The sequence below is a fragment of the Cryptomeria japonica genome, chromosome 7 (genome assembly GCF_030272615.1).
Source record: "Cryptomeria japonica chromosome 7, Sugi_1.0, whole genome shotgun sequence".
NCBI classification, from domain to species: Eukaryota; Viridiplantae; Streptophyta; class Pinopsida; order Cupressales; family Cupressaceae; genus Cryptomeria; species Cryptomeria japonica.
In genome coordinates this window covers 686,407,724-686,479,812 of record NC_081411.1, presented here as the reverse complement: position 1 = coordinate 686,479,812, position 72,089 = coordinate 686,407,724, and the positions used below count along the sequence as shown (strand labels likewise).

Here is a 72,089-nt window from a genome sequence, read left to right as displayed (position 1 = left end):
GTATTTGGTCTTCTATGGTTTGGATCGTAGTCATCCTTCACAAGTGCTACAAACTAAGTTATGGAGTCTATCTCACCAAATATGTTAGATGCATGCAAGTTCAAATTTTTTCAACTGGATTTGATGGGTTTTATGCTTTACAACCTCCCTTTGTGTACCCAATTTGACAAAAACCCAAGTTTTAGGCCTAAAACGGGCTACAAGGAATTAGCCCTCTTTTTGGGGTTTTGTGCTCACCCTGCTCCAACGATGGACTTCCAGACAAAAAGAACCTGATATTTAGATACCCTTTTGGAATTTCTTGAGGATTTTCTAATTCTTAGGGTCCATTAGAACTTCTCCATGACTGTCCCAAAAATGGGTGCAAAAAGAAGGGTTTGCAAGGGTTTTGGAGGCAAGAAACAACTTACAAGCTAGAAATATTCAAAGGGAACCATGAAACCTTAGTTCTACCATGTCACATAATATTTAGACTAAAATGAAGTAGTTTTACACCTTCAAAGGGTTAGAGAACAAGATTTTACAAAAGATGTTCATAGGGAGTGTGCAACATTGACAACTTTTCCATTCTTGCTTTCTACAAACACATCATTTGCATGAGAATCAATTACATTCTAAAGCATGTAAACATGTCTATAATTAGTGACAAGAAAGAACCACATTAGCCTTGTACAAAAAGGCATTAGGAAATTACAAAACAATGAGTCATTCATTGTCAAACTAATTGTCACTGCACTTTGCCCTTTCACTGTTTGTTTCACTTTAGACCTGCACTTTCCACTGTTAAAACTCTTTTTCAAAGGTCTGATTTGTGCTCTTTATCAATTCTCTATCTTTGGATGCTTCTTGTCCTTCAAACCTTCTATTTGGAAGAGGAAGATTGCAAAAACAAATCAACCAAAAATGCAAAAATCAGTCATAATTGACTGTGACAGCCAGCTGGGCGTTACAACTTTGCCTAAAGGATCATTAATTGGTCTTGGCAATCTCAAACCCAAAGGAAGGGTCAAAAATCACTTCTTGTTCTTTTTTGCAAACAAATGGAAGAAGGAACAAGGTTTTACAAACACCAAGATATGGTGGAGAGTGAGCAAATGAGTGCAAACCAACACCAAAATAGTGACTCACTGTTTTTTACACAATTTTCCCGAATTGAAGAATGCCACCTTCTTTATCAAGGCTTAGAAAGCCTCCTTGCTTTCACATTTAACTTGAAACCAAAACAAGTCTTTCCACCTGATGAATGCATTTTCTATGGAAGAGCAAAGCATCAAACCTCTTCAAAAACCCTAGCCAAATGACACACTTGCCTAGGGCTCCATGGCCACAAAGCTTCTTGCACCTGCATTTTTGAAATAAAAACATGTATATACATATCTTACAAGTTGACCAACTGGTTCTTGGGAAGCCATGAACATTTAGGGCTTCAAGAAGCCAAGTTGGTCAAGCATCCTTGCCAATTTCGTAGACAAGGCGGCAAAACTGTCAAAACTAAATAATTTTGCACAAAACTCAAAACTTAATGAAATTTGATGCTACCAAAGGGAAAAGCTTCAGGAAGCATAAGAGAAAATGGAAATGCAAAAATAGTAGGGCCACGTACAATAGGTGTACGGACTGCTGCTCACATGGAGCTAAAACATAGAGAAAAACAAGATAAAATTGGTGCAAACTTTCAAAATGCTTGATATCTTTGAATGTTCAACCCTTACAATGGTTCAAACAAGATAATAAATACCTCTACAAGTCAGTTATCCTCCTATATGGATAGGTACATGTCCAAGAGCACTCAAATTTGACATTTTCATGTCTAAAATGACAACTTTTAATGCCTAGATGATGCAAGGTTGATCTCAAAGACTCCCAATCACCTAAGAACACTACTCACACCTAAAAACCAAACACAAAGCATGCCTAAAAGCTTTCAACACAAAAACACATTGAAAACTCACTTTTTCCATCATTTTGCCAGGCAACTCCAAACTGGCAACTTTGAGCAAAATGATGAAAACAGGAAACAAGACCACACAATGAGTTCAAAACTCATCCAAACAACTTAGAACAACTCAAAACCATCTTAGACAAACTTTCCAACTCAAGACTAATAAAAAATCAAACTTTCTATCAAACCTGTGATGAAAATGTGGCCTAGGTGCCCCTGCACCAATAAATATGATAAGGAAATCTGTTTTGTGATTAAGAAAGATGAAATATGGATGGAAGCAGTTCTTCCTAGAACTGTATGGGTAACTGAAATGGGGTGTGAGGTTGATGTGAATATTATTGAGACTTATGCTAAAGCCTTGTTAGAAGCACCTAGAGAACCAACATAAAAAGTTTTTGGTAGTGCAGAAACAACTAAGAGTGATGTACAAACAATAAAACAAAGAAAGAAAAGAGAAAAGTACATAAGGAGTGCATCAAAATAGGTAAAGGAAATAAAAGAAAATGTTATGAACCTTACTAGAATAAAGGAAAGTGAACTGGAAGGATTACAACCAGAGGCACATATTTCACTGGTTGGTACATCATCTGACAGTGAGATACCTATTGAATTTAAGAGAGTTGATAGGAAGAGAAAACCTTCACTAGTACCCTGTCCTCCACCCAGGAAAACAAGAACTCTAAGAAAGAAGCAACAAGTGGTAAGACAACCGGCAAAGAAGTTAACACCCAAGAAGAAACATAAAAAGGTTATACCACCTTTGGATAATTTACTGAATGAAATCACCGATGACGGTAACTTGGCAAATGTGAGCAAGTTGTATAACACATTCACTGATTCAGAAAAGGAAAGTGTTGAAGACAATATTATTCTACATCTGGACATATACAAGAAAGTGTTAATTGAAGTAGTAGATGACTTACCAAATGATCTATATAGAAGGTTAGATGCAAAGAGGATTGCAGTAATGGAGTTGGACAAGAAACTTAAGGTTGAAAAAATTCTAGCTATACATCCAGTTAACTCGAAAGAGGAGATTGATGAATTAATTTGTGAAGCTAATAGATCAGTTTTTTCTAGTGGTCACCAACAAGTAAGCTTAATGGTTGGTAGAGTTAATGAAATTGTAGAGGAAATGACTGATAAATGGGATATGTTTTTTGTAGAAAAGGAAAAACAAGAAGAATTAAACCGACCTAAGAAAATATTCAAAGTATATAAGAAGGATAAGGACAAAGGGAAAGGTAAAATTGGTGGAATACCAAACATCAAAATAACTGACAACTTACCACCACCCTTGGATACTACACTGGTACATATTGATGATACACCGGTTACTGTAAATGTGGACATAACACATGATGACACTAACCCTGAATCAAAAATTCTATTCACCATGAATGTTGATACTCAGGAAGTGAACATTGTTGTGGACAAGGACAACAAAGAGGTACATAATGATATTGCTAGTAGTGGAAACATTGCTGAGCAAACAACAGAAAATGTTGAGGTTGAAATACAAACAGAGAAAACAGAGCATACAAAGCAACCTTTGGACAGTGGAATGAATACTGGTAGTATAGATGTTGGCACTGAGAAACCTATAGAGACAGAGACAGGGATACCGACAGCTGATAACATAGAGAAACCAACAGAGAAACCGACAAAGGCACATGTACATACTGAGACAGTGAAACTGGTAATCACTGAGAAACCCAAACCATTACTAGCTGAAATGGAAACTTCGACCGATCCACCTGAGGTTGATACAAGCAAATTGGTTACTAATACTGGAAGCACTGAAATAATAAAGGCAGTTGGTCAGACATCTGAATTCAAACCTACTAATATGTCATAGGTACTTCTGGACTCTATTAAGAAGATAACTGACTGTAATGCATTGGCCTAGAAGGCAATTGATGATACAATACCTATTCTTAAGATGATTGCACCAAAATGTAATGTAGATCATGTAAAGGATTCTTTAGGTCAGTTAGACACATTGTCTAAATTTATTGCTAGAAATGTAATAACAGTTGATAAAGTAACTGAGGATACATTCAAAGAGAAAATGGAAAAAGAAAAAGAAAAATACTTTGATGAGACAATAAAGAAGTGTACTGAACATATTAACACACTTTTACCGACACTGAATACAACAATATTGGAGTATAAGGAACTGTACAGAGAAACATGCAAGCCACATTTGTTGAACCAGGACATTGAAAAGGAAATAAGCAGAGTACAAAAGGAAATTGATGATATAGCTGATAACATTATTGGTTCATCCGAACCTATATCAGTTATTGAGAAAGAAATAGCGGGATTTAAGGAAAAGTTGGAGAAATTTGAGAAGGAAAAAGCAAGGATCAAGGCAAATGCCAGAGAGCTTAAGTATAAGCTTAGTCCTAAATTGGATAACCTTATCTCTTTGAGAAATGAGATCTCTAAGGCATTAATTCAAGGGGAAAGATCATCGGAAGAGCATATGCATCATCTCACCAGCACAATCCAACAAACTGGGGCAACCATGAATGATAGCAACAGATTCATGCAAAGTTTAAATTTGGTTTTGGCTGATATATTTCAGATTGTAACCAACCGGCTACAAACCTTAAGGTGAAAGTTTGCACTCGTTTAACAATTTTTGACAACCTTTGTCATTGATGTCAAAGGGGGAGTAGTGGACAGAGAAAAATGATCATTTAGAGGAGATCATCTGCTCAGGGGGAGCACATATTATTGGTAAATTTTTGGACTCCACTTTTTGGAACAGTTTTTGGATTTATCTCATGAGTGTTGCCATCAATGCCAAAGGGGGAGATTGTTGGCATTCTACACTCTAAAGAGAATGATTGTGTTGTCATTGATGGAAATCTACTGGAAACCTTCAGACAACCTTGTGGCATTCATCTGGTAAACCACCGGCAGGCATCAACACCGACAGATGCTTCACCAACAGCGGCAACAATGCATACCAACACCCCAACCGACAGGAATAAACTTTTGTTTATTGTATTTAATTGTAATTATCTTTTGTAAACCTAACATGGCATATTGTAATAGACTCATATATGTATGAGATCATGTAAATCATTTTGAGATAAGAGATGGGATAGGAATGAGCAAATAATAAGGAAGATATATGCGAATGCATAAGGTAGATTTTGTATAAGGTTTATGGTTATAGTATGAGCTTAAACCAGTACCGAACTTGGCATAGTTGATGTTGATTTGAAGCAGTACATTGTATTGGATTCTCATTATCCATTTTTTAAGTCAGTGAGACTTCTATTTTGTAGATTGAGCAGTGAGCTCTAGGCAATTGGCCTTCCTACATGTGCAGGTCCCTTATTGTAAGTAATATTTATTCATTGGCTAGTGAGTGAATATTGTGGGTCACAAATCCCACCGAGGTTTTTCTGACATCGGGTTTCCTCATTAAACATCTTATGTTATGGTGTGTTTTCTATGTTGTCTTTATTGTTCCTATTTACTGCATTAATTCTTATTTACCGGTACACTATTTTGGAATGCAAAATGCTTAATAAGGTTAAATATTCTGTTAACCGGTTAGATACTAATTCACCCCCCCCCACCCCCTCTCAGTATCTTTGGGACTATCATTAATCCTAACAATTTTCCCCTATGGCAATTACCTTTTTGCTCCTCCAATTAGCTTCATTTTGATGCGCCTGCCTCTTGACACGTTGTTTGCCATGCCTTTTCGCGAATTGCTATCGACTTGCCTTATTGTCCTAACCCAACTGCCCTTCGCACAAATTTTTGCTCCATATTCGTTCCCCATTCCAAAAATTCCCCTTGTGGGTCCCTCTCTCCTCTCCAATGGGCTCCTCCTACCCCTGAGTTCCTTATCGCTACTCTACTCTTCTCACAATGCCCCCTTCCTTCTTATATCGCAAAAACTGCAACCTTTCAACTATCTATGCTAATTTGTTTCCAACTATTGTCATAAGGCTTTTGACTTTGGAAAATCTATCATGGTATAATATTATGTATTATATATTTATTTTTCTCTCCCCCCATTTCTTTCGCTTTCTATCCCTCCATCCCTCCCTTTATCTATTTATATATGCTCTCTCTCTCTCTCTCTACTATTTGCCTATGTCACCTTTTTCTCTCACTCATGCTCCTCTTATCTCCCTATCTCTTTGTCTCCCCCTCTCTCTTATTTACTCCATCTCTCCTTTCTCTTTCATTCACTCCATCTCTCCTATTATATTTCTCTACCTCTTTCTTTATTTCCCTCTCACTCATTGCCTATCCTTCTTATCTCTCCATATTTCCCTTTGTCTATATCTCTCCATCTCTCCATCTCTCCCTCTCTATATATTGAGCTCTCTCTATCTCTCTTCCTCTTGTTATCTCTCCCCTCTCTATCTCTTATCTCTTCCTCCCTTTCTCACTCACTATCCCTTATATCTAGCTATTTATCTACTCCTCTCTCACTCCCCCTTCATATATATATATATCATCCTCACTACCTCTATGAACCTATTGAGAATGGAGCCTGATTTGTTAGGGATTCCACAGATACTGAGAGGGGGGGGTGAATCAGTATCTAACTGGTTAATGGAATTTCTTAACTTAAAACATGCAGAACATAATATAATAGTGTACCGATATGCAAAAAATAATGCAATAAACAGAATCAAGAACATCCACATGAAAAGCACACCATAACACAAGATTTTAATGAGGAAACCCGGTGTGGGAAAAACCTCGATGGGATTTGTGACCCATAATATTCACTCACTGGCCAATAAGAGAATATTACTTACAATAGGGGCCTGCACATGCAGGAAGACCAACTGCCTGGAGCTCACTGCTCAATGGGAAGTCTCACTGACTTACAATAAGGATTATACAAATCCAATATCTTGTACTGCTTTATAATAGCATCTTCAATGCCAGATTCAGTACCGGTTCCTACTCTATTCTTTACATATACCCCTTGACCTATATTTCGCACAATAGGTCTGCCTAATATTTTCCTTTTTTTGCTTCTACACTTCATCACAAATGTCTACAATGATCTCTTTTATATATAAGAGTCATTTTACAATTTTCCAAGTCGGCTTACACATTTTTACAATAATAAACAAAATATAGTATAACAAAATCATGTTGGCCTCTGTGTCGGTATACTTCCTTTCTTCTGTGTTGGTGTCAGTGTCCTAAGTGCCGGTGTAGACTGTGATCTGTTGATGCTAGTAAAATGCTTTTGCCGGTGCCATAGGATTGCAAGGTTGCCATCAATGACAAAACCTTCAATCACATACAATGTCTCATTGGAGTGTGCATATGCCAACAATCTCCCCCTTTGGCATTGATGGCAACACTCATGAGAAATTTCAAAAATGATCCAAAAATGTGAATTCAAAAAAACGTTACCAAAAATGTGTGTGCTCCCCCTGAGCATATGGTTCCTGTCCTGTGATTTGAATTTTCTCATCCCACTACTCCCCCTTTGGCATCAATGACAAAGGTTGTCAAGATGTCAGTAGAGTTTGTAGTTTCAACCTTGTAACTGGGTGGTTACAATTTGAAAAAGATCTCCCAAAATCAAGTTTATACTATCCATAAACTTTTTGCTATCCTTTATTGTTGTCTCTGTTCTCTTCATTGTACCGGTGAGATGTTGCAAATGCTCTGCCAGTGTTTTACTTCCCTGTATTAGTGCCTTAGATACTTCCTTCCGCAGAGATGCTAGATAGTCCAATCTTGGACTTAGTTTTGATCTCAAATGTTTTGCCTTATTTATTACCCTTTCTTTCTCTCTTTCCAATTTAAGTAGTTCTTCCTCAAAATCTGTTATCTTCTCCTCAAAAACTGATAGTGTATCAGGTGAGTTGACAAAACTATCTGCAAGTTTATTGATCTCATCCTGTACCTTGCTCATTTTCTTGTCTATATCTACAGTCAAAAAGTTTGTTTTACAGGTATCTTTGTGCAATTTTTTGTACTCTTTCAACAAATTACATAATTTTGATAGAAGTGTGTCAAAATCTCTATTACACTTCTTTATTTTCTCATCAAAGAATTTCTGTTTTTCAACTTCTACTTTATCCTTCACCAACTCTTCTTTTATTTTCTCAATGTTTTCTGAGATATATTTACACAGTGTATCCAGTTGTCCTAAAGAATCTTTATTGTCTATATTACAGTTAGGAGCAATTACCTTCAAAATTGGTATGGAATCATCAATTGCTTTGTAAGCTTGTGAGCTGCAGTCAGTTATTTTCTTGATTGAATCTAATAGTACCTCAGTCACATTGGTTGATTTGTATCCTGATGATGAATCAACATTCTGAGTACCGGTGGAAGTAACCAAGCTTGTATTGACCTCTGGTAGGTCTGTTTGTGTCTGCATTTCTTTAAGCAATGGTTTTTCACTAGTTGCCAGTGGTACTGTTTCCTTATGTACCTGTTCCTGTTTCGGAGCCTTTTGCTCTGTTTGTTCCTCTGTTTGTTGTGTTGTCTCAATCTGTGTCTGAGTCTCTACCTTTTTCTCTTTATCTTCTATCAGTTTCTCTTGTGAGTTATCAGTTTCCTCAGTCACCGGAGGCTCACTAGCCATATCAGTCTTATCTGTTGTATCTTTGCCTACCACTATGTTGATCTTTTGAGTATCAATATCCACAGTATATAGGACTTAAGGATTAGGATTATTATCCTCTACATCCATACTCTCAGTTGTCGGTTGATCATCTGCAGTTGTTGTTTTTACCGGTGGAGTATTTAAAGGAGGTGGAGGTAAGTTGTCTCTAACCTTGATACTAGGTGGTCCACCAACTTTTCCTTTCCCCTTGTCTCTATCTTTCTGATAAAATTTTATGGGTTTGGGGTTCCTGTATTCTTCTTGCTTTTCTTTCTTAACTAGGAATATATCCCATCCATCTTCAGTTTCTTCAGTTACCTCATTTACTCTTCCAACCATTAAAGCAATGTGCCTGTGTGCAGTAGAAAATACTGTCCTGTTGGCTTGAGCAATTAGGTCATCAATTTCTTGGGGAGAGTTTACCAGATATACATCAAGTAGCTTATAAATCTTTATTTTCTTATCCAGTTCTATCATTGCTTGTCTTCTTGCTTCTAGTCTTTTGAATAGTTCATCTAGAACTTCATTGACTACTTCCATTAAAAACTTCTTATACATATCCATGTGTAATATAACACTATTTTTAACTTGCTCTTTTTCATCAGCTGTTAGAGTGTCATATATTTTCTCTATGTTCTTCAATTTACCTTCCTCTGTGATTTCATTCAGTAGTATATCAAGAGGGGCCAAGTCTTTGTTTGTCCTCTTCTTCTTCTTAGGTGTCAGTTTCTTCTTTGGTGTGGCCTTTCTTACCGGAGATCTCACTGCTTGTTGCTTTTGCCTTGTCCTCCTGGGTGAGGGTGTCTTTGCCGGTGAGGGATCTCTTTTTCTTACAACTCTTTTGAAAGTTGCAGGCATGTCACTTCCTGAAGAAGTACCTACTGGTGATAGGTGCGTTTCAGGTTGTGGAGCTGCTAACTCATCCTCTGTTATACCGGTTTTATTCAATACATCTTCTTTGATGGCTTTTGCTTGTCTGGAACCTTTCCTTACAACTGCCTCAACCTTTTTCACTCTCTTCTTAGATTTTATTTGACTTTCTATGGTTTCAGCACTACCAAATACTTCTTCTTTAGGTTCTCTGGGGGCTTCCAGAAGTGTTGTAGCATATGTTTCAACTATGTGATCATTTGTTTCATAGCCCATCTCGGTTACCCCAACTATCCTTGGGATGACCGCTTCCATCCAGATTTCATCTTTCTTGATTACAAAGCATATTTCATCTTTGTATTTGTCTACAATCTTATGTGATAACCTTATTCTTTTCTTCATTTTGGTCTTTAATGCTTGAAAAAAGTCATGAATATTGTTTTCCTTGTTCTCACCCATATTATTGAATAGTTCTATTAATTGTTTGCCTACCAGTATATCATATCCAAGTTCTTTGTAACCTATATCGGGAACCTGTTTTGTTATGTGTAGCATCAGACATACTAACAGATTTCCAAACCTGAAAGTTCCTTTCTTGTCCTTCTTGATCTTTCCAAGGTTGTCAATTAATTCATCTTTTAACCATTCACATATATCAATTTTTGCGTTGTTTGTGACCATGTCATAAGCACTCTTGATGCATAAGCTTGAAACTGAATTAAGTCTATATGCATGAGTAGTTTTATATCCTAATATCATGCTGATGAATCTCACATTGATATCTGTTACATCATTAACTCTTAGGGACCTCTTGTCGAATGTTGCACCAGTTAGGTTTATAACTAGGTTATTGGAAACCTTCTTGGTTTTATCTTGTCTTTTACCAATGGTCGGTAACCCTGTGACAACTTTCACAGCTTCCTTGGTGATCTTATGGACTGCATCTAACCAGAAAATTCACCATGTACCCTGCTTAAGACTATCCTAATCACATCCTTGGGAAATTCAAGAATGCTAAGGATCGCTGTAAATCCTTGGGTCTCAATGATTTTGTGTTCATCTTTTACATTGTCGGTTTTATCACATATCATAGTTTTAAACATGGTTTTAATTTCTTCATCTCCTAACTCTTCAATGTTGTAGTGGATGTACATTCTGGGGTCTTCAGCATAAACAACTCCCTTAGGAATTTGAGAAAAAGCACCTAAGGTATCATCTTTCTTTGCTATCTCAGGAACTAACTGAAATACGAGCCTAGGTTTTTTTATTACTTCAACAACAGTAGGGTTTGCTATATATTCAATTGTAGAGGTGGATGCCATGATTAAATACCTTTTACTGCATTTAGGATGGATGATTGCTTGGAGTGTTCTTGCTTCTTGCTCGAAATGCCTTAGCTCAGAATCTTCGCACTCTTCGTAAATTTGAAATCTCGGTGAAATGAAATGGAGCCAAAACCTTAATTTTATAGTGTCTATTCGCCATCTACCACATTAATTACATGCCGGTTAAGTATTCACTTAACATTGTTTGTCGATAATAAGTAATTTTCAACTTCTTATCTCTAATCGAGGGAATAATAATACATGTGTCATTAGATTGCCAAACCCTCAAAGAAACTTTCTTCAAATGGATGAAGAACTTCCTATCGGTGGAGCACTGCTCTGTCCTTCTAGTGAAGTATCACTCTGTCTTGCCGGTGAAGTATTGGTTGGTTCTACCGGTGGAGGAGTATTCCCAATATTTAGATCAGCTTTTCTAATCCATTGTTTTGAGAATTCTTTCTTAACCTCTTCAACTTTTTCTTTACCTTTCAAGCTAGAACTTTTGTTGTCTATCGGTGTTCCTTTACTTCTACAAAATTTAGCAATATGCCCAATTTTGTTACATGTATAACAAGTTACATTATTCTTCTGAATAGCTTTTCCATAACCTATGCCAGTTTGTGTGCTGCACTGATTAGATAAATGTCCAAATCTTCCACAAACATAACATCTCATATTCATTCTACAGTTTTCAGAGTTGTGACCTACTTTGTTGCATTTAGAACATTGACTAGTGGGTGTGTTGATATTCTAATAATTTCTAGATCTACATTCATTTGCTCTATGACCATACTTATTATAGTTAAAGCATTTTCCATCGAATTTATAGGCATTAGGTTGTCTTACCTGTCTTACCGGTTTGCTATGATCCTGAGTATTTGCAGTACCGGAGCTTTCACCAATTTCAAAGCCAATTCCAGAAGTGTCACCTTTAGGTTTTTGATTCTTCAGCAAGGTGCCAAGTTCTTCTGAGCTTTTCTTGAGTTTTTCTTTATGTTGATTTGCAGTTTCTAGTTCTCTTTCTAAGACTTCCTTTTGTCTCATCAGTTCATTTGAGTCATTTTGAGTATGCATCAGATCTGTCTTCAACATGTCATTTTCATAGCTAAGTCTTGTGTTTTCATTTGCTGCATCACTTAGTCTTCTGGTCAATTCTTCTTCATTCTTCTTCCTATCCTCAATCTCTTTGCAAAATCTCATAGTCATAAACTGCATTTCATTTTTTGTTGTCATGATCTCTTGTTTCAACTTGCTTATCATATCATTAAGTGATTCATTTTCATCATTCTCATTTTGCAATTTTTCACAAAGTTCTCTTCTCTTATTTCTTGCAACAGTAAAATTTTCTTGAAGTGCCTGAATGATGTCCTGAGCTACCCTTAAATCATCTTCTAGTTTGATATTTTTCAATTTTTCTACATCATAGTCTGTAAGAGCTCCTTCAAGTTGCTTCATTAGATTTTCCATCTTTACCAGTGTCAAGATCTTCCTCAAGCTGTTAGGCTTCTGAAAATAGAGGACCAAGCTCTGATACCAATTGTTAGGGATCCCACAGATACTGAGAGCGGGGGGGGTGAATCAGTATCTAACCGGTTAATGGAATTTCTTAACTTAAAACATGCAGAACATAATATAATAGTGTACCGGTATGCAAGAAATAATGCAATAAACATAATCAAGAACATCCACATGAAAAGCACACCATAACACAAGATTTTAACGAGGAAACCCGGTGTGGGAAAAACCTCGGTGGGTTTTGTGACCCACAATATTCACTCACTGGCCAATAAGAGAATATTACTTACAATAGGGGCCTGCACATGCAGGAAGGCCAACTGCCTAGAGCTCACTGCTCAATAGGAAGTCTCACTGACTTACAATAAGGATTATACAAATCCAATATCTTGTACTGCTTTATAATAGCATCTTCAATGCCAAATTCAGTACCGGTTCTTGCTCTGTTCTTTACATATACCCCTTGACCTATATTTCGCACAATAGGTCTGCCTAATATTTTCCTTTTTTGGCTTCTACACTTCATCACAAATGTCTACAATGATCTCTTTTATATATAAGAGTCATTTTACAATTTGCCAAGTCGGCTTACACATTTTTACAATAATAAACAAAATATAGTATAACAAAATCCTGTCAGCCTCTGTGCCAGTATACTTCCTTTCTTTTGTGCCAGTGCTAGTGTCCCGAGTGCCGATGTAGACTGTGATCTATTGATGCCGGTAAAATGCTTTTGTCGGTGCCATAAAATTGCAAGGTTGCCATCAATAACAAAACCTTCAATCACATCCAATGTCTCATTGGAGTGTGCATATGCCAACATGATTATCTTTTCGGTTCATAGATTTTGTTTCAATTGTGTTTGGATCCCTTTAAGTGGATGCATAGTTGATTCAAAGCAAGTGGATGCATAATTGATTTGAGGCAATTACTTATTCATTGATACCTATGTTGCACAAACAATGTCATTTGCTAAATGGCCTACTAATTGATCTCATGTATTGCACAAATGTATGTGAAAAAAAGACCATGTTTTTTTCCCAATTGACATTCCACACCTCTTCCATATACCTAGTGCACACCAAGATGCAATTGCTAGTTATATATCATTTATTTTTAATTTACACATTTACATTGTATTATTTAATCATCTTAAATTTTTTATATAAATAACTTATTTTAAAATACAACAACTCAATTTAATCTACTAATTGATCTCATGTATTGCACAAATGTATGTGAAAAAAAGACCATGTTTTTTTCCCAATTGACATTCCACACCTCTTCCATATACCTAGTGCACACCAAGATGCAATTGCTAGTTATATATCATTTATTTTTAATTTACACATTTACATTGTATTATTTAATCATCTTAAATTTTTTATATAAATAACTTATTTTAAAATACAACAATTCAATTTAATCTAGACCCCTCTCTCTCTGTCTCTCTGTCTCTCTATTACAAACACAATATGAATCTATTGAGAATGGAGCCTGATTATCTTTCCGCTTCATAGATTTTATTTCAATTGTGTTTAGATCCCTTTAAGTGGACACATAGTTGATTCAAAATAAGTAGATGCGTAATTGATTTAAAACAATTACTTCTTCATTGAAACCTATTTTGCACAAAAATAAAGTACTTTGCCTTCTTAAACGAAACTGCAAGCACGAATGGTGAACGGTACTAACTGCAGGCACGAATAGTGAACAGTACAAATGCAGGCGGTGAACAGTAGAAAGGCCAAGCGTGACAGATGAAACTTACACCCACGTAGAAAGTTCGGGCTTAGCGTGTGCTGTTTCGGACTTTATAGGAATCATCGGAACTTTAGGCCAGTTGATATGATACAGATAGAACCAAAGCTTAGTAGTAATAAAAAACTAGATAACAAATGTCTTTCCGAATAGGGAAATTCCATTGGCACATATAATTTACGAGACTATAGTTCATTTAATTTGATATGTACAAACGCAGTCAGATATAACCGAAGAAAAGTAGTAATAAAGAAACAATTAGATAACGAATCTCGATTCCATTGGCTTATATAAATCGAGCTATTACGACTGTAATACAATCACATAAGAGCAATATACATTAGTCCAGACAAATATATAAAGAAACAGATAATGGCTGGTGATGGTGCTCTATGCTTAAACAATCTCCCAAGACACCGTTGGGGCGCTTCAACAACAAGAACAAAATGCTGTAGAGTATTATGGCCAGTGTATGCTCTCTCAGGTTTCTTTTTTTCGAACCCAAATTTTGCAGTTGGAGAGAGTCGTGTCAGATCAAAAACAAGGAGTTCATAAGTTTTTGAATTATTATGTAGCGATTCATGGAATGATCATCACTGCAATATATTCAGTGCAAATTGTCCAGATGGAAATGCATTGTGCGACGTGGTGGGTTTTACCTGTTCTAACAGCTATAGCCTCTGTTGGACTGATTTCAGCCATTGGTGTGAATCTTTTTCGCCATTCTATTGTATTGGAAGAGAGACAACTTGTAACGTGGCAACTTAATATGTTTCTTGCCAGATATTTGAATAGCATTGAAGCTGCTTTGCTACGGAGGAGTAACCCTGTGCTTTTCTTCAACATATGCAACATGGGTATGCGGGCAAGTATTAGAGGGGAATTGTTAGTAAAATTGCAGTTTGCTCAAAGCATTGCGGTTTTGATAATATTAACTGTTTTTTCCACTGTTATTTTAGTCTCCTGTAAACGTCTTAGTTGTTGAAAAGTTTTCCTTTCTTACTACACAAGTCAGAAGAATAGTTATAAGCAGTTAAGTGGTATACAAAAACACACACAAAAAAAAAATGTTGAAATCATATAAACCCTTTAAAATCTGTGGATACAAAGTTTTTTATTAAGGGAAAAATAGGTTTTGAGGGGGACCCGAAACCCCTTACAATAGGTTTTGAAGGGACCCAAAACCCTCAGATTTTATGAGGATCTGGAACCTACAATGAAATTTCTGCCAAAAAAATAGGCAAATTAAAATCAGCAGACCATTACAGCAAATTTGGCTAGTGCCAGCCAATAGCCAACACAACCACAAGCAAAAATAAGCCAACCAAACTAAGAGAAAGTCATTACAAAACCTGTTGGCAACACAGCCTAAGCCTTTAGATGAAGTCGATAGACTCCCTCATCCAAACATCAGGGAAATTCTGAGTTCCCCTACCCATATACAGAAAAATCAGGTAGCAAAAGGCTAGCCCGACCCTTAACCAAAAACTATGACGATCTAAGCTAGGCCCTTCAAAACTGTTAGCATTTAGCCAGACATAAACAAGCGGGTTTTGAAAGGCTCCCCTAACCTTTGATTTGGGTCTTATAGTGGCTCCCAAAACCACCAGGAAGAAGATAGCAACCTCAAAGCATCTGGAAGTCATACCTCTAACAACAAAGCACATGTCCACCTCAATAGGAAAAGGACCCACCTCAATAGGGGCTGAAAAGAAGGAATCCACAAAGCTTCTAACCACGAACCAAGGTTCAACAGCCAAAAGATGGAACCACAAAGCTTAGTAGGACAGTTGGGTTTTAAAAAGGCTCCCAAAACCTTGCACAAAAGAAGAGGCCTAATCCAAATAGATTTCCAACTGACAAGCTCCTCCAAAGTTTCCACCTCTATAGGAGAAAAACTCAGTAGCAAGGAAAGAGCAACAAAAGCACCACCAACCTCAAAAAGAAGGGCATCCAAAACCCCAACTAGAAGCCATCCCAACATACTCAGCCCACAACTCTTCCCCTTGAGAGAAGAATGGTCCACCTCAATAGGACCGTTTGAGAAAGGTTGAAAGACAACATCTTGAAGAACACCTGGGAATCCCTTGGAAAAAATAGGAAGAGAGGCATAGCCACACACATCAAGAAGAAACACAAAAAGGAGATGAAACAAAGATAGACAAACCTCCTAAACAGAGGTCCCCTGGAACATTTGAACCCACCCAATGACAAAGATGTCAGCAAGCCAAAAAACAAAAGCACCTCTCGGGTCCCAAACAATCCATCCGACCTAGAACAACAACAGTGAATAGATGAACCCAAGAAAGCCCACGAAGGAGGAGCACATACCCCTTAAGATCCAAACCCTAAAAGAAACAACATACATTGAAGCCCACACACCTGCCTCATCTCTTCCCCCACCAGAAACGACACCAACCCCAACCAAGAAGAAGCAGCGACACATCAGAGAACATGAGGAAAAAGGGCATGAGAGAAAAAGAGAATCATGGTTTTGCAAGCAAATGACCCCTCTAAAGAGGATCCACAACAACATATAGCAACCAGGACAAATCAAAGCCCAACTGCCACGCCCATTACACAGAAGGAGAAAGCTTACGAGACCCCTAAAACCGACTGCCAAAGCACCTGCGATATCCCCAATGAGCTGGTCTCCACCTCTGCAACGACTCCCACATCCGCTCTCACAACCACCCAATAGTTTGCAATAGGCAAAGGAGGGGGCAAAATGAAAACAAGGCACAAATTCTCAATCATCGTTGCCATCTTCCGTGTCCTTAGTAGCTTCGTCAAAAACCCTAGTTCCACCCCTGCATCTATTCCCGCTCCTACTCTCCATTCATTATAATTATACCATCCATGGATACAAAGTTAGCTATAATGATTATGATACACTGTCCCTATTTTCATTTGTCTACTTAAAGACTTACTTGAGTTTTTCTTCTTTCCTACATCTACCTTTCTCTTATTTTATTGTATCTTGTTTTTGTCTATTTCATGTCATTGTAAAAGTTTAACATTAAAAAAAATCACTTTTTTTCTCAAAAGAAAATAATTATGAATGAGTTTTGGTTAAATGGGTATTCATTTAACATTGTTGTCAATATAAATTTTTAAGAAGATGAATTTTAGATAGCTTATCCGTTTATTTAATCCTTTATAAAGAGAGAATACATTTGTATATCAATTAAATATAATTTACTATGCCTTGGAATTTTACTCATTGGTATATTGTAATCCTCTATAAAGAGAGAATAAATTTGTGTATCAATCAAATATAATTTATTGTGCCTTGCAATTTTGCTCATAGGTATATTGTTTTGAGTTTGAAAAGAAATTCAAGATGGGTTTGATTATATAAAAACCTATGATAATAGATATTTTAAAAAGGGCAAATTTTGGTCAATTGACCAGAATAAATTTCAAGTTGTGTATCATTTATATCAGTTGTTAGGATCGTTACATTTTCCTTTTATGAGGCAAATTTTGCCTTGAGTCTTTAACAACTAGTAAATTGTTGAGATTGCAAGCTTCCCTAGTTATTTATGGGGTTGATGTCCCTTGGATCTATGCATAAATTTTTTAATGGTTATATATATAGTGAATTGTTTGGGCATATTATTCAGAGGCCCTTACCATGCATGCTTATAGGGCCAGAATATTTGAGTATTCATAAATTTCTATTTGAATTTCCAAAGAATTTTATTGGTCGATGTATGTACAAAAATATATCAGTTTTATGTGAGGTTTGTGTTATTTCTATTACTTTCAATTAAATATATGGTTTTCTACACTATTTTATCCATCCCAAGCACACCTTGGGAACTTTAATAATTGGTAGGCATATTGCAAACAACTATCAAATTACCAATTGCAAATGAAAGATCTAGGATGGGAATCTATAAAATTTGAGATACTAACATAACATTGATAAAAATTTAAGTGATAGAATAGTACATGAAAGAGAATACTTCATTACATGATTATGCATATGACATCTAGATTTATTTGGCAATATCTTAAATCTTTTCATTCCAATTCAATGTCTAACAAATATTTGCACATGGTTGCTCACCAATCAAACTTACCCTAGATTATATATGAAATATGTATTAATCCATATTTGCAAGCAGATAACACTTAAAATAGCCTAACCATAACAAGAAACTTGCTTGTCGGTATTATAACTATGCTTATTATAATTTCTACATGAAAGATCTTCATTGACATAACACTCGATATAAAAATTTATTGAAAGAGTAAAAATATAGCTCACTTGTAACTATTATGATCCATAGAGGTGTGAGACTCCCATCTCCAAATGTATGAAACCATGCAAACTAAATATTTTAAAGGTTTCTATACCTCAAATTAGACCTATAATTAAATACAAAAGAGTTTCCAAAAGATTAAATTGGACAAAAATGAAAAATTACATACGTGTAAAAGCTTGGTTGAACATCTACGAAGAAAGAGGATATGTTTCTATGCAAAAATCTTGCAATTCATATTGAGTTATATGCTTAAATGCACAAAGGATTGAATTGTACAAAAAGGAAAGTGACATGCATGTAAAAGCTTAGTCCATTCTCTTTAACCCCACATGCCACGATCCAAAATTCCCCTAGACAACCTTTCCCCTTCCCCCTTCATCTTAATTTCTCCAACTTGCGTGCATATGTCTTGCAATAAGGGAATGTTGTGGGGTTTTTATCGATCCTTGGCGCCTTTTTTTCCACATATTATGGTAATGCTTTCCTTGGTGTGATGAATGGGGCATCGTACTCATTAATAACATAGTACATCCTTGGTCAAACCTACACCCTTTCTCATCCATGTTGGTTGTATCTTGTCATGGTAGGATAATCTTAGCTATTAATGCATAGCTCAGTTGATGCAACACCACATGTGTCTTCCCTTTATTTCTTTCCTTTTTTGTAATTTTTTAATTTGTCTTTTACCTTTATGTTTATTCTATATGTTTTTTCTTGTAGTATTTAATGTTTTTTTTTTTCTTTTTGATTTCTTTATATCTTTTCTATTTTATTTTATTGTTATCTATTCATTCACTCATTTATTTTTATTATTTTTAAAATGGATTTAAGGGTGAGTAGTTATTGGGAGGGACAAAAAATTGAGGAAATTATTCAATTCGAGTGAGGTGACCCACAACTAGTTAGAGATATACTTAATGATGATAGGAAAAATTCTTAATCCATAATGTAAGTAGGGAGACTTGATGTCCCGATGGATCAATTAGGTTACAAGGTTTGAGGCCTATTCTTGATATAGGTTTCTAGATCCACCATTTTTTGCACCTCGAGCATTTGCAAAACCAACCAATACTCATACATTCATCACCACAATGTTAGTATGAAATTAGTCCAATAATTATTTAATATATTGTTGTAAATTCAATCATGTCATAATTTTAAAATGAAATCATTAAACTCACCATTTTCTTGATAATAATGTAAGTTAACAATTAAATTATTAGGTTCACTACATTAGTCAATAAATTTGTATAAGCATAAAAAATAAAGGTTTGATCATAGTCTACATAATAGTGTTTCACCTTCGTCCAAATTATATAGGGATGACAAGTTTCTAGTACAAAACATGATATAGAGACTATGAGGATGTCACATCTACCCAAATATGCATATTATAAGCACAAAAACAACCATATGCACTTTTTAAAAAGTAATTTTATTTTTATAACAACATACATTCATATACCTAAAAATGGTAATGAAGACTTACCTCTTCAAAAAAAATGTTGATGAACTTGAGCTTATGCCTTGATTCTTTCAACTCCAAGCTTCCCAACCCTCTCCTTTTTTTTCAGCCCCTCTCCAAAATAAGATGCCCAAAAATCATACATGAGGATCCAACTCCTAAATTAAGTTTTCAAAATATTTTTAGTATAGGTTTTTTGTTTAGATAGGAATAGGTGAAGGCTTTTACCTCCCAAATTTGATTTTATTTTCTTTAATCTCGTCATTGATCTTCTAGATCACTTTTCAAGTTTTTAAGTCCAACTACAAAATACTTAAAATACTTTACAACATAACCCCAACCATAGATAATCACATTAGGAGTTTAATTTTGCACAAAAAGAAAGAAGAAGAAGAAGAAATGAACTTTAAAAGGCCTATATTGTTTCCTTTTAAAATCACATTAGAAATTTGACATAAAAATATCTATTATTTAGTATACACAAATAAAATAAGGACAAATACTCAACGTCAAAAATCAAAATAAACTAATATACAAAAAGACTTTGACACTCACTCACACGCTAATATTAACATTGTTTCCTTTCTAAAATCACATTATAAATTTAACATAAAAGAAATCTATTAACACTTAGTATACACAAATAACATAAGGATATATACTCAACGCCAAAATCAAAATAAACAGATATATGTAAAAAGACTTTGACCCTCACTCACACCAAATATTAATATATAACCGAAACAATATTTATCATAAAATCATATGCACAAATTAACATTCTACATTCAGTCTCAATAATAAAATAGATAAAAGAAAATTATGAAGGAAATTAAAACATCTAAATTATATTAACACATAATCACTTGATTGAATGGACATTTAATCAAAATCAAATTACCTCATTATTAAATGATAATTTCATAATAAAATTTACTTATAATTATATTTCCTACAATTAGTAAAACTCAAATCTAGTAATTACAAATTATCTATAACACTATCACTTGTACATAAAAGAGGTTCAAGGGTTACGCCGATAGTAAAGTATACTTTGGATAATTTATTGGAGGATACAATCTACTCTAAATAATTACAATAAGTTATACAAAATTTATTTGTAATATACCATGTTTCTAAAATCTATGTAAATGATTTACAAAATCGATTACAATGAATACATTTGTTGGTTGTCGAGTTATTTTCGTAACAGTTGTCACAATTCAAATGAAAACTATACAAGATTTCTAGTATGAACCTCAATAATCTGTACTCGCGTCCTCCAACATTTTTTTTTGGTTTTACATTTCAACATGTTGAACAAATGCTTCACTATAATCCAAAATAAATTTGTTGGTAGGCAACCCTTATGTGACACGTTTGAGAATATGATCATCCACTATCAATCTCGTTGAACTTTAAAGTATGTGTGCAACTTAACACGATCTTCGTATAACAATGGGGCTAAAACAGTACGATCAACTTGATTAATTATTTTGTATTGTCACTAACGCTCATGTTACACCAATATATCCACACATCAATTTTAATACTCATGTTTAAGAAGTTATATATGTCAAACATAACTGACCAACCATAATGATACGAGTCATTGGCAAAAGCAAGAACTATTAACTTTTGGCATACCAATAGTTAAATTAGGGCACTATCGATTTCATCTCTCATCAAAACCTATAGAACATAAGCAACAAAATAATTAGATACACATTTCATATTGATCATTGATATTTCCTTCTTGTAATTAATGTAGATTTCTAGTAAAAATAATAATATTTCTAAAAAATAGTATAAATATTTAGAAATCTACCAAATATTATCAAAAAAGTGTGCCACATATAATATGCACTTGGGTGAAAAAGTTCAATAATAAATAAATAGAAAAATAAATAAATTTTGATGCAATAAACTATATTATAATATTTTAATATATTAGAATAAATTTTAGATAAATGTGATTCTACGATTTTAATTACTGCAATAAAATCTACGAAAACGATGGATTGGAAATTGAAAAAGAGGATTGAATTGTTATACCCCATCTTGGATGGTAGTAAAGAGTTCGATCACGGAATAGATAGAGAGCCTCTCATGGAATGTTGTTACTGCAGTGAACGAAACATGTATGCCAAACGTGGAAGTACGTGAACTGTTTGATCAAATGCCTCAAAAAATTGTGGTCGCATGGAAAGCCATGATTCTAGAATCTATGCAAATGGGATTTTTTGAAAAGGATTCAGGAACTTTTAAGGAAATGAAATTGGCAGATGTAAGACCACACTCTGCAACCTTTTCCAGTAGCCTCCATGCCTGTGAAAAAAATGGGAGCTTTGGAACAAAGTATGGAATCTGTCAAATGATAAAGGATAGAGGAAATCTTTTAGATATTGTAGTTACTATTTTGGTAAATCTAGAAATCAAAGTTTAGTGTGTGATTTAAGTCATTCGTCTTGATAGATGTATGAAAATTGTGGAAGCTTAGACAGGGGGCAGTAATTGTTTGACAAAATGCCTCCAAAAAATGTGGTCTCATGGAGTGCCATGATTACAGGATATGCACAAAGTGGATTTGTGACGAGGCTCTAATTTTTTTCAAATTTCCCACATGTGCCAACATAATAGCTTAAAGACATTCATCACAACTCATTGAAAGAGTTGCTTTTGGTTTTCCAAACATGCCTCTTAGAACAACTATTAGAGATGTTAAGAACCTTGACCGCATGCAATGAAATTTATCTTCAAGAATGTTGCAATTCCTCTAGTTGATTTAATGAAGAGGAAATGAACTCATTTGTACACATATTTTTTTATGGAATTGCTCTAAGATCTTATTAATTCATGAGGGTTAATTTCTTGTATGAAATAATTTTGAAAATCTTTAATAATGATAAACTTTAATAAATGGGTTCTTAAGCTGGTTTGATTATCCTAGAATGTTTGGGAACATTCTCTAATAAAGTTTCTACTTCTTTATGCCTTGCAAAACCATCTCTAATTTTAGCTAAAGCTAGAAAACCCCTTGATGTAAATGGACTCCTGAGAATTAGGAGATTGATTGTTATCAAGTCCACTGAAGGAGTTGATTTTTCTGATTGGACTACTATTAATTTTTAGTCTTTGCGGGAGTTAAATTAGGATCTAATTTTCAGTTTATCTATTGTTTGCATTGTAGTCCACGTAGGAGGGAAATCAAGAGCTAATTTTCTAGTTTAATCAGTTTTAACTAAAGGTTCTTTGCAATCTATGTAGTGGGAGTTTAGGTTGTTGGTTACTGAATAAAATGGGATGGTTGGTAATGTAGGTGTGGTCTTTCGATGGATGTACTCTTTCATATTCAGAATAAAGATTTCATAAACATGTTTTCAAGGTGTATGCATCCTATTATTATTGTTTGTTTTGTTCTTTAGTGCTAATTTCCTCTTTTATACAAGGAATGTGATTATTAAAACTGAAGATTTAGAGGAATGTTTGCATCATTTTGGTATCAGAGCATCATAAGATTTTGGGAGTAGAGAATTTTTCAGAAGAGTATTAAATTGTTCAAGGCATAGTAAATTTGTTGTAGTTGATGGGATTTAGTCTTACAGTTTGAGTTGCTCAAGGGTACTGGGTCTTACAAAATATTGTGGAGAGTTCTAGCTATATGAGAAATCCTTCAAAAGACTATTAGATGTTTTTATAGTAGTTTGTTGGTATCAATGTGTTGTCTAAGTTAAAGAGTGTTGAGTGTTGAAGTTATTTTTTTCTTTACTAGCTTGTGAAACATTAAGTTGCAGATGTGTGCTACAATTTTTTGTTAATTATTTTGAGAGGATGAAGAGCATAAAGAATGTTGGTACTTGGTCATTGAATCATCCACCCAAAACAGAAGAGGAGGAAAGAGCTGCAACTCTATTTTAGGGCTATAGATTTGGTTATGAATCTAGATATGGAGTTATACCTGTAGACACCCAAAAATGGTCAACGCTTGCGAGGTCATATTTTAACATTTGCGCATTACCTCATTTTTGGTTTTTGCGTCGCATTAACATTTCTCCTATGTCATGCACTTGGTCTTTATCATTTGCGAACATCGAGTCATTCTTCTATATTCTTCAATCATCTCGTCCTCGAATTTGGTCTTGTCGACAACATTATCCAGTCATGATTTTGATCGATTTTATCTTGTTGCATCAATGTGCGTGCTAATTTTATCATCAATCGTATTATCAATCTTATCAATCGTATCATCAATCTTATCATTTTGGACATCGTCAATCCTAATTAGGGTTTTGTCCTCTTTTCAATCTTGTCATCATGCGATCGATTTGTCATCGATCGTTGTCTTGTTCAAATCTTGTCATTTTGCGATCGATTTGTCATCGATCGTGGTCATTTTCAACCTTGTCGTCTTGCAATCTATTTTATCATCGATCCTCGTCCTCTTGTCAATTTTGTCATTTTGCGACCGATTTGTCATCGATCGTTGTCTGTCTCAATTATGTCAATTTGGATCAATTTGTCATTGTTCCTCGTCAATTGGCGCATTTCTCAATCAAATTGTTTATCGCATTGGTCATTTATCAATTTAAAATCATGATCGACATTAATTATCTTCAATCAGGACCTAATTGTCATCCTCGCATTGCTAATTCACCTTCTAGGGTTTCATGATTTAATCATTTAACCTTGTGCGTCATTTCTTCCTTTAGGATTAATAAATTACTTATTTATCCTAAGTTTTCTTATTACAATTAAATATTCATTTAATTGGCTAATTATTCCTCTTTGTGAGTGAATTAATTAATAAATGAAAAATTATTGATTAATTCACTAATTTCTAATTTCCTAATTTCTTAATTCTTAATTTCAATTTCCTCCTATTTCTCTCCTAAATTTATGGCAATGACATAGAAATTTGTCATAGAATTGTCATAAATTCTTGACATAGAAATTTGTCATAGAATTTGTCATAAAATGTCATAAAATGTCATAAATTCTTGACATAGAAATTTGTCATGAATTGTCATAAGCCTTGCATAGCAATTTGTCATAGATATGTCATAATTTTGCTATTATTGATTTGAATTTCTATTTGAATCACTTTCATGCTAATTTGCTCATTTATCCAATTCTTCTATAAATTGGATGATTTTCAATCAAACCTAATCCGAATTCTTAATCAAACTACCGAACTTATGCTTCTAGTACTCTTGAGCTTTTCATCAATCTTGCTTTCAATTGTATGTGCACTTGTAGGTGAGATCCACAAATCCATTGAAGAGGAAAGGACAACAATGGAGCCGCATGGAAGGAGCATTCAATTCTGCATTTGGTTTGCATAATCCTTCATTTTGAATGCTTTGTTTTCATATCTCTATTGAGTGTGCTTAGGATTAGGTTCATTTGCAATGAGTGCTCTTATGATTTAGTTTTCATGTCTAGTGTTTTGATCTACTTGTTTTGATGATTCCTAATTCCGATGCTACAATACCATAATGCAAGAAAGAGGATAACCAAAGTGGAAGAAAAGATTAAATATAGGTAGAGGCAGAATCTAACAAAGGACCAACAAAAAGAGTTGCAACAATTAGATCTTGAATTGGAGGAGTTATGGTGCATGTAGGACGATGATGAGACATGCAACAATAAGAATCCAAAGAGAAAGAAATTTACATCAAGGACATTGAAGAGTCGTGAGAAGGTACAAAAGAATGGTAAAAATAAATATTCACTTTGTGGGCATGAGCCATATTCAGAGAGCAAAGTCATTAAGTCAAGAATTAGACAAGGACTAGAACTGTTAGAATGGGGAAAGATATAATCCCTTGAAGATTTGGTATAAATATTAATGTATATAAGTCCTTTGAATGAGGTATTCCAAGAATCACAAAGAGTAGAGATAGATGAATGGGATGGGTACAAAGAGAATGAGTGGGATGGAGTTGTTGAGTTGTGTTATCCCGAAGAAGGGGAAGACATTGAAGATTACAATGTAGAGAGAGAAGAGTTGATCTAGACTTCAATGAGAATGAATGCAGCCTATCACAAGAGGAGGACAAAATTGTTGTAGAAGTGGAAGTAGCCCAGGTTGAAGAGGAAGCTACAACAAAGATGAATATCTTTGGGAGCCTCATATGTGATGAAGATTTATTACTTTTAGAGAACACAACTTGCCAAAAGCAACTAGTAGAATGTCTAGAGGATTTCATTAGTGATGAAAATGGAGTAAAAGATCATCAGTTCCTTGAGGAAGGAACAAGGGTGATTGAGGCATAAATTAAAGATATGTATAGTTATGGTATAAAGGAAAATTTCCAAAAGGATTTGTCTTGTGAACAACACCACACTGAGCTAAAAGAAGAAGACCACCTCACAAAATATGAAATGGAAGGCATGAATTTTAAATGACAAAATGCAGAAGAGGACAAAGCACCTGTGAGAGTATTTCTATTCCAATCTCTTTTTTGGATGTCAATGCCAAAAAATGTAATAGTTAGGTTGTTTAGATTTTTAGTGTTTTAATTTTTGAGGTTCCTGTAAACGAACTTTGAACTAGGAGGTTCAAAATTTTAAAAGAAGGGGAGAGTGATGCAAATGGACTCTTGAGAATTAGGAGATTGGGCGCTATCTAGCTCCATGGAAGTAGGAGTTGATTTTTTTTATTGGAGTACTATTAATTTTCAATCTTCATGGGAGTTAAATTAGGATCAAATTTTTAGTTTATCTATTGTTTGCATTGTAATCCATGTAGGAGGGAAATTAGGAGTTAATTTTCCACTTTAATCAGTTTTGACTGAGGTTGCTTTGCAATTTACGTAGGTGGGAGTTTAGGTTTTTGGTTATTGAATAAAATGGGTTGGCTGGTAATGTTTGACTGGTCTTTTGATGGATGTATTATTTAGATTCAATAATAATGAATATAGAAATGTGTATTAAAGGGTCTTGCAACCCATTATCTTTGTTAATTTATGTCCTATTATGCTTATTTCCTTTGAGCAGGGATTGTTTATTTGCAAGTCTGATAAAAATCTACATCACCCCTCCATTGATGTTTTCCTTTTGAGACTTTATCTTGCATATCATTCTTAATATATGGACTCTTATGTGCTTCTATTTCTTTTTTAGTTTAATTTTGTTATTTATAAACTCCTTCATTGATATTTGATGAAAGGTTTATGTTTGTGTCCCTCTAGTTCCTATATGATATCTTTGACTTGCTCCATTTGGTGATGTTGGGGCCTATATCAATATTTGCAAATTTATTTAAGTCTAGTGCTTTCTTTCTTAATAGTCATGTTTTTTGCCACCATCTACCAATCTAAGAACTTCAATGGGTCCCATTATTAAAAAATGTTCTTGTTGTAATACTATAGCATTTATTATACTTGTCATGTGCTTAAATATCTCAAAATATAAAAAATTATAAGTGTTATGAGTTATTGTGTCTATTTCTAGTCTTTGTTGGTTGTATATGTTTCCTCTTGCCAATATTCTTTCATCCTATTCCTTGAAACCCAACATTTCCTTTTGTAACATTGTAAATTGTCACATAGCCAATTTACACCTCATGTTTGTGCCCCTACTTTAGCGTGTCTCCCCATCATCTCTTATGTGGATCCGTTCAGTGCCTTAATTCCAACTTTTATGCCTCATACACCTACCAAATGATCCCTTGGAGCTATGTCCTCCTCCTTGGACCCTAATTTTGGTCCCTAATTGAGGAGGACCAAAGCATCACCAATGCCCTAGTCCCCCTCAATGGGGCCCATTTTTCAAGGGAGAGGTGTGACCTATCTCTCCGGCTGGAAATAAATTTAGTGGCTCTATATGACCATTGGAGGTCATCCTAATCGATAAATTGACCTAGGATATCATATATAAATGCATTAATCAATTCATTTCAATTTAAGTCTTCACATTCAAGCATTGAAGTGATCATCATCAAGCATTTTTAGAGGTCTTCAAGGTTGCATTTTCTTTATTCCACTATTGTGGAGCAAATTGCAACTTTCATATGCAAGCATGTGTGTGTGACTAGGGTTTTTTCATGTTCATACCATTTCATGCAACATATGTGATCATTTTCAAGAAGCAAAGCATCATTATTATTCATTGTAAATTTGAGGTACATATTTCCATTATTTGCAATATTTCATTCAATGTTAATTCCTAAACCATGTTTTGACTTGGGAAAACACCTATTTTCAACCTATTCCCCCTTTCTTTTTGTGTGTAGGAACCAGGTACAGAGACATGATCTTAAGGATAATCTCTATTTTCAATGATAAATCAATCCCACATTAGAGTGTGAAAAGTGTGGACTAGAGCGACCATCACACTAGTCTCGACAAATCAGGATCTCTCTCTGGAAAGAGGTTTGAATCCTCTTACAATACTTAGATCCAAGTTTGTGGCTTGATCCAACGACTGTAGCTCACTATTCACACATTTTTACTTTAATTCCAACACATTTACCCTAATTTCAGCATCTTTAATAAATCAATTCAACTCAAGGGAAAGAAGAGGCACATTCAACACCCCTGGAATTAGATCAGCATTTGGACCTCTTAGTTTTAGATCTATCTAATTCACATCTTTCCCTAATGTAATGGTCCTTAAGCATAATAAGTGGTTTTACTACATCTAATGGTGGAAACTCTAATTTTTATCATTACATTTTGGTGAAACCAACTCCTTACACCTTTATTTATGATTTGTATTCTTAGATCTGAGTGTTTATGCATTTCAAATTCAAATTTACATTTACAAGTTTAATTCCCAATTGAATTTAGAAAATTTAGAGGTTAAATTCACAAAAACCCTAATTTTTAATTCTAAAATTGACCATCCGAGTTATCTGATTTGGATTAATCATTTTAGATCTAATTTGTAAACATTTTAAATTTTAATTTTGCATTCATAGATCTTATTTTAATCAAATTACATAAATTTAGAGGTTTGAATCACAAAAACCTTAATTTATTTTGATTAATTGGGTTTGTGGGTTGCATAATTTTTCAAATACATTTTCGGATTGGATCCCTATGATATGTTATGCTATGCTTTAGAGGCATTTGTCTTTCAAATTTACAAATCAAATTTCTTAATTAATTGATTAATCAATCACTTTTACAAAAAAATGCAATGTTTAATCATAATTTTCAAATTTGAAATTCAAAATTTCCCTCCTTTATTCATTTTTTCATGCATATATTGAGTGAAAATTACTATGGTTACATGGCAAATGAGTTTCTTTTTTAATCATAAGAGTATATGGAGTTCTTGTCTTATTTTTCTAGTTCAATTTCAAGTTACATTAAAGATGTTCATGATGTTCCCTTTCATGCATATGATGATAACTTAGTTCCGCCTTTCATTCATATCTATGATTTACCCTCTCCCAAAATTTATCTCATTAACGAGTGCACATTGGTGCAAAAATGAAATATGGACAATTCTTTCAAATATCTCCCTCCTAAAGATGAATCTTTGGAGAATTGTGTTCCTTCTTCTCCAAAAAAGTACCTCCCCCATAAGGATTATTTGGTGCAAGAGGATGATATTTTGGCTACTTCTCCTAGTGATACCATACCTTCTTTTCATGATTCCCCCCTAGAGATGAAGCATTAATGACATATGTTGATCCCTTTCCAAAAGATTGTCTCACTCATGATGATACTTTAGAGCAAGATGATGATATCACTTCTCATCACTGTAATGTTCCCAATGCTCTTTGTCCCAAACATGATGAACCTAACAAAGATCAAAACAATACTATTCATATTATTGAGGAACCTAAGGTTGTTGTCCACCTTCTTCAAGATGTCTCCCAACCTCAGAAAAGACCAATTTTTTTCTTGATTATCATGTAGTGCCTTACACATATAATAATGAAGTGTTTGCTTTGGAAACTAATTGAAACATACAAATTGAAGTACAATATGCTTTTTTAGTTCCTACAATCCTCTCTCCAATTCAAACAAATACACCATCTCCTAGTAAATAAGTTCCTTAATAAGAACACCATCTTGTATAGTCATATTCATTCTTTCCACTACTCCATATCAATGATGGTTTCTCTTTCCCTACTTTTGGTTACATCACCCTTCCCATTGAGGTTGGTAGGGAGTGTTTAGATGTCACTTTTCCTATTATTCCTACATTGGATCAATTTCGTGTGAAGTTGGGACATCCTTGGTGTGAGATTATGCTTGAAGCAACCAAGATCAAAGAGACCAATAGATAGCACAATGACAAGAGAGATATGACAAGAATAAACTATATTCCTATCAAGATGCAAAAGAGATCAATTGGATCATCATTACATACAATGTATGAGAAGCCTGCTTATAAAGGCAAGGCTAAGAGACAAGAGAGTACACAATGATGACATGTGGCTCAATGAGATACAAGGGCAGGTAGGGGTAGGTAGGAGAAATAGTAAAATATTCCACATGAGGTGGATCACCTACCGAAGGTGGAATTATCACTCCACAATAAGTGGATATGATAAAGCAATAACAAGATCACACCATAAAAGGTGGAAAATATCCTACATACACACTCCCAATGTATGCACATCTCCCTAAGCGTCTCATATGCAAACTACTATGTTATGCATGTACCTAAGTAAACTTAGTAAAGTATAATTATATCCAACATGAATAAATAATTACACCAACAACCCCCCTTAAGTGAAACTTAGGGGAATGCACTTAAGTCTACAATGCAACTAAGTAATGCAAGATGGGTCACGGCTACAAGGCCATGCTAGGTACCAATGTACAAATGCAAATACAATCTCCCATAAAGTGGGGAAAGAGAGAAAAAACCAATGGGAAAAAACCCTCCCCCAAAAGAGAGATCAAAACTATACAAAGGAACTCTCAAAGAAGTATGTGAAGGAAAAATCCCCCCCCCCCCATATGAGAGAAGAAGAAGACAAGGAAGAGAGACTAAGTAGCCCCCCCTCAGTGTAGAATCTGCACCAATGGTAGAAGCTCAAAATTGAATGAAGAAACTGCTCCACGATCATCGAACAACTTTCCTCCCCTTGGGAAGAAACAAAGCCAAAGGTGTATCCATGAAGTCTCCCCAATCATGGAGGGAAGAGGTAGGAAAAAAAATCATGATGAATGAAGTCTCTGAAAATTGTTCAAGTGTCGCCATGTCAATGATGAAAGTTACCCCCTCCAAAGGTGGTAAACTGACCCGCACTGCTGAAAAAGACACTCCAAGATCTAGTGGAGATGAATGTAGAACAAGTCCCAAAGACTCGCATGTCTCCTCCAAGGATAAAGAAACCTCCTCCAACTTTTTTACATAAGAATCCACAATCATGTCAACCTCGAAAGAATGATCATGTAGAGAATGAACAAGAGGGTCATAGTGTTCCCTCGCAACAATCACAGAAGGGTCATCTTCATCAAAGAGAAGATGAATATTATCAATGATGTCTCCCAAATTTGCAATGTAGAACTCCACAAACAAACTTGCAATGTCTGTCAAGTACTTGTCCCAATGAACTGAAGCTGGAAGACAAGGTATAACCTGTTGCACTAAATCAAAAGAAGGCAAAATTGTCGCACTATCTGCATCATCGGGTGCAATAGGTGATGTAATATCAAGAGGAGGAGATGAAATGTAAGTCTCAAGAATGGGGTCACATGTGAGAATCCCCAAGTTCAAGTACCTAGAGTTCTCCTCAAAATTTGAATCATCACAATAAGTGTGATCATCATATGTAGAATCATCATGTGAAGAATCACCATGTGTAAAATTATCCTCATCAATAGGAACAAAATCTGAAAAGGAATATAACGAGATACATGATCCACCACCCTAGTCACAATGATAGCTCTAGTCTCCAAGTCTCTAATGATAATTGACTCAGGTGTGAACTCCACAGTTTTCTTTGTTGCCCCATGTGTGATTTGATAGATGAAAAGAAGATTGTTTGTCAAGTGGGGTACACATAACACATCATTGAAGGAGTTATCCCCAATGGAAATAGTTCCATTCCCAATCACATCCATGTATGTATGATTGCCCATCAAAATCTGCAACATAGTGTAAGGCTCAAATGTAGAAAACATAGTCTGCAAAAATACCATATGATTAGAAGCCCCTGAATCTAGAAGCCATCTCCCTGAATCATGGCTTGTAGTAGCACAAAGAGCTTGTCCTTTTGTTGTCCCAAAAGAGTGAGTCTTCTCACTCGTTGAGGCCATCAATGCTTGCCATTTCCCTTTTGATTGTGAGGAAGTGGAAGGTGGTGAATCCTCCTTCTTATATACATTAGGCAAATCAATGTTGTTCTTTTTGAGGATATGTATGAGCTCATCAATCTTCTTAGAATGGCAATGATGCTCCTCATGACCAACCTTTTTACAATAGGAACAAGTATGTCTCTCCTTCTTTGGTGAATTGTCCTTCTTGGAAGAGGATGAATCTCCTTGTTGTGGAGAAGGTGGTGCTTTGTCCTTAGGCTTTGATTGCCATTTCTTCTTTTTTGAGTTGCCCTTTCCTTGATTTCATTTGTTCCCTTGAGTTGCCACATATGCTTGAGACTTAGAAGTCTTAAGAATGCCCATGCTTATCAACTTAGTTTGTTCCATCATCAACATGTCGGTGAAATAATCAAATGTAGGCATTGTGTAGCTTGAACTAATTGTTATCCTATGGATTTAGAAACTAGAAACAAATGCTGCATATTCTTGTGGAAGTTTGCCAATCAAATTGAAGATCAATTGAGTATCCTTCTTATCAATGCCACAATCCTTGAGTTGTGCCCTCAACTGTTTTGCTTTAGTGACATAATCTTGTATTGTATCAAAGTTCTTGGGATCTAACATGGTGAGATCACTATCAATTTTTTATCACCTAATCTCATCAACTTGACCATACAAGTCTTGAAACTTTTGCCAAGCATCCTTAAGTAAATTACATTTCTCAATATGAAAGATGAGATCTTTTGATACATACTTTTTTAAGGTACCAATTGCCATGATGGTTTTAGTGGTCCAATCCAAGTGACCATTGGGATCAGCCTTAGGATCAACGAGAGCAACAATAGTTCCATCAATGTAATGAGTTCCTTTTTCCATTAATTTACTCCATGCATCAATTTTCCAAGTAGCATAATTATGTGGAGTTAAGAGAGGAAAATTAGGAGAAACCATAGCAGAAAAATGAAAGAACACAAGAGAACAAGAGCACAAGAGACACCCCCCCAAATTCACTCAATCAAAGTACCCCCCCCCCCAAATGATGATTTTGGGACTTTATATGTAGTGCATGTACAATAGGGCACTTGCAAACAAAGGCAAAGTGGACTTCTGATTTTTTTTTACAACTGCCCCAATAGGCTTAGAACTACAATGCAAAAGACCAAAAGTGTAGATCTATGCAATACAAGTGCCAAATTGTCCAAAAAGGACCATGATATGTTGAAAGTACAAGTTCCACTCAAAATCACTACAAACTAATAGTATATTATGAAATTAGACAAAAAATAACGCACTTTCAAAAAAAATGGCACCTGAAAAGGAGGTCGTATGTGCCGAAACAGAGTCTTGAAATTTGCAAAAATGGGGATTGGACAGGTACAGTCACCAAAAACTAAATTTTCTAAAAAATCTATCCACCCAAATCAGAAAATAACACCACCACATGAAAGTACATGAAAAATTAGCCCATTTCAAAAAAAAGTGCACTAAAAAAGGAGCCAAAATGAGCAAGATATGGCCTTCCAAAGTTGAATTGCAAAACTGAAAAGCTCAATGAGAGGGGCCTGAATTTTTTTTTTAAAAGATGATATCAGCAAAACATGAGGTTAAATTTGATGGCCGTATGGCCATCACCAAACTGTCATACCCCCTTGCCTGGTCGTACGAATGATGATGTCATATGTACGGACAAGTACACATGGCGGCACTTGATTCGTTTCATACAATATGAAATATGGTGTGGCAGATGACAGGGAGTACGATCTTATGTCATAGCAGTATGGTAAAATTTGCATGGTATTGTGAGTTGCCAATGATGTGGAGGTCATATGGTGACGTGACCGGTGAGTTGGATCGCTGACGTGTTGACTGGGTGATGACCCAGTGCTAACTGTGACTGCCTCATGGTAGTTTGGGTGAATCAAGAGACTCCGCGTGGCACAGAAGGGGAGCCTGTGTGGAGCGCTGAGTGGGTAGGGTTGGATGAATCACGCGGTGCCACGTGGTCAAAGGGATCGCTCGGGCTGAGCCAAAGGTGGGGCTGCCGGAGCACAGGTGCAGGGAGTGGCTGTCGAGAGCCCAGAGACAGGTTGTCAGCGGGGTTCGAGGGCCAACGAGTGTACAGTGACCAGTGGGTAGGTAACGCTGGAGAGGAATCGTCGATAAAGGTGGAGTCGACACGAGCATGCTAGCCAAAGGGTGTGCTCACCGGGGTGGCCGAGAAACATTGTTGCGCCCGAGAAATAACGCTACGATCAAAGTACAGTGGTCAACCCTACAAAAAATGTAAAAACATGTCGAGGACGGTATGGGGTGGGGTTTGACTCTGTTGGTGTAAATAATTATTCATCATGGATATTATTACACTTTACTTAAGTTTACTTAGGAAATGCATTTCATAGTAGTTTGGGTATGAGACAGTTGGGTGTTTGTGCCACATTGGGATAGTGTGTGTAGGAAAATTTTCACCTTTTATGGTGTGATCTTGTTGTTACACTCCACATTTAGTGGGTGATCCACCTCATGTGGAATATTATATTGTTTCTCCTACCTACCCACACATATTTCCTACCTACCCTTGTTTCTTATTGAGCCACATGTCATGTTTGTGTGCTCACATATCTATATAGTCTTGCCTATATAAGCAAGCTCATATTCATTGTATGTAACGAATGCTTAACGATCCAGTTGATCATATTTTTCATCTTGATAGAATACAATTTATTTCTATCATCTATTTTGTTCTCTCTTATTTGTGCTTTCCATTGCCTCTTGATCTTGGCAAAATCTCACATGGTATTAGAGCCATTAGAGTGTCATTGATTTGCCAATTGAATGAAATTTGATGCTATTTGAGGTTTAAATTTTAGAATTTTCTATTGCAAGTTATTATTGAAGCTTGATGGATCAAATCTGAGGTCATCATTGGATTGAGGAGGTCCAAGAAAGTCAGTTTTGCCTTTTGTTTCATCCAAATGGGACTTCGGAGGCCAAATCTAGAGGCATTTGAAGTTTGACGCTGCGGCAGAAATTTTCCAGAAATTATAATTTTGCAGGCATTTTTCAAATAGCGATATCTCACTCATCTGGACTCATTTTTTCGAGCAATTTTTTTTGTTTTGGGGTAGAATTTCATGATTTGGACAATGGTGCAAAATTTTTCTGATTTTCAGATACAGGTTTTTCAGAAATCGCGAAATCCCATTTTTTACAACTTTGGAGGCTTCATTTGGGCTCATATGGACTCCTTTTTAGGTGCCATTTTTTTTGAAAGTACATATTTTTTCATCTACTTTCATAATCTGCCATCTATTTGCAGTGATTTTAAGTAGAAATTGTACTTTCATAATTTGGCCATTTTTGGCATATTTGGTACTTGCATTTTGCTTGGATCTCAGTTTAGATCACTAGCAGTATTTTTTGAAGTCTCTTAGATCTCATTTTGAGAAGTTGTAAATTGAAATCAAAAGTCCATTTTGCCTTGTTTTGCAAGTGGCCTATTGTACATGCACTACATATAAAGTGCCAAAATCATTATTTTGGGGGGTACTTTGATTGAGTGAATTTGGGGGGTGTCTCTTGTTCTTTTGTGCTCTTGTGTTCCTTCCTTTTTGCTGCTATGGGTTCTTCTAAGTTTCCTCTCTTAACTCATCATAATTATGCTACTTGGAAAATTGATGCATGGAGTAAACTTATGCAAAAAGGACTAACTCATTACATTGATGGAACTATTGTTGCTCCCACTGATCCTAAGGTTGATCCAATTGGTCACTTGGATTGGCTCACTAAAAATATCATGGCAATTGGTACCTTAAGAAAGTATGTATCAAAGGATCTCATTTTTCATATTGAGAAGTGTACTCTAATCAAGGATGTTTGGCAAAAGTTTCAAGACTTGTATGGTCAAGTTGATGAGATTAGGGGATATCAAATTGATAGTGATCTCACCATGTTGGATCCCAAGAACTTTGATACTATACAAGATTATGTCACTAAGGCAAATGAGTTGAGGGCACAACTCAAAGATTGTGGCATTGATAAGAAGGATACTCAATTGATATTCAACTTGATAGGCAAGCTTCCACAAGAATATGCAGCATTTATTTCTAGTTTCCAAACCCATAGGATGACAATGGGTTCAAGCTACACAATGCCTACATTTGATGCTTTCAATGAAATGTTGATGATGGAACAAACTAAGTTGATAAGCATCGGCATTCTTAAGGCTTCTATGTCTTAAGCATTAGTGGCAAATAAGGGAACAAAGGAAATCAAGGAAAGGACAACTCAAACAAGAAGAAATGGCAATCAAAACCTAAGGACAAAGCACCATCTGCTCCACAACAAGGAGATTCATCCTCTTCCAAGAGGGATAACTCACCAAAGAGGGAGAGACCTACTTGTGCCTATTGTAAAAAGTTTGGTCATGAGGAGTGTCGTTGCCATTTTAAGAAGATTGATGAACTCACACATATCATCAAAAAACATAACATTGATTTGCCTAATGTCTACAAGAAGGATGATTCATCAACTTCCACTTCCTCACATTCAAAAGGAAAAGGGCAAGCATTCATGGCTTCTACAAGTGGGAAGACTCACTCTTTTGGGACAAGAAAAGGAAAAGCTCTATGTGCTACTATCAGTCATGATTCAGAGAGATGGCTTCTAGATTCAGGGGCTTCTCATCATATGGCATCTTCACAGTCTATGTTCTCTACATTTGAGCCTTGCACCATGCCGTAGATTTTGATGGGCAATCATACATACATGGATGTGATTGGGAAAGGATCTATTGACATTGGGGATAACTCCTTCAATGATGTGTTATGTGTACCCCACTTGACAAATAATCTCCTTTCTATCTATCAAATCACACATGGCGCAACTAAGAGAGTTGTGGAGTTCACACCTGACTCAGTTTTCATTCGAGACTTGGAGACTAGAGCTATCATTGCGACTGGGGTGGTTGATCATGCATCTCAGTTATACTCCTTTTCAGATTTTGTTGATGATGATGATTTCACATTTGATGATTCTACACATGATGATCACACTTCTTGTGATGGTTCAGATTTTGAGGAGAACTTTGGACACTTGAACATAGGGATTCTCACATGTGACCGCATTCTTGAGCCTTGTATTTCATCTCCTCATATTGATATCACATCACCTATTGCACCTGATGATGCGGATAGTGCAATAGTTTTGCCTTCATGTGATTCAGTGCAGCAAGATATTCATTGTCTTCCAGCTTCAGATTCATGGGATGATTACTTGATAGCTATTGCAGGTTTGTTTGTGGAATCCTACATTGCAGATTTGGGAGACATGATTGATGACATTCATCTTCTCTTTGATGAAGATGATCCTTCTTCGATTGCTGGGAGGGCACACTCTAACCCTCTTGTTCATTCTCTACATGATCATTCTTTTGAGGTTGATATGATTGTGGATACTTATGTACAATAGTTTGAGGAGGTCTCTTTATGTTTTGAGGAGACATGTGAGTCTTTGGGACATGTTCTACATCCATCTCCACTAAATCTTGGAGTGCCTTTTTCAGCAGTGTGGCACAGTTCACCATCTTTGGAGGGGGTATCTTTCAGCATCGACATGGGGACACTTGAGCAGTTTTCAGAGATTCCTTTCATCATGAGTTTTTTTCATACATCTTCCCTTCATGATTGGGGAGACTTCATGGATACACCTTTGGTTTTGTTTCTTCCTAAGGGGAGGAATATTGTTCGACGTTCATGGAGCAGTTTCTTCATACATCGAGCTTCTATCATTGGTGCAGCTTCCACATTGAGGAGGGGCTTCCTAGCTTCTCTTCTTCTCTCATATGGGGGGACTTTTTCCTCACATGGGGTTTTGTCCTTCACATTCTTCTATGAGAGTTCTCTTGTATGTTTTCATCTCTCTTTTGGGGGAGGGTTTTTTCCCATTGGGATTTTCTCTCTTTCCCCACTTTGTGAGAGATTTCATTACATTGTTTTGCATGCATTTTCATTTGTACATGGGTACCTAACATGGCCTAGTAGCCGGGACCCATCTTGCATTGCTTAGTTGCATTGTAGACTTAAGTGCATTCCCCTAAGTTGCACTTAAGGGGGGGTGTTGGTGTAAATAATTATTCATCATGGATATTATTACACTTTACTTAAGTTTACTTAGGAAATGCATTTCATAGTAGTTTGGGTATGAGACACTTGGGTGTTTGTGCCACATTGGGATAGTGTGTGTAGGAGAATTTCCACCTTTTATGGTGTGATCTTGTTGTTACACTCCACATTTAGTGGGTGATCCACCTCATGTGGAATATTATATTGTTTCTCCTACCTACCCACACATATTTCCTACCTACCCTTGTTTCTTATTGAGCCACATGTCATGTTTGTGTGCTCACATATCTATATAGCCTTGCCTATATAAGCAGGCTCATATTCATTGTATGTAACGAATGCTTAATGATCCAGTTGATCATATTTTTCATCTTGATAGAATACAATTTATTTCTATCATCTATTTTGTTCTCTCTTATTTGTGCTTTCCATTGCCTCTTGATCTTCGCAAAATCTCACAGACCCCCCCACAAAATATAGTATATACTTTTGATTTTTTTAAAAATAAAACCTTTTGACAATATTTTTAAAAAAATTGCGAATATTATAAAATGACAATTAAATTAATATTTTGGCAGAAAATTTTTTAATTTTTTTTTTTTTTCAAAAAATCATACCGTATCGCCCTAATTGGGCAAACATTTTCCTCCAAACCTTCAAATCTAATTTTCACCCAATATAGGCAAATTTATAGTCAAAATTCATGGAAACGACCACTCGGATGCAATGGTGAGGTCAGATCTGGTCTAGGTCGCTTCTATAAAATGCTCCTCCTTAGATCTTCCTCTTGACCTCCTTCAAAGATGCAATAAAATCTCTCCAAAGGCTATGCAAAGGTGCTCCAATCGCTCTAATACCATGTGAGATTATGCTTGAAGCAACCAAGATCAAAGAGACCAATAGATAGCATAATGCCAAGAGAGATAAAATATGACAAGAATAAATTGTATTCCTATCAAGATGCAAAAGAGATCAACCAAATCATCATAACATACAATGTATGATAAGCCTTCTTATAAAGGCAAGGCTACAAGACAAGAGAACACACAATGATGACATGTTGCTCAATGAGATGCAAGGGTAGGTAGGAGAAATAGTAAATTATTCCACATGAGGTGGATCACCCACTGAAGGTGGAATTATCACTCCACAATAAGTGGATATGATAAGCAATAACAAGATCACACCATAAAAGGTGGAAAATCTCCTACATACACACTCCCAATGTATGCACATCTCCCTAAGTGTCTCATATGCAAACTACTATGTTATGCATGTACCTAAGTAAACTTAAGTAAAGTGTAATTATATCCAACATGAATAAATAATTACACCAACACTTGGCTCTCTTCCATGAAAGCCATCCCTTCTAAAATTTATAAATGTTTAAAATTCCCTCATAATGGCACAATTATAACAATTAATCATAGCCTTTACCAACCCACTGTGAAGCATGGAAATTTCACTCTTGATTACTTTTGGCCTAAACAACTTGCGCTTCTTAAGCCTCAAAATGACATTCTTTTCTTATCTTATCAAAATGGAAAAATGATATGATCATGGCCTTGAGTAAACGTAGAGACACTACACCCATGGATATTCCTCCTCCTCATAATGGACTTGGTATTGTTCCTATTCCTATTCATCCTATATATGTCTCAGTCCTACCTCCTACTTCCTATAAAGGAGAGCAATTGGCATCAAGTCTCTCTCAACTTACTGGGGTTTCTCCCATTTCTCCCCGTATAAGGGAAGAAAAGAAGCCCGTGTCCATTGATCCTCAACCTTCGCAAGTCTCAACTAAAACTAAAAAAAATCATTGTGTGAGAGAACACCGATGAAAACATTGTGCTAAGGCTTGCAAGCTTTCTTCCCAAACCATTTCCTCCCCTAAGATACCAAATGTTGACTCGGTCCCATTTGTCCAACCTTCGCCTAACCCTAATGAGGAAGTTCAACTCAAATCACCTAAATTAAAAATGCTTAAGAAAAATGATGGTTCAACTTCTTTTCATGTTAAAGATCCCATTTTTATTAATCTAGATGATGATATGGATGATGACAATGTTGTTATGAATGCTAAAATGTTGATTCTAATGATATGTATGAGCTTGTTGAAATTAATCATGAGCTATCTTCACATTTTTAAAAAGAATTAAAAATAGCTCCTAGTGATAAACAAAGTGATTCATCCTTAAAGAATGGTACTTGTTTGGTACTTGCATTAGATCCATTTGATGTGCTCGTAGCGAATCCTCTTGCATGTTGTCCACCATCCCTAGATTATGTTAAACAAGATTGGGAGGTGGATTATTTGCTTGACTCGTTGCACATATGAGTGTCTCTGTTGTCATTGATGTCAAACCTATGTGGTCTAGATGTTGTTGTTGTTGTTGGTGTTGTTAGTCTGGATATGTATTTTGATGTATATATTGTTGTTTGTGTTGTGAATTGGAAGAGATATATAGTGGAAGTATACGACTTAGTATATTCATGTTCTTGATGATTGGATGCATCTAATTTCTAATCCATATGCTTGTTTGAATGATTCTATGCTATAGAGTTCTTTGCAAATTCATGTTAGGGTGATTGGATGATTTGGGATGATGATTTTTTCATACTTGCCCTAGTTCTTTTTGCTGCACCACCAGGAGCACTTCCCACTGTCCCTGCCTCAATAGCATCCTCATCAATATCTAGGTCCACAATAGGTTTGTAAGTGCTGGAGCCATCAAGGAACTTGGCGATTTCCTCTATATTCTTAGTCACAGAGGTAAGGATATCCGGAATCATAACCAAAAAGTTTTTCATGGTTGTTTTTCCTTCCTCCAGATTACTAATATGAGCTCCCAGCTTCTCCACTTTATCCTCAATACCCTTTTTCCACTACTCCTGGTTACTTTCAACTTTCTTTCCCTTCTCTTCTTGTTGCTTATCAATTTTTTCGAGATTCTTGATTCTTTCATATACCCACTTGACAAAACCCATTCGAGCCTCAGACTGGTTTTTGAGTTTATCCAAAATAATCCCATCTCCATCTTTATCTTGATCCCTTCTCATTTTCTCCTTATCCTTCTCCTGCTTAGTTTCCATTTCCCTTTCCTATAGGTTGATGTTATGTACACATTACACTTTTCTTTTGGCCGACCTAGTAGAGATTATTGTTGATCCAATTTATATATAATGGGAAGATCAATTGTATTTGGTGTGTGACAATATATGTGAATCACATGAATATGAAGTAAGTAATTTGGCGAGGTGTGTAGTGCGATTATAATGTGAAATTGAAAAGAATCAAAGCTTCAGATGTATTGTAGAGCTGATAGACGAGTATTGTGTTGTGAATTGTTATCCACATTTTGTTAGATGCTATTTTGTATACCATTTAGTCTATTGTTCATTTTATATTTGAACAATTGCTTTGTATCCTGTCTTAAAGAAGTGGTCTTTAGTTGTGCAAGTCTTTATCTTGTATCTTGCCTAAGGTTGTGCACCTTAGTTTGCAAGTTCAGAGTAGTGAGCTCTTTTGGTTGGTAGCCTCAATCATTGTAAACAGTTACTATATATTGTGAGTTTGATTCTCACTATGGTTTTTCCTAGTTTGGGTTTTCCACGTAAAAATCTTGGTGTTCTTTTGTGGATGTTTTTGATGGTTCAGTTATTTACTTTCATGCATAAGTGTTTCGATAAATGCCATTGTTCAAGTAACTTTATGCGATCAAGTTTTTGTATATGTTGATTCACACCCCCCCTCTCAGCTTCTGGTAGTATTCATCATGACTATCTTCATTCATGTCATAGATTCTCTTTTATGTGTTTTCTTGTTTGTAATATGCTTCTCCTGTGTTGTGCTACTTGATATGTTTTTATGTTATGTTAGGTTCTCTTTGAATGACCCTTGTTACTCCATTGGTGCAGTGTAATGAAGAGGTTTAATCTGTTGTGACATTCTTCTATTTGTATCTCCATTCTTCTATATGTTGTACATGTCCTATTGTTCATAAATATGGCTTGTGTTGTCTACTTGGGGACAATGCAAAGCGTTGAGATCTGTTTTTGGTCTCTCCTTTGTTGACTCAAAAAGACATTTGTTTGTCCTCTCTTGTGCTCTTCTTACATTGTGTTTCTGGTTCCACTACCTTTGTGGGATGAGGTCAATTCAATACAAATGTTCTTGATATATATTATTTATCATAAGAGCATACTGACCCCAAAGTTAGTGGATCCCTTATGTGCTTTTTACTATATGTTTTGTGACCATTATACTTTGATTTGTCCTTTCTTGGGGGAGTCTCATCGTGGTAATTTTCTTGTTTGTTGGATGCATGCTACCTTAAAGCAATTGCACCTGATAAGGCATATGCAATCGCTTTAATGTGGGGGCATACACTCCACTCAATGTTACACTTTATGCACACACAATGAAATGTTTTTGATACTCAACTGACTTTACAAATTGAGTCTTTTGCATTGTAATTTGGTATTTTTTTCTTTTTTATGACTCATAGTAAGCAAATCTCACTAGCCCAATGCAATCATGATCTCTCTTTCCTTCTCATGTGTTGTCCCTTTTATCTCAATATTAGAGTAGTAAGATCCTAAAGTCCCTAAGGGCTTGGTGTTCCTTAACTCTTTGATATCTTGGTGAAATATTTTCAATGCGACTTTGTATTTTACCATGAGTATGTTTAGTCTCATACTTCCTCTAAAGTGGGGGCTAAATGTAACATAAATTATATTTGCATATAATTTTTTTCTCACCTAGACCCCACCTTGATGCTTCGTCTTTCGATGCGCAATGTATGTTTTGATTCTTCTCAAACCACCTACCAAACTTGTAATTTCATCACCTTTTTGGGTATGATTGTTGTTGCACCAAAAGGTCGACCTGTCAATGCCTGCTACAACTACCAGACACAAAGAATCCACGGGAGGTGGTTAAGCCATGTCACAAACCCACTGCTTGTGCTGCATAGAGACCAAGGGCACACACCTTGCAACAATCTCCCCCTCGGCGCAAGTAGGGTTTGAACCTATGACCTAGCTCTAATACCATTTGTTGGGTACAATTGCCATTGCACCAAAAGGTCGACCTGTCAATGCCCACTACAACCACCAGACACATAGAATCCATTGGAGGCGGTTAAGCCATGTTGCAAACCCACCGCTTGTGTTGCACAAAGACCAAGGGTGTGCACCTTGCAACACACTTTCCTTGTCTTCTCCCCAAATCTAAGTCTCGATTCTTAGGACCAGGGCACCTGGCACCTTGATCCTCTCATTGAGGACCCAAATTTGGTCCTCACAATAGTCACCTCATGTGAGCAAGAAATTTGACCCCGTGTCAACCTACTCTGGAAATACAAGTAATGAGGATTCAAGCAAGATTCATCAAGGTATACATTTCAATTAAAAACATTTCATTTCAGATTTGGCCTTTCCCTCAAAAAGAAAGTATCATGATGCAGTTGCCATTTTAATTACTATTTCAATTTTAAGGTTAATTCCTAAACCAAGGTTTGACCCACGAAAAACCCCTATTCACAACACTTTTTCCTCTCTCTCTGTGTGTAGGGAATTGATTCAAGAGTTGTACTCAAATATTCTGACAAAGTTGATGATGATAAATAGGTTCATCTTTTGATGGAGCAAAATTCAGAGGACTAGCACAAGTCTCTACTACTTAGTCCCAGAAAACTAGGCTAAAGTTTCCGGTATAGATTTTAAATATCTTCTTTTGTCCATATCGCTATTTGTAGCTACGTTAGACATATACAACATTTAGTTTTCATCAATTTACTTCAAATTATCAAATACTTGCCCTAGATTCAACTTTACGATTTCAATTGCATTTTCAACTCAAACAAAAGGGGAATAAGACTTCAATCAACATTTAACCCTCTCCCTAATAGAATTAAGGTTGGATCTATTATGTTTATCCTCCTTTTACTATAATTCATGTGAAAGTTAGGTTATTTCCTAGTTTACAAAGCATAACTTGTGAAACCCTAATTTTCTCACCATTACAGTTTCAAATATGGGTTGCTACTAAGGTTTCAAATATGGTACTACTGTACTCAAGGTGTTTGATGTGGGCTTAGAAGGGCACACATACAATTAGTTTTTGGGTCACTTGTGCCTTATGTTTCTATGTGGTGGCATCTAGTCAGTGTACACATATGTAGTAATTAGAATATTTGACACCATGTGGTTTTAAGATATCTTGCATAGAGTTGGTGTACTTTAAGTGATTTTCAAGAATTATGTTGTGTGAAGTCATCAATACTTTAGGGTGGTGCAATAGTGCACATTTGTATCTATTTTTATGTATTTACACCATCAATTTCATTGAATATAATCTCACTTATTAGTCTCTTAGGGAATTTAAACATGTTAATTTTTTTATGAGAACTCTAGATCTCATCTATGTTTATCAGGTACATGCTTTTCTTGTGAACAATAAGTTTAGAGAATATTTTATGGTTGTAAGTACATTAATCAAGGATGTATCTTTTGTCACCTTAGGTGTGCATTCAATTTACAATATAGGTACCACTGAAGAATTGTAGTTCAAATTAGGTGGATTTGTGTCATTCCTTGGTTGATTCAAGAAGCCATAGGTATGCTTAGAATTAAATGTGGAATGGTTGTAGGTTTTATTGACCATTATTTAGGTGGTCCCTGGCTATTTTTCCATGAATAAGTAACAACAAGAAAGCATGGTACTCTACTTGATGTTCAAATTGGATTGTCAATTTGGGAAATTTTTGAAAATCAATTGACTGAAGGAATTGATGGTGTTATGGGTTGGGTAATGTTTATTTGGTTTATCATTCCTTGGTCCATGACGAACTTCATTGTGAATACGACTAGGTGAAGGCTAGGGAGCTCCACACTTAAAGATGTAAAATAGGTGGACAAGTTTCATTTCATTGGTTTAGTTGGCATTGCCTTTTTTTGTGTCATAAAAATTAGTTTCCTATCTACAATAGGGGCTTTTTGGTTAGCCTTTGGACCTTTTTGTGTTTCTAGGTGTCACTTATGCAAGATTTGGTGTCAGTTGTGGTGTGATTAAGTTTAGTGTTTTGCATGTAAATCTTGATGAAGGGTTTAAGTCTCACTTAGGGAACGTTCACCATAATATAGTATCATGATTATGGGGTAGTCATTTTAACACTTGTGGGGTCACATTTGTTGATCTTGTGTTAGTCATGTATTATTCTTTAATGATAAGAGCATGCGTTTGGTAGATCTATACCTAGAAAATAAATACAATTTTTTTTCAAGCTAATATAAGGGTTGTGGTGGTAGAAAAAATCTCTTCTAGTTGGTGTCCCTTGATTTTATTGAATGTTGTGAGGAGTGAAGCTACAACTAGATTTTTGGGATCTTTGAGAACATTATAGTTCACATGTGACAAAGGTTTATGTCTAATCCATATATATACTCAGGTAATTTTGTTCTCTCACCTTAATCTATTAGGTAACTAGTCCAATTAAATTATCTTTAGCCATATCTACTCTTTGAGGTCTAGGTTGAATTTCCACTTAAAGATCAAGTATAGGTTTAGATGTTCTTTTTTAGAATGTAAGTATTTTATTTGATATATCCTTGGTGAGCCATCCAAGAGAATATCATTAGTGACAAAACGTTCATCCTTGAGTGTTACATCTATTGATTTGAGATCCTAGCTACAAGTTTGGTAAGATAGAATGGGGGATAATTAGTAACAAAATGTTGGGTTATCCTCACACATGCTAGACCATGTGGCTCATTCCTTCATATTTTTCCCATATCATCTCAAGTACGACCCCTTTGTTTTATAGAGAGGGGCATGTAGATTTACCCACTTTCTTCAAGGACCTAAATGCAATTGCAACTTGATCACACGAGCTTCACTTAGTGATCCTGGGTTATCTCACGTGCAATCATGACATACTAAAGAATCCCCTTACTTTCAAAAAATATTGTCCTATACTCCTTTTTTGTCACCCCCTCCCAATACATAGCCCGAATTAAACCCCCCCCTATTTTCACCTAATATTGTATTTTTTTCATTGCCCGAATAAAAAACCCCCCCATTTTCACCAAATAGGCAATATATAGTTTTCGATTTTCGAGATATTAAACCCCACAATATGAACACATGTGATATAATATTGTCTAGTTAGTGAAGCCCCTGTGAACTTGATCATGGATTTCATTTGAGGAATTGATTCAATATTAACTAAGAGTTGATTGTGGATGATTTTTTAGAGTTGTCAAGAGACTACCTTGGAGCACCAGCAAACATCACCATATATTTATATTGCAAGTATGAATACACATGAATCTTTGTTCGCAAGCACAAAAGATCTAAAGACAACAAAACTTTTTCTACATAAAAAGGTCAAATCCACAATCAAGAATCATTTCCATGAAAACATAATCAAATTTGTAGCTCCCAATATTGAAATCCTTTTTCTAAATGACTTAATGCATCATTCTACTTTTAATACATCTAAGACTGACATTCGAAACATTAAATAATTATCATCTTTTAAAATCAACTAAATACTTTTATTCTCTAAATTTTAAGATCTATGAAATTTATCATATATTCTATGAATTTTAAATTAAACTATAATCTAGAAATTCTGAATTAAACTATTATATTTATTATATTCATCAAAACTTGATTATAATATAAAATTACATTGTAAAATTCCATAAAACTTTTAAACCTTATAAAATACTTAATATAATTAAAATTTGATAAATGGAATGAATTATAAAAGAAAGTCGCCATGAAACCCTAACAAACTAAAAAGAGTCACCATAAAACCCTAGCAAAGTAGTAAAGCTTATACCAAATAAAAACCAAACTTGAAAACTGCTAACTATAATTATTAAAATACAAACAAATAGATAATGTAAACAATTAAAATGTTGTGGTAAGTCATTAAATAATAATAATGATTGGAGCTGTGAGTTAAGCATACCGTTAAATATCTTGTGAATCGCTATCAGATCAAGAATTGCGAAAGCGACACTACAATTTTTTTTACAATTTTTTTGATTTTAAATGAAATGCCGTCACAGCAAAATGTTGGATAGTGAATCCTTGCCTCAGGAGCCATGGCTGCCACCCATTTCACCTCTGCATCATCACTTACAGCTTCGACCCAAATTCTCAAGAACCCTTCTCTTCCTGCATGTGGGTTGTCTTCCTCCTCATTCCTGTCAACCTTTCATTCATCTAAAGGAGCTTCCATTCGCTTGGGATTGAACACAAGAAAGAAAATACGCCTAAGTGTAAGAGCAGAAGAAGATACACTCCAAGAACCGACACTGAACAAGGGGATGTCGAGGCAAATGGGTGGCCAATGGCTGAGCTCTGTTACACGTCATGTGAGGATCTATGCAGCCTACATTGACCCTGTCACTGAAGCCTTTGATCAGACTCAGACAGACAAACTGACCTTGATTTTGGATCCCACCAATGAGTTCGTATGGCCTGAGGATAAATGCCAGAAGGTTTATGATTACTTCTCAGAGCTGGTCGATCACTATGAGGTATGCTTGCTCGCTCTTAGTCTCTCATCCGTGCTTGTTTCAATTGAACAGCAAAATACTTGTCTCCTTGCCGAAAAAAAAAAAAAAAATTATTTTCAGAAGTACCCACCACCCAAAAAGACATCACTACCCTAACTAAACATCCGTTTTTTAGGGATTGAACTGGAAAAATTTTCTCTCAAGTTAAATTTGGTTTTATACATGAGCATCATTGAGTGTTTCAAGAGAAAATAGTTTTAGTTTATCATGGGCATGCATGTGTTCTCCAGCAAATTTTATGGTGGGCATCCATGAGTGGATGAGATTTTTTGATTGGATTATATTTTGTAAGTATACAATAAGGAGTTCAGGTACCATCTCTTCATCCCTGTGAGCATAACTTGATGCAATGAGTGCAAAGTGGGCCATTGAAGCTCATAAAGATTTCAGTTGTAGAAGGAATTATCATTCATGAAAATTGGGCCATCGTAGGAATGGCCCAAGTATTACATACTCGGTCCAGATTCCAGAAAATTATATGTAATAAGTATACAATACTTGGAAAGTTTTCTAATTTTGGAGATTTTCCGTATCAAGAATCTAGTTTTTGCAAAAATAGTAAAAACTTGGCCAATTAGGGAAAAGCAATGCAAATTTTCTGGTAATCAGAATGGTAGAGAATAAAGGTGCAGGATGGAAGACTTTTATATTATCTTCTCTGTTTTCGGCTACTTGTACCTAACACAGTAACATCACGGATTTGAAACAAAACTTGGCATATTCCGCTGGCAGGTAAATAACTCATCAATTTATCATAAGCCTGTTAACAGTTTAGTTGTGGTTTGGTCGCTGTTCAATGGGCTTCAGGGCAGTGGTAATATGCTTATATGTGGCTTATAAGCTTAAGCCTTAGGGGTATTCAAAGTTTGATAGGGATTTCCATTTAAATTATTTATTTTTATGCCTAGTTAAGTCTTGTGGGTCATGGTGCAGCAATAAGATGGAGAGGCTTCTGTTTTGATAGCCCAAGATTGATCTTTAACGGGCTGGCGCTACCCATGATAATGCAGAAATAGAGTATCATTTGCTATTTTTCTATCTCCAACAGTTCTCTGAAATACATATATTTCTTTGTGCTGAAATAATCTGCAGGAACAATATATTTCTATTCTTATGCCATGAAAAGTTAGCTTGATCATCTATTCTTTTATGCAGAACTTGAAATATCTCTTGCTGTACATTTTTTATTGAAGGAAGCTGTATTTTCATTTACCCTGAAAAGAGTCGAGACATGATATGGATGCAACAACTGCCTGCATGTCTTGGCTAAATTGACCCAAGCACTGCACCTATAAGTTCCAGAGCTAGAAATATATGTCCTAAAACATTAGTGGTGATATTCCATAACTACTGCACCATGGACTATTTAAATTGATGAACACAATTTAAAAGATCTAACCATAACTCTTGAACTAGGTTAAAGAAGGATCATATAGAGGTCTATTTTGGGCTGCTAAAAGTGAAACTTATCACTACTTTACAAGATAACTAAATGCATAGATCAGAATCCAAAATAAGATGGGTAATAGAAATTCCACTTTCTTCTATTACACGCTCAGGTGGCATGAAAAAAAATTCAAGTTCAAGATTGTTTATGGCTTGTAAGTATCTAGAAGCTTTGTATGTGATTCTGAATCCTGCCACTCAAGATTTTTATAGATGAAACAGAGCATGTTTCACAATCAAAACTTCATAGGCTCAAAGATCAATCTCAAGCATAGGGATAATGCAGGCAGCTTAATCTACAAAGACGTAAATATAAATGAATGGTTGAATGTGCGACAAGGGCTGTATTTGATATTTGTAATAATTTACTCATCCCTTGTATGTTATTACAACTTATGGTAACAGCATTCGATACCATTTTGAGAAGAGGCTACTGTTAGGTTCAGTTTTATTATGAGGAGAAATTTTAATGATTTAGATTATTGTGCACAGCAAAACCTCACCTGAACTTTCTTGCAATATTGTTTGTATTGGGGGTATATGTGCAGAGTTTGAATGATTTAATATTGTCACTGATTGTGCAGTGATGACATTTTAGTTGTTTGTCTCATGAGGATGCTGTTTATGGTCTGTGGAAATTTTATTGTAGCAGTTTGAATTTTTGAAAATTACATTGCAAAATATGGAAGTTGAATTTAAAGGAAAAAGCTTGGCATGGGCTTTATAGGAATAATGCTTTTTTCCAGTAAAATTCTTCTTTCTCATATGTTAGAACTTAAAAGTGAAACTTGTGGAAATTTATAGTACATTTTCATTACCATGGACAAATCCCATGCGAAATAATAAATTTAATTATGGGACTTCTTAAAAGATCTTCTATGTCTTTAAGGCAGTCTGAATTACGTAACTTTTTAAAAGAAAATTCTCTTACATATAATATTTGAATTTTAAATTTAGTTCTGATAATCACTCAACCTGCTGCTCACATGCTTTACAATTCAAATTTATAAAATCCTGAATCATTCATTTCACTTCCCTACAGCATGGGAATGTTTGCAGAAAATAATACTGACTGATTCCCTTTCAAGATCAAGGTTTCTAGAAAACTATGCATGAACATCTCATCCCCATATTCATTTACCATTTCCATCTTTCTATGCTGCAAAGTTACTGATAGATACATGATCATCCTTGCAGAATTTTGCAAACATTTGGAAGCAAGTGCTGACTTTATCACGATGATTATGTGTTTGGCAAATATAGTAATTATGAAGGTAGATGAGATTAGGTAGTTTGAGGTCAAGGACTCAATACATTGACCTTATTAATCAATATAAAAATCTCTGCTGGTTCTTCCATGTTGAAGAATGTTGTAAGTATGTTCATTCTTATGAACCTGACATTAACCGTATTTCCAAACTCTTGGAGGATGATGTTGTTGATTTTGTAACTAGGTTAGGAAAATAAATAGGATTCGGATTGCCTTAAGGCATCATCCGAATCCTTATAGGGCAGGGTCCTATCTATTGTAATTATGTGTAAAACAAATAGGGCTGGGCCCTATTCCAATGTTGTCCGAATCCTTATAGGGCTGGGCCCTGCTTCATTAAGGAAGCGTGTAACTAGGGCTGGGCCCTATCTCTATTTGCATAGGGCTGGCCCCTTTATCTCCTACACGCCAATCATAAAAGAAACATTATAGGGCCGACCCTATATTGGAATGTATGAAGTTAACGGCATTATACACTCCAAACGTGTGGACCTATCCACATCATTGTAATATGCAAAATGGTTTTAGCGCCCAAGGTTAAATGGGCCGACTTAGAGGTAAGTAAAAAGATGAACCCCATATATATACCAGCCACTTGCAAGGCTTAAACACACATTCACATTCATGCGAATTAGTCTGATTTGAGAGGTGCGAAATATCTCTGCTCCTTATAGTGCGAATTCTTCCTCCAAAGGTCAGCAAGGAAGGTGCTGCAGAACACTTCGGTTGGTGATGCGAAATACTACAGTCTGCTGCAAAGATAGCAAACAAGCTGAAGCCCTTGAATCACACACAAATCGGCGGTTATGAGATAAGTCTGATTTCAGCTGATAATTGTGCCCTAGCTGGGTTGTTATTGTACTTACAATTCAATATAACATAATCAGATCTGAGGATCTGTTGTTGTTGGGTTTTTCCTCCTAGAGGGAGCTTTTCCCAGGGTAGTCTTGTGTTGTGTGATCCTCTATTTGTATGCTTTACTGTGCAACTTTAGTTTTCTGTTTATTGTGGATAATCTGATCATGAAAACTAACATGGTATCAGAGCCAAGTTTGCATGTGCAATGATCAGATTTACAGCTTGGGCTTCTAAGTGCAGATCTAGGGTTTTCAGATGATTACATGCACAGTCAAGGTCCTTCATCTGCATCAATGGATTCCTCATCCTCTTAGTATCTTAGAACCTTCAAAGGTGATGAATCTCAACTTATTTCATGGGAGATAGGTAAGTGAAGTTGTAGGTGATTTGAAGCTACCTTAAAACTTACCTTATTTTGATACTTGCTGTCATATTTCTGCTATCATATACCTGCTATCACTTATATATTCAATGTATTCATGGCTGAATAGTGATAGTGTATATATATTAGGATCCGAGTATAGGTATATGTCTTCTATCTATATGTCTGAATCTGTGTGTTGAGGGTTTGTAAGGGTTGGTGTTTCATTTTTCTATATCATGTCTCTAAGGTAACCTAATGTCTACTTTTGAAGATAATGTTTTCAGATTATGTCTCTCTAAAGAAAGCTTTCATGCGTGACCTAAGAAGCCCTCCCTCAATCAGATCTTGTCATCGGACTAATTATGAAAGTCTATCTTTCATCTCTCTCTTTTAAGATGCTATGGGTCCACTTCGTAAGTAAGAATGAATCATTAGGTCTGTGAATTCTCTATTTAGATAGGGTTTTAGAGGGAGTCTTGATATCTTTTAATATCTCAATTTCATTCTTGGGTTCTAATCATTATGGTTTAATAGAGGAATTGATAATATATATCTAATGTATATTCCTTGTCTATTGCAAAATGTTTATTTATGATGATACTAACCATGATACACTTGGTGTATCATCCACCCTTTGCGGAGTGCAAGGTGGGACCACCCTCTGTGGAGTGCAAGGTGGCAGTTCTCTCTCACCCTCTGCGGAGTGCAAGGTGGCAGTTCTTTCCACCTTTTGCGGAGTGTAAGGTGGCGGTTATTTCCCACCCTCTGCGGAGTGCAAGGTGGCAGTTCTTTCTCACCCTCTGTGGAGTGCAAGGTGGCGGTTTTTTCTCACCCTCTACGGAGTGCAAGGTGAGTTCACCCTCTATGGTGTGCAAGGTGACAGATTGTCCTTCTCTGGGAGAAGTTTATGTATCCTTTGCGGTTGTGCATGATTTATGGTTATATATATCTTTGAGTATTAATTATTGCAGGTGTGCATATGGAAAGATCTCTTTCATCCTCTGTAGATGTGCATGATGAAAGATAATGGTGTTATATGAAAGATAATGGTGTTATATGTAGGTTCTCAGGAAAGTGTGAAGCGTTGGTTTCTTCCTCTGCAGGCATTGCTAGAGAAGATCATGTAAAGGTTCATTGTAATGTAATTGCGTGATCAAATCACGAATTGTATATTGATTGAACTATTAGGGCTGGGCCCTAATCCTAAACCTTGTAAATGTTCATACCATGGGTTTGTCCATGTGAATTTGGTTATGTATTTATTTTCCTCCCTAGCTAAGAGGGAGTGTTGATTTTGTAACTAGGTTAGGAAAATAAATAGGATTCGGATTGCCTTAAGGCATCATCCGAATCCTTATAGGGCAGGGCCCTATCTATTGTAATTATGTGTAAAACAAATAGGGCTGGGCCCTATTCCAATGGTGTTCTAATCCTTATAGAGCTGGGCCCTGCTTCATTAAGGAAGCGTGTAACTAGGGCTGGGCCCTATCTCTATGTGCAAAGGGCTGGCCCCTTTATCTCCTACACGCCAATCATAAAAGAAACATTAGAGGGCCGACCCTATATTGGAATGTACGAAGTTAACGGCATTATACACTCCAAATGTGTGGACCTATCCACATCATTGTAATATGCAAAATGGTTTTAGCGCCCAAGGTTAAATGGGCCGACTTAGAGATAAGTAAAAAGATGAATCTCATATATATACCAGCCACTTGCAAGGCTTAAACACACATTCACATTCATGCGAATTAGTCTGATTTGAGAGGTGCGAAATATCTCTGCTCCTTATAGTGCGAATTCTTCCTCCAAAGGTCAGCAAGGAAGGTGCTGCAGAACACTTCGGTTGGTGATGCGAAATACTACAGTCTGTTGCAAAGATAGCAAACAAGCTGAAGCCCTTGAATCACACACAAATCGGTGGTTATGAGATAAGTCTGATTTCAGCTGATAATTGTGCCCTGGCTGGGTTGTTATTGTACTTACAATTCAATATAACATAATCAGATCTGAGGATCTGTTGTTGCTGGGTTTTTCCTCCTAGAGGGAGGTTTTCCCAGGGTAGTCTTGTGTTGTGTGATCCTCTATTTGTATAATTTACTGTGCAACTTTAGTTTTCTGTTTATTGTGGATAATTTGATCATGAAAACTAACAGATGTGTGATCTGAGATGAGACAAGAAATACAAGCTAGATCAAGAAAGTGTCTTGCTCTTTATAATGTCATTGATATATCATTATCATAGTTATTATGTATTCTTGACCATTAACATTTATGTTTTCTTTCTCTGAGACAACAGAGTAGTGATGGCAACTCGATAACATTTGATATGATATAGTGTGGTACTGGTAACTGGGTCGACATGAGCCAGGTCAATCTTAAAAGCTCTCATTTGATGTATGCAAATACACAATAATGAACCCAAATTGAATAAATCATTCCTCTCTCTGTCTTGCTAAAAGCCCTCATTTAATGTATGCAAATACACAATAATGAACCTAACTGGACAAATCGTTTCCTGCTCTCCCTAAACCCTTTTCTCTCTGCAAATCATAATTACAAGACTCGACATGGCTTGGATTTGTTTGGCTGATTTTTGACTTGGACTTTGACTTGGAAAATTGAAAAATCAGAGAACCATGAAATATATAGATTTTCTAAGGATTTACAGCTTTTATTATGCACCATGTAGAAAAGATGTTCATATCTGAGCAGGAATAACCCAAAATCAGATCAATTAAGTTAGTGAATTGGCTAACTTAGCTACTAGGACTTTTTTTGAAGACTTCGTATTGTCAAAGATAAGACGCAAGATTTCATTCCTAAGTCAATAATTGGATTTCAAGAGATGACCATCTAGGGTTTTAATGAGCAGGATGAAAATAAGATGGTCATATTTCCATGTCTGAGCAGGATTTAAAGCTTTTATTATGCAGGGAAGGAAACAGAATTGCAACCAAAAATCATGATGCAATTTGCAGGGATTTGTATTTGTGTTTGAAAGGAAGGACACATGATTTCCAGTCAAAGTTTGACGTTTTAATTGAGGAGATTGCATTTTTTCTTAAGGAGGTTCTATTTGTAGGAGGTCGTGTTTTTGCTTAAGGAGGTCCCATTTGCAGGAGGAGTTAGTGTTTTTGGCATTTTGCCGAACAACTAGGGCACGTGATTGCCAGTTTGCAATTTATAGTAAAGCATCCATCTACCAGTCGTGTTTTTTCACTATTGCAATCAGATGGCAAAGTCTTTGTCAAGTCCAAGTCTCTGGGACTTGCCCAAGTCTGCTCACTTCAGGATTCACTGATTATGGTGAGTTTGATTACTGTATCACTGGTGGAAATACAAATACAATATGAATTTTTTCTCAAACCTGTCCAATTATTTTACCTAAACAGTATCTTTTTCATATGAGACATAATATTTCCAGAGTCCACATAGCTGATTGAGAGTGCTTCTGAATGTAATTGTGTGGGTGATTTTTGATCCATCATTAGGATAGGAAAACTATATAGAGTATGATCCAAAACATTGATGCAAAAGATCCCCCAGTTATATTTAGAAGCACTCTCAATCAGTATCTCTTCATTTTTCTTTCGCAAATAATATGTTTTTAGCAAGCTTTTAGTAGCCTTTCTTTTGATTTGAAAATTACTGTATTTTGTGCTCAACTTGGGTTTTTCCTTTCATTGAGTCATCTTACCTTATATTTTAGGAGATGCACGTATGCTAGATGCTCGTCGTAGGGATAAACATTCTCTGAGGAAAGCTGTAAATATTCATTCACAGCTAATTTTGAGGATAGAATGCACTTAATTTCGTATATTTCTTCTTTCTTTTCATTATTGCAGATTTTAATTGATTTTATCCTGGACTAACCTTTATTAAGCAATTTAAGTATCCCGATTTTCAATATTATCATGTTTATATGGTTTTGCCTAAATCAGATAAAGTGTTTTTTCTTAATCATACCTTGGATAATTTGTCCATCAGAACTTTGATACAAGAGGAAATTTCTAATCTATCAATACTTTACTGATGGCAATATGCTTATTTTTGCAGGGAGCACCACTGACAGAATATACACTTCGTCTGATAGGTTCAGATGTGGAGCACTATATAAGGAAACTGCTTTTAGATGGAGAGATCAAATATAATTTAAATGCTCGGGTTCTAAACTTTAGCATGGGGAAGCCTCGTATTAACATGGATGAAATGGACGTTTCCATGACAGAAGATGCAAATTAGCATTGTGGACTGAAGTACTCCTGTTATTTTGTTGTATGATGTGTATAATGTACGGTGCTATATGAAATTGTGATTACCTAATCTCGAAAGCAACACAAAAGTTTCTTCAGAATAGGAGCTTACTCAGGGTCATCACATAGACTAGCTCGCTGTTAACCAGCGTGAAAGTTAAACATATTGCCAAAATTGATTTGCCTGAGTAAACAACCCGTAGAATACCTGGGAGATCAAAGATACTGTTAAGATAAATATATAGTCAAAACGACATAAAATTACAAAAGGTGGGTAAACAATTCAATGAACTTAGCTGATACTAATCCTTGGATAAAATGGCTGCTGGTTCATCTAAGGGAAATCTATCAATATTGGATGAACTTTTTAAGCGCAGTGCATTCTAACCATAGTTTCAAGACACAAACTTCACTTGGACTTGGCAGGCCCATTTTGTGTTGGCAGAAATCTGATAAGTCTCAGCAAATTAAATCAGGAAAAAATCAATTAAAATCACGAGAAAATTGATCAAAAGAGCTATAATGAGTCCTCATGCTGCACAACACATTTTTCTCGAGTTAAGACTGTTAAGTTTTCTATAGTTCGGAAGGTGTGATTGTGGAAGTTGCTTAAGTGCAGCTCGTGTTGGATGTTCAGCAAGAGGATATTTTCTATTTTGTTTTTAGAATGTTTCTTAGAGTTGTGAGGTTATTTCCAAGAACGGTTTTATGTGTGGATAGTCTTAGTTGTGTAAGACAAGTTTCCTTTCTCATGTGTCATGTAAGGAAACTTCCAGTTTGCATGTCATGTAAGAAAACTTCCTTTCCCATGTCATATAAGGAATGTTTCTCTTAGGATGTGTTGTGTGAGGAAAGTTTCACTTATTTTGCATAGTTGATGTTTTCATCAAGAAAGCTATATATGTAAGATCGTTGTAGCAACTAGTAGGAGATTCTTCTGAGATTGGAAGATTCGTGAAGTGATTTCTCGAAGGAAAGTTTGCTCTTTAAGCTGAATAGAAGATTCAACATTTGCAGGTTTTTTCCCGCATTGGGGTTTTTTGGGTATATCTGTGTTACTTGTGTTTGGTTTCTTTTGAATTTGCTTCTGCTGTTCATTTATTAAATAATCCAGAGTATTACTTGTTACAAATTAGATAGTTTGTTTTTTGTGGTATTTGTTGAGCAATTAATCAGTTGCTGGGTTATAAAAATTAACACAGTATCAGAGTTCTAAACTTTGAATACGAAGCCAAGTTTTGTTTCACAAATTTCTTCAGATTTCAGTTTTCAACTTCTTCGAGGGTCTTGGTTTGCAATGGCAACTAGTGTTCGGTATGAGGATAGGCTCGAGGGTGCATCTAACTTCTTACAGTGAAAGGTTCGGATTACATCTGTTCTCAAAGAAAATAGGTTGTGGATCTATGCTAGGACATAAGTGACTCCTCCAACAAATGATCCTATTGTCCTAGATTTGCATGAAATCAAGGAGGCCAAAGCTCAGAGGATTATCCTTGATGGAGTAAAAGATCATTTGATTCTGCCTCTATCCAGGAAAGACACTGCCAAAGAAATGTGGGATACGCTCACAAAACTCTATCAGAGCGACTACAGAGTCGTAAGATGATGCTCAAGGACAAGTTGCATAACACAAAGATGTCAAAAGGCAAGAGCGTGACCTCTTGTCCAAATTGACAGAGGTTAGGGATGAGTTGACTGCTATTGGAGAGACGATTGTTGAAGATGAGTTGGTGTGGATAGCCCTGAATGGATTTTCAAAGCACTAGGAAGTGTTTGTCAAATGCATTGTTGGTCGTGATTGCCTACCTGACTGGGTGAGGCTTTGGGATGATTTCGTCCAGGAGGAAATTCGTGAAAGCGGTCATCGAGGGGGCCAAACAAAGAAGGTTGATGATGAAAAAAATCTTGCACTTGCAAGCAAGGGCAAGCATAAATTCAGTAAAGGGCAAACTGAAGGGTCATCTTCCAAGGATGGGAAGAAGAAAGACCTAAGTAAGATAAAGTGTTTTTGCTGCCATCAGATGGGTCACTATCCTAGTCAATGCCCGAATAAGAAAAACAAGGGTAAGCTGAAGAAGCAAGTTGCAGCTATTGTAGAGGTGGAAGAGTTTTTAGCGTGGTTTGAGAATGAGTTTTCACTCATTGCCTGTCTTTCAAGTTCAATTGCCAACAGTGTTTGGTATATTGATAGTGGGGCTTCTTGCCACATGACGGGAATATTTCACCAAGTTGGAGGAGAAGAAGTTGGATTTCTTCATTGAGCTCGGGGACAATGCCAAGTACCATGCCACTGGTGTTGGCACGGTCAAGTTTCAGAGGGAGTTCGAAAAACCTCTATTGGTGGAGGACGTGTTGTATGTTCTTGGAATGACAAAGAATTTAATCTTTGTTTCTACTTTGGAGGACAAGGGTTACATCGTGACCTTTGAAGAAGTCAAAGTTTATATTCGTCCTAAGAACTCCAAGGTAGCAAAAGTGATTGGAGTTAGGCATGGTAGTTTGTTTCGGTTACAGTTTAAACCAACACATGCGTTGGTGAGTAATAGTAAAGGGCTTGGAGAATTGTGGCACAAGAGGATGGCTCATCTTCACCATGGATCCCTTAATGTGCTCAAAGGAATAATAAATTGGCTGCCTGAAATGAAGGTTGATAAGCATGAGTTGTGCAAACGCTGTGTTCTTGGGAAATATGCTAAGACCAATTTTCAAAGCAGCAATACTAGATCTAAAGGAATTTTGGATCTCATACACTCAGATGTATGTGGGCCCATGTCAACAGGATCCCTGAGTGGATATGAATATTATGTTACCTTTATTGATGATTTATCTAGGAAGACGTGAATATATTTTATGAAAAATAAAGAAAGTCTTTAGTAGGTTCAAAGAGTTTAAGGCTCTCGTGGAGAACCAAACAGGGAGGAAGATCAAGATATTGAGGTTTGATAATGGAGGTGAGTATACCTCGAATGCCTTCAAAGATTTCTGTGCTCAGGAAGGTATCAAGAAAGAGTGGACAATTCCGTACAACCCTCAACAAAATGGGGTTGCTGGACGGAAAAACAGGGCTATAATTGGAGCAGCCAAGGCCATGCTTCATGATCAGGATCTGCCTTGGTTTTTATGGGCAGAAGCTTGCAATACTGTTGTGTATTTGCAGAATATGAGCTGACATAAAGTGTTGGGCAAATTGACTCTAGAAGAGGCATTCATCGAAAAGAAACCAGATTTGGGGCACATTCGCATCTTTGGATGCCTTGTGTATTCTCATATTCCTATGGAGAAGAGAACCAAGTTGAAACCAACTGCAAAGAAGGGTATCCTTGTGGGATATAGTGAAACTTCTAAGGCTTATCGGGTTTACATTCTTGCCCTCAAGAAAACAGTTGTTCGCAAAGATGTGAAGTTCGAGGAGGGAAGGGCTCTTCAGAAGTCTGGTAGTTTGATAGAGGTTCAGGAGGAGGAGTAGGCACCCAAGGTTGAGGTTGCACAAATTCCTCAAACTTCAGTCACGCAAGCTAGAGAGCAAAGCATGCAGGTTGAGCAAGTTGATCAACAGGAGGAACAAAGTATTCCTCAGCCTTAGACTCCTATCACAAGAAGAAGGAGAAGCAAGGTAGCTGAGCAACCAGTGAGAGAAGCCCAAGAGTATGTTGGTAATCCTAAAGATCCAGTCAGACAGAGAAAGGCTCCCAAACGTTTTTTTGATTATATGACACTCATGAGTGAACTGATTGAGGTGGAGCCTTCCAACTTTCAGGAGGCATCTAAGAATCAGGTTTGGAGGGATGCCATGGTGGAAGAGTATTCTTCCATTATGAAGAATAGCGTGTGGGAGGTAGTGCCACGACCCGAAAACAAGTCCGTGGTAGGGTCGAGATGGTTGTATAAGGTCAAGCATGCTGCAGATGGTAGTGTGGAAAAGTTCAAAGCAAGATTTGTGGCTAAGGGGTTTTCTCAAAAGGAAGGGATCGACTATGACGAGACCTTTGCTTCGATAGCCAGGTACTCATCAATAATGGCTATCATTTCTGTAGTAGTGCAGATGGGTTGGAGGATACATGAGATGGATGTGAAGACACCTTTCCTCAATGGAGTGATTGAGGAAGAGATTTACATAGAACAACTAGAGGGTTTTAAAGTGCATGGGAGGGATTCTCATGTATGTAGGTTGAAGAGAGCGATGTATGGCCTCAAGTAGGCTCCCAGAGCGTGGTATGCGCGTATTTATGGTTAATTGCAGGGTGTGGCCTTCATCAAGAGTGAGGCTTGTTGGCATTGTGTTGTCATTGATGTCAACTGGTATGGGATGACTACTGGTATGAGAGATGTATGTGCAACACTTTCAAGGAGGAGTACAAGTTGAGATATCTTTGATATCACCTTGTGTTGCAGAACACCAGTAAGGTAAGGAAGATGACCTCGAGAGTCATTGGTACATAAGTTGGTGCCTGACTTGTGTGGAGGGAATGGTAAGGTGATTAGTATCGGTACAATGCATCACCGGTAAGGAAAGGATGTCAACTGGTAAGTGATGTGTTGACATGGGGAAGTCAGACCAACCAAGTGAGTGGTTGTCGGCCTGCAAAGGTCATAACCAATGTACAAGCAGGTTGAGCAATGTGCTTGGATGTTGTTTGTGATGAAGAGGCAGAATGTTACCTAAATCACATCAACACTAGAGGAGAAGAATGAACAGATCACATGTATGCTGTAAGGTTGCAGGACAATAGGACTCTCACCTGATGAAGATGCAATCATCATGAGAAGCAGTGACTGACATTGAAAGTGCCCACACCGGATCACATGTGTTTGTTTGAAGATATGCTGCACAAACAGGGAAATCACATGAGTACATTGCAGGATGCTGATGTCAAGATGCCACTCCCACGGGTAAGTGGAACTTATGGAGCAAAGGCAGATGTTTGAAGGCTCACATCAGATCTACTGGTAAATTAAGGGAATGCCTTGAGTACATGAGAACAGGAATATACACACTGATCAACAGAGAAGACATGTTGAGATGTCGAAACATATGAAGAATGATGAGTTTGTCATCTTGACAAACTGGTTGTGATATGGTTTGAGCTGATCAAGGAGAAGGCCAAGGGTGAGCAAATGCAAACAGAGGAGAGTGGCCTAACTGAAGATGGAGTCTGCTGAAGATTGATGGCATGATATCTTCAAGAGGTTTTATTGGTATAAAGGCTCACCGGTAATATGGACAAAGTGTAAAGTTGATGACAGACCGGTGTGAGGGTTTAATTGACAGGGTTAGTAGACCGACAAGAAAAGAGGAACCGGTAGAGTGTTTGGTCGATGATCCTATCTGGACCGACATGAAGAGCCTCGTTGGCAGCTGGTCGACATGGATGCCACTTGGAATCAAGGTGGCAAGCTCACAGAGATTGGTGAAGTGTCGTGTAGAGATAGGTATTTCTATAGGTGTGCATTGAATATGGATCCCGTGATTTATGGATCAGATCAGAGAAGTGTGGCTCGAAGAAGAATGAACGACAAAGAAGAATCAAGGAGTTGTTGGTGCCTGGATCAAAGCAAGAAGATCAGACTGTGAGAAGACCTCGAGGAGGAAACAACATAAACATTAATAGCGTTTTGATAGAGGCAAGTCAAGATACATGACCGTGTTTGCTATATTTGGAAAACATGTATTGGAAGGCGTTTTGACAGAGGCATGTCAAGATACATGCACCGCAACCCTATACACATTTGGGATGTCCAATTTTTCCATTTTGCTCCATAGTTTGTCTCTAGGTATTGTGTCAAAAGCTTTTTTAAATTCCACAAAACAACATAAAGCTTTCTCACCCTGAGTTCCCCATATTTTTCTATTAAGTATCTAAGGGTGATGCAATGATCAATGGTAGAGTGCCTTGACCTAAAACCTGCCTACCCTTTTACCCTTTTACCTTCCTTTTTTGCCTAATTGTTGATCCTTCGTTCTATCATGCTTCCAAAGAGCTTGCCAAAAAGAGGGTTGACCATAATCGTATGGTAGTTAGATGGGTTATTGATATCACCACTTTTAAATAGAGGGATGACCACAGTGGTTGTCCACTCCACTGGGAAGCCTTCTTGACTAACATTATTGAAAAAAAATATTATGTGAGGGGTAAGAGTCTCAATCCCCCACTTAAAAAAACCCGCTTGTAACCCATCTATGTCTTGTGTTTTACCACTTGCTAAATTCTTTATTCCTTGTTTAATATCATCCACTGTGACAAGTTCCATTGAAGTGTTGACAACAAGTTGATAATCTTTCTCATGAACTCACTCATAAAGGAGCCTAGCATATTCTAACCATTGAACATCTGTAATATTGTTTTCAATCTTCTTTTTCTTTTGTTGCAATTCCTTCCAGAAACCTTTGGGATTATGTTTTTAGAGAGTGACCAATTCCTTCTTTCATTTACATATTCTACTTTTTTAGAGTGTACCAATTTTTCATATTTTTTTCTTATATTCTTTGTCCATTGCTTTCTCTTTTAGTGATCTCTTGGATGCCTTACATTCTTCATCATACCACAGATTTGCCGGAAAATTGATTGCAACCCTCAATTTGGGGTGAGACCTCTGAATGCACATAAAGCTTTGTGAATTAGTGGTATCAACAAACTATTGTGAACATCCATCTCATTGGTTGCATTACCCTTTCTACTATTTTTTAGATCATGAAAATGTTGTTTGAGAATTGCACTAAAGATTTCTATATTCTCCTTATTTATGAATATTCTACCCTTGGAGGGGATATTCTTTTGCCTGTGGTGGTGAACTTGTTTGTTGTGTTGACTGATTGGAGAGATGCCCAACTTAACGAGAAGAGGTAAGTGATCGGATTTCATCTCAAAAGGGCAATCCCCAATATTAAACTCCAACAATATAGAAACAAAATTATTGGAACAAATCACATAGTCCACCACACTTTGACCATTATAAGTTTTGCATGTGATACCCACTGACCTTGGCCAATCTTCCATGCCATTACAAATAACCATGCCAAACAAACTACAAACCCTGAGTAATTTTGCCCCGAACTGAGTCACATTACCATTACTATTTTGTGAAGTTCTTTCCCAACATTGACCTCCACGTTCATCCAACCATAAAGGATTGTTTTCCTCTCTTTCTTCATTGCTTAGTTGAAGAGATTGATTATTAATTGTCATTGCATTAAAGTCACCTATTAACACTATGTCTCCAAGTGTGCTGAATGTAGAGAGATCTTTTTTTAGTGAGACATACGGGTCTTCATTGTCTAAATTTCTCTTCTTATAGAACGTTGAATTTTTCAGAGAAAAGTAGCAAGTGACCAATCTGAAAGTTACCCCATTTTTTGTTATTTGCAGTCATATGAATTGATTGTTTGTGTCTTCTTTTTCAACTTTTACAATTCACTACCACTTCCCATCTATTAGAACTGCAACTCCCTCATTACCTTTGCCCGTTTCATTCCCTTTGTTCCAAATCGAAACTTTCTTATACCCTTCAAAATATGGAGCTTTGCATTATGTGTGATCTTCATATGAGTAGCACATGCACTTGCACCAATATGTTCAATTTAGCTTCATTTGCATCTTGATCTAACACATGGTAATGTCTACTCCACATGATCATACCAATCAATTGGCACCATATGAATCTGACACATGTCACAACTCTAGCCACATGGAAAGTGCATTATACATGCATGACTTGTTGACATATTGCCGATGTCTTTCCAGGACATAGAATGCATCTGATTAGACAGTTTTCTAGCATTTATTAATTAAATTGAAAATCATAAGACAATTGTATTGTGATTTTTAATTTAATTAATAAATAATAGAAAATTGTCTAATCAAGTGAATTCTATATGCTATATAAACACGAGCATTGTTGAAGGCTTAGCTAATAGCCTATTATATAAGTACTCTTGTGATTTCCAATTTAATTAATAAATAATAGAAAATTGTCTAATCAAATGAATTCTATATGTTCTATAGACACATGCATTGTTGAAGGCTTAGCTAATAGCCTATTATATAAGTACCTATTATGCATTTTGTAAACTATTTTGTTGACTTGTCACATCATTTGATTTAGTTTGGTTGTATTGTAGGTGCAGATCACGTGGACAATTTTTTATGTTTGTTCAGATGAACTTGCATTCTTATCATCACTTCTATAGTATATTGTACATTCACACAATGTCAATGAAGGATGACACATTTTGCACCCAGATTGTATGTTTTTTTATTCCATTCCTTGCTTCACTTGTAAAGCTTCTACATAACAAAAAATTAAATAGATGTAAATCTATTTCCAATTGTGTTGATTCATGACCTTGTTGTTAATTGAAAAGTTGTCTTCCAACCAAATATTAAAATTAGGTTATTGGTATTATAGCATAAGTGGTCTATCTCATGCCAGTTGTTGTTGTACACATCTAGCCAAGTCTTTGACATTTTGGCACTCTCATTTTTGTTGCACCCATTGTGAAGATGCAAATTCAAATGTTTTCTAGGGAAAGGAATTTTCACAATTATTTGTAGACAAAAATAAGTATTTACATCTAGACATCAAGAATTTTTCTGACATCAAAAGTATAAGTTGTAAGATGCGCTTTACCATGGAACAATAAGTTGTTGATCTTGTCCTTGATGACTTCACTACAACCAAGGACAAAAACATCTACAATGTGCAAGATCTACATTGAGCTCTCTATGCCATGCAATGCTTTCTCATGCTCACTTTTGTAAGTAAGGACAACTTTGAGGGAGAAGATTTTGAAATCTTTCTCCCTTGATTGTGTACACACAAAACAATGGCCACAAGTAATAGACCTTCCCTCGAGACACAAATGTTCTCAATAAAATATTAGATTGGTTGCAATTGTGTATCCTCTATCATCAATTATGTAAAAGGATTCTACACCAATCCATATTGTGCTACAAAATAGAGCGACTTCATTCTTTTCTCTTATATCAACATCAAGAGCAACATATGTGCACTCACAACTAGAATATAAACTTCTTTCATGGGTGTTATGTGCAAACTACAATGTCTACAACAAAAAGTGTAGGAACTACCAAGTATTCAACATATGCATCTTTGTAGAAGACAAACCATTGTAGCTCCACACTTGTAGAAGACAATGTCTACACAAACATTTGAAGCTTAAAACTCTCATTGAGACTACAAGCACATGGAGCATCTACAACCTCACTCTGATGTTTGAGATCTTAGTTTGATTGCAAAAGACTTGCTCCATGTTGAATAAACACATTGAATTGCTTCTCAATGACACTACAAAAACGTGCACAACACAACTTCTACATTCTATGTCGATGAGCCACTTCTAAATTTGGCAACATTCTTGTGTATCATTAGTTTTGATGTTATGCATTGCTTAGCATTCTAACTTTTGCATACAAAGATAATCTTTTCTTGACAAGGATGAACAAGTTCAATAATATCCACTCTTTTTTGTGCTATAGGTTATGGACATGCTTCATTTGGCATCGACAAGCATGCATATTCAAGTTTACAATTCAATTTGTAAATTACAATAAACATACTCCAAACCTTAACTATTACTTGGGTAGAATTATGATTGCATTAGATCTTCATTTATTCTTGAGCTTCATAAAAGCTTTTTGGCTTCACATCTACAAGTCATCAATAGACATGAACATCACAAAGCTTCACCCTATGCACAATTTGTTCCACTTTTTTTTACTAGTAACTCCAAATTCTTTTCTAGCGTAATAGGGACACCACTCTACAAAAGAAGGGCAAGGTGATTTGGGCATAGTTGTTCAATAGTTGAACGACTCTTGGTTTTCCATATCAACATTACATAAGTGCTTTATCACATACTAGACACAATAGAGACCATTGCTTTATAAAAAGAGGCAAATGATTTGTGCACAACTTGCACTCTTGAACATCACTAAAGCTAAGATTATTTGCATGCACACTATTTTTCCAAGGAGCTTTAACGTGAATAAGATGCTCTTGTAGAATGGCTTTGCACACATTTGCACAAGGACCAATTCCGTCTATTCTATACAAGTTAGCACAAGACATTTTCACATGCACTTGTCAACCATACCACAACCTTAAGAGTCTGCAATTTAGCTTTGACAATAGCATATCAACTCAAACAAATCCTTTATGCATTGTGCATGCCTTGCACAAGGACAACAATGATTTTTCACCAATATGTTTAGTTTGACTCCATAAATGTTCAACACATGGTCACACCTACTTCACATGATCATGCCAACCAATTGACACCAAATAGATTTGACACATGACACAACCTTGGCCACATGGAAGCAAACCATATGTGTATGAAACTTGTCAAAATATTGTGGAAGGTTTAGTTGACAACCTATTGCATAAATACAACTCATTATACATTCTATACATTAGTTTGTCAACTAATGAGCCTTTGTCACATCATTCAACCTCGTTTTTGTTGTACACCAAGTTGTTCTAGAAAATCAAGTGGATGCATTTTTCTTGCCTAATCATAGGAACTTGCATTCTCGCCATCACTTCTACTATTTATCATGCATTCTTGCAATATAAATAAAGGACTATATTTCTTCACATTAGTTGCATGCTTTATGTTTCCATGGTATATTTCTATAAAAATTCTACACAAGAAGCACTAAATGGATGCAAACCTATCTTTATTTGTATTGCTTCATAGCCTTGTTGCTAGACACAAGGTTGATTGCTTCATAACCTTGTTGTTACACACAATGCTGCCCTCCAATCTCATAATGAAATCAAATCACTAAGCCACTTTTGGAAATGGATGAAAGAAGTGGTAACCATGAAAATGTGCCAACAATTTTATTTTGAGACCTAATAATCAATGCTAACCATAGATGATAGAGTCGTTTTGAGCATTAAAAAGTGTGACATCCTTGGGAATTATCTTCAATATTGACATAGTGCACTAGTGGTTTCTTAAGAATAGTCTCATGTTTGACAAGTTTTTATTCATTTAGTTTCTTCCCTCATGTGCATCTATTTTCATTAGAGAATATATAAAAGTATTATCACTCTTCAAGAACATTATTGAGAATTTCCAAACTTTGCCTTGTAGGAAAAGTAATTGCGGTTGTTGACATTTACTACAAAACAATGTACATCCTCCAAGATTGAATATAACCCATAAAATTGATCACATATATAAGATAAGGAATTCTAGGGAGGAAAAATAGCACATAATATTTTAGCATAAGTTAGGCATGTAATCATGTAGTCTTGTAAAGTACTAATTGTAAGAAATAAATCATGTATCAAGAAAATAAATATGTGGAATGCAAGTGTGGCATGAACATTACTTGAATATTCTACCAAGTGATAATGATGTTTCTGCCAACATAGGAAACTAAAAGGATGGTGATGTGGCCTTCGAGGTCCAATAATACTCATGTAAGCATACGAGGCATTAGAAAAGGTATATGAACCCAATAGTGCAACATGATAATAAAATGGTATAGGTAAGGTGATAGGTCCCTAGTGGTGATGAAGATATTGGTATACAACATAAAATTTAGTCAATAATATAGGGAAGGCTTGTAGTGTCCCTGGTGTAACTCTTAAAACATGACCAGGTCTTAAGATTATATGATGTGATAGGAAAGACATATCTTTTGGTGAAATTTAAATATAAATGAAGACGTGAAAAATAGGTTGGAGAAAAACAACATAATAATGCAAGAAATCAAATGTACACATCAAACTATTGTCATTCTCCTAGATGAGCTTGACATAGAATGCACCCTAGTTCTATTTGATTTTCCCTTTGATAGTGATGTAGATCTCTCTATTGAAAAACAAGCATAACCTTGATATAGAAATGATAACATGAAGACCAAGGAATAACATAAGATTGATAGTATGTTGTGTAGATATATTGATTGCCTTTAATTATATAATTCTCAAGAGGCAAAATCAAGGACTCTAGTTGATTGAAGATGGATGACTAAGATTGATGGAAGATAAGGGTTTGACTCAAATTCATATTCATGTGACAAGTACCTCACAAGGGATAGGGTCTAGCTTTAAGATTAGCTTTAGGGAAAAATTCTTATGGGAAGGGCTAGGATTAAGAGGTTTAGTTTGAGATGAAATGATAGGATATAAAGTTACTTTGACTTTTGGGAGGATGTCTAGGTTCAATGAATGGGGTCAAGAATTAATTAGACGTGAAGGGGACAATTGTCACACAATGGGGATTTTATATTATGAGCCATGTGGACAAGTTGGAGGGCTGGGATTAAATAGAGAAGGATAAATGGATAAAGGTGATTTGTGGAATTAATTAAATAAAAATAAAAATTTATTTGATTAATGGGATAGGATAAGGGGCAAAATAATTAAACCAATAAATAATTATATGTAATTCAGGATTAAGATAGAAATGGGGGATGAATGATGGAGTAATAAAATAAATAATTAATGATTTAGGACAAGCTAAAATTAGACATTGTTATACAAAGAAAATTTTATGTGTTTACAATTAAGATTGTTACAACATATTTAGCTATTAGTTGTTGTTTTACAACTAGTTATGATTATTCGCTTAAGTTCACTTAGGAGTGCTTGCTTCTAATTTAGCTTTTGTGCATCTAATTAAGCTTTATTTAGAGTGGAACTTTATTTAGCTCCTAATGCTTGCACTTTAGTTCTCCTAAATTTAGCTCTATGCTTTCTTTATAAGAAACTCATATTATTTGCTTTTGAGTACCATAACATTTGTTTGTGCAACTCTCATTTGTGGAAGGTGTTCTTGTTGGTTGTTTGATCATGTAGAATTGTGTTGCAAAATTCAACATGGTATCAGAGCTCAATCTTTGCTTCAACATGGTATCAGATCTTTGAAACTTCAACATAGTATCAAAGCGTAAATTCAACAAGCTTCTTATCAAGTTTTGAGGGTTTTCTTTGCTCAGAAGAGTTGCTAGGTCTTTGGAGAAAAACAATCATCACCATCACATCTGCAATGTTGAAAAACCCTAAGATCGACTGTGGTTTCATAAAAATTGGAGTAGTTGAAATTTGGGGTCAAATTGGTTGAGGACATGAAAATTGAGGCAAGTTCTAGAGATAGATAAAAAAAATAGGCATTGCACTCAAGAGGCTTGAGAACCCTAAAATCACCTATCAATTTATTAAAATCGAAGATTGGAGAATTCTCTGCAAAAAAATTCAAAAAAGTTTCCATTTTCGACAAGTTTCTATTCTTGGAAAGTTTCTATTTTTGAAAAGTTTCTATTTTGGAAACTTTCTATTTTTTGGAATGTTTATATTTTTGAAAACTTGCTATTTTCAAAAAGTTGATATTTTTTTAGAAATTTTCCATTTTTGGGAACCCTTCAACCCTTTCAAACCATAAAGAAGTAGTTGGTTTTTTGCCCATAACTTAGTCATACAAAGTCAAAATCAAGCAAATGAGATATCGTCAGAAAGCTTGTTCTAGCATCGATACGATTCTATAGGTGGTTTTGACATATTTTCTCCTAGTGTCTACTATAGGCCATTGAAGTTAGCTATTTTTTTTTGCACTTATGGGGCCATAACTTGGGCATACATACTCTATGTTTTGACTTACACATATTGCCATAAAGCTCTCGTAGTCAACTATTCAGATAGGTTGTTGTCTTTTCCAAATTTTTCTCTAGGTAACTCTTATTTAGTCTTTTGTGTTTTCAATTCATGGTTGATTACTTGGTCATTCTAGCTCTTGGAATCTTTTCGCTTGTAGTAGTTGGCTTCTCTTGAGATGTCCTACATGTATTTGCAGTGCTTTTCCTTGGGCATTTTGAAATTTCATGCACTTCTTTGCTTGTAGACACACTGAGATAAGGTGCCACTCTTGTGTATGGTTTTTTGAGATTTTGTGCATTCTATCGTGCCTTATTTTATACATGCACTGTATTATAAAGTGCCATGAGGGGTTTCAAAGTGTCTTTTTATTTTCCAATCACACCTTTGTCTAGTGAGTGTCCCTCCACAACAACATTAAATCCTAGAGATTCTTGTCCCATGTGTGTGTACATTAGTTGCATGCCCTTTTTTAATTGCAAGGTACTTTATTGAGCACATTTAGATACTCCGTCATGCACTTCATGGTGACACACAATTTTAGTTGATATGCCATGCCTCTCCCTTGTCAACATTATGGGGGGTTTCTATTGTTGGTGCTAATGCTTCCTTAGTTTCACTTTGGAGCTAGACACTCTTGAATTTCAATTTTGTGGAGGAAATCTTCCATCTTTTGTTGATCAGTGTTCTTTAGACTATTGACACCTATATTTTTAATGAGCAATTTTCTCTTGCATAGTTGAGTAGTGTCGTTGAGGTCACTCATGCAAATTCATGTACCATTTGTATCTTCGACTAATAGATGTTTTTGCCTTTGTTTGTCATTTGATTGTTCAAGTAGTGTCATTGGGGGCACTCATGCAAATTGTTGTCTTCCTAATCCTTATCATCATCTTGGTGTCAGAGGAGGTTCTTCATTCAACACTATAGCAATTATCATTCGACAGTTGTCTGCGTCTTCTTTTTGCTTCAGGGATGTTCTTCATGTTCTTATTCTTTAGGGAGATTTTATTGGAGGCTTCTTAGTCCTTCATTCCCTTTTTAGCAGTTCTTGTTTCTTTTCATGTATTGCATCTCTTGCTTTTGGAGAGGGGTTTTTTACCATGTGATTTTTTTCCTTTTCTCCGCTTAGAGTCTTCATTGGTTTGTACATGGGTACCAAATCAAGACTTTTGTTGTTGGGACCCATTTCTGCATTCATGCATTTAGATTTTTTCTACTCACCCTAAGTTTCACTTAAGGGGCGGAGGGGGGGGGGGGTGCAAGGAGGGGCTGTTAGAGCATATTTATCTATTAGTTTCTTTTTAACAACTAGTTTTTCTTTTTTGCTTAAGTTCACTTAGAAGTGCTTTCTTCTAATTTAGTTTTTGTGCATCTAGTTGAGATTTTATTTAGCTCCTCATGCTTGCACTTTAGTTCTCCTAAATTTATATCTATGCTTTCTTTATAAGCACCTCATTTACATTTGTAATTCATTATGTATTCTTTTCTTTTGAGTAATGTGACATTATTTTGTCCAGTTGTCGTTTGTGGAAGGTGTTCTTGTTTGTTGTTTGATCTCGTCAACTTGTGTTGCAAAATCACGGGGGCTTCACTTGCTAGGAAATATTATATCACATGCATTCATATTGGGGGTTTTAATATCTCAAAAAATAAGTTCAATATATTTCCTATTTGGTGAAAATTGGGGTTTTTTAAATTTGAGCTATGAAAATATGCAATATATGGTCAAAATAGGGGAGTTTTTAATTTGGGTTGTGTATTGGGAGGGGGTGGCAAAAAATGATTTTAGGGCAATTTTTTTTGAAAATAGGGGGATTATTTAGTATGCCATGAACGCATGTGCTATAACCTAGGTTTACTAAGTGAAGCCCTCGTGTGCAAAATTCAACATGGTATTAGAGCTCATTATTTACTTTAACATGGTATTAGAGCTTTGAAATTTTAACAAATATATGTCATTGAAGCCATATGGTATAAAGGGAGAAGGCATGAATTCCCCAAATCTAAAGAAACTCTAAAAGAATTGCAATATAGGAGCATTACCAACGTGCAATGGGGAAGAATCATAAATAATATACAACTCAAATAATGATGTACAATAATGATGAATTGGTTCACCAAATTTCATCTAATTATAAATGATAGGTATTCATATAGATATATAAGCATGAAACTACAAATAGATGCTAGGTGATAATGTGATCTTGAAGGCACATGCAAAGTTTGTTTTGTCAAGCTCAATCTTGTGATACATTAATAATGTTGCAATAAATATGCATAGATAAATTGGTAAAAATAAACACGTCATCATGAAATGTGTTGTGGTGAATAGATAGGCATGTTGAATCATTTGGAAATCTATATGTTATGCTGATTAAAAAGTGATAATGGCTTAAAATTTGAGCAGTGATAAATAATGACATATAAAAAAATAAGTCAAATTGTTAGTAGGTAATATTTTAATGTGAATAATGTGTGTCATTGTCGATAAGATTCCTTTGGGTTGAGAAAACATTCTTTAAAATATATTGTTTTTATTTTGCTAT

The 72,089-nt window shown here is 35.8% G+C and overlaps 1 protein-coding gene across 1 annotated transcript; it reads left to right on the top strand.

The window, feature by feature from the left end:
• Nucleotides 1–47,192: 47,192 nt before the first annotated feature.
• On the top strand, nt 47,193–56,025 carry LOC131078496 (NAD(P)H-quinone oxidoreductase subunit M, chloroplastic). Its single transcript, XM_058016218.2, has 2 exons — nt 47,193–47,681; nt 55,718–56,025. Exons 1-2 carry the CDS (start codon nt 47,244–47,246, stop codon nt 55,901–55,903), a joined length of 624 nt encoding a protein of 207 aa, XP_057872201.2. The 5' UTR covers nt 47,193–47,243; the 3' UTR covers nt 55,904–56,025.
• Nucleotides 56,026–72,089: the final 16,064 nt, after the last annotated feature.

Bases quoted from the DNA above. Each gene is read 5' to 3' on its own strand.
- LOC131078496 (XM_058016218.2), top strand. From the start codon at position 47,244: ATGGCTGCCACCCATTTCACCTCTGCATCATCACTTACAGCTTCGACC. The intron at 47,682-55,717 runs GTATGCTTGCTC...TTATTTTTGCAG, and splicing joins AGCTGGTCGATCACTATGAG to GGAGCACCACTGACAGAATA.